Here is a 72089-nt window from a genome sequence, read left to right as displayed (position 1 = left end):
GGTAGTCAGATCCATAACCTTTAATAGTCTCGCTATAGGTTCGCTATATAGAGTTTTTTAATTGTGAGAAAATTATTTCCAAAGCTATACTTTACTAAGGTCTGTTGTAGGTATTCCCAGGACAAGGAGTCAAACGCCTTGTGTAAGTTGAGAGACAATAGCATACCTTGACTCTGTCCCCCCCCATCCCAATTAGACTTTAGAGCAGAAATTATATTGAGTGCACGTCTGGTTTGATCAGGTGCCTGTCTATGTGGAACAAAGCCGGCTTGATCAAGGTGAATGTATTCTGCTAAGAATGAGTTCATTCTAGTAACTAATATTTTCGTCAATATTTTCAAATCGACATTAATTAGAGAGATCGGAGGATAGTTTAGGCACTCACCATGGTCCTTGCCAGGTTTGGGTATAACGTGTATGAAAGCAATGTTTTCATATTTAGGGATAGGGGTGCCTTCTGTTATTGAATTGAAGTATGAGCAGAGATGAGCAGCGACAGTCTCCTTGAATTTTTTATAATAGTGGCCGGAGAAACCGTCAGGGCCCGGTGCTTTCACCAAGTTGAGGCTTTTAATGGCAGATAGTACCTCTGATTCTGAGAACTCTCTGTCCATTATGTCCGCATGCGACGAGGAGAGTTGAGGGAGGGGAATATCCTGGAAGAATGCTTCGAGTAGCGAGTGTTAGAGTGGCTGCGGTTGTATAGTTTGGTGTAAAAGTTGTAAAATTAATTTACTATCAGTTGGGGATTTTGCGACCTGTACCTCTTTAGTAGCCTCAATTTTGGTAGCGCAGGAGAATATTGTCTAAGGACCAGCTTTCGAGCAAGTAAGGTATGCGGTTTGTCGCCTAGTGTGTAGTCGCGATTTCCGGACCACCGGATGGACTTCTCTGTCTTTGTAGTCAAACTGAGATTAAGGGCCACTCGCGCGGCGTCTATTTTGTGTCTAATATCTACACCTGGGGTTCTTTTCTGTTCTCGCAACAAGTTGCGTAATTCAGTCTCTTGCTGCAGTATGTCCCGTTCGCATTCCCTTTTTTCCGAGATGCTATTTGAATCAACTTGCCCCAGAGATTTATGTGCTGCCCAAACAATTGCAGGGAAGGTGTCAGTGCTATGGTTATCGATAAAGTATTGGCGCAGGTAATCTTCTACCTCCTTGAATACAATGGGGTCTTTGCGACTGGTGAGTATCTTTGCGACTGGTGAGTATCCTTGTGACTGGTGAGTATCCTTGCGACTGGTGAGTATCCTTGCGACTGGTGAGGATCCTTGCGACTGGTGAGTATCTAGTGACTGGTGAGGGTATTAGCGACTGGTGGGTACCCCAGGTTTAGTACCAGGGAAGTCAGAGGTAGTGTAGGTAAGGAAGAGCAGGCCGTTAATATTATCCCCATAGAGTAGTGGGTAATAATGTCCGACAGGATTGGGGGTGCCACTCAGTGCACTTCTTGCGCCATGTATGCGTTCCTTGATGAACCAATCGAGGACGAATACTGCTGTGCAAGATGTGAGCGACTTGTTGCTCTGGAAGCCCACATCGTGGATCTAGAGAACACAGTGGTAAGACTGCGTGGCATCTACAACCTGGAAAGGAGCTTGGACATTACCCATCAGGCACTGGCAGGGGCCAGCATAGAGGATGGAGGAATAGAGGAGACGCAAGCAGCAGAGGTACGCAGCTGGGTGACTGTTAGGAATGTTAGGGGGAGGAGTGTCAGGGAGGCCGGTCCTGAGTTGATAGACCCTAACATGTTTGCCGAGTTGCAGGTTGAGGGGGATATCAACTCAGGGGTGGCAGTGCTGGAGCATGCGCTCTCCCCCAGCTGCCAGGGGAGGGACGGCTCCAGGAAGAAGGGGGGCCGTAACACAGGAAAGGTTAGAAAGGTTGTGGTAGTTGGGGACTCAATTATCAAGAGGACAGAGAGGGCAATCTGTAAAAAAGATCTCGTGAACCGAACAGTTTGTTGTTTACCGGGCGCCCGAGTTCGGCACATCGCAGATCTGGCAGACAGATTGTTGTGTGGGGCTGGGGATGACCCAGCGGTCATGGTGCATGTGGGCACTAATGACAAAGTTAAAGGTAGGTGGAGGATCCTTAAGAACGATTTCAGGGACTTAGGTAATAGATTGAGGAAAAGGACCTCCAAGGTGGTTTTCTCTGAAATACTGTCTGTACCTCGAGCCACACAGGAGAGGCAGAAGGAGATTAGGGAACTTAACAAGTGGCTGAGGAATTGGTGTAGGAAGGAGGGGTTTGGGTTCCTGGAGAACTGGGCTGACTTCTCAGTCGGCTACCGGCTCTTTAGTAAGGATGGGCTGCACCTTAATGGGGACGGTACAGCTCTTTTGGGGAGAAAGATGGCCACCAAGTTGGAGGGGCTTTTAAACTAGGAGACGGGGGGAGGGCTCAGATGTAGAATCAGTCAGGAGGGAGCAGAAGACTGAAGGCAGTTGTAGGGTCAGCAGCGACAGTAGGTCGACAACATCGGGTCTGTGCGCGAAAACCGAAGACCAAACAGAAATAAACATAACCGCCAATCACGTTTAACTTCCGTAAAACTAAGAGGGGTATATACTAATGCCAGGAGCCTAGCTAATAAGATGGATGAGTTGGAAATGTTAGTACATGAGGAGGACATAGACCTTGTGGGAATAACAGAAACTTGGTTCGACCCCTCACATGACTGGCTTGCCAATATCCAAGGGTATTCGGTGTACCGGAAGGACAGGGTAGGAAAAAGAGGGGGAGGGGTATGTCTCTATGTCAAGAACAATATAAAGGTGCTAGAAAGGAGTGACATTACGGATGGGATGAGCATGGATTTAGAATCTGTGTGGGTTAAACTTGATAGGGAAGAGGATAAGGGAAAAGTAGTTGTGGGGGTTTGCTATAGGCCACCTAACCAAGGGGAGGAGGTAGAGCTGGAATTTTTAGCACTAATGGGTAAAGTGGCAAAACTGGGATCAGTCATCATATTGGGGGACTTCAATTATCCCAACATTGACTGGGAGGAGGGGACTGCACACTCACAGAAGGCCCGTCTATTCACGGAAACCTTACTGGATAATTACATGTCACAGTTGGTGGATTCCCCTACTAGAGAAAATGCAATCCTGGATCTATTGATCACTAATGACCCAGACATAATCTCGGAGGTAGGAGTCCAGGACAACCTGGGCTCTAGCAATCACAGGATGATCACATTTAGTATAAATAACAATATAAAAAGGCAAGTGGGGAACATAAGAACCCTAAACTTCAGACGGGCAAACTTTCCAAAATTGTACTCATTGATGGAAAGGGTAAACTGGGACCAAACCCTGGGATCCCTGACCACAGAGGAAAAATGGGAATGCTTTAGGAACATATTAAGCAAAGGCATCTTGCAGTGCATTCCTATGGGAAATAAATTTAGAAGAGACAAAGCCAAACCTGGCTGGCTAAACCGTAGCGTTAAAAAACTTATTAGGGGAAAAAAATTGGCCTTCAAGAAATATAAATCAGAGGGCACAGTATCGGCCTTCCAGCAATACAAGGAGGCAAATAAGAAAAGTAAACAAGAAATCAAGATGGCTAAAATCAACTTTGAGAGACAAATAGCGGAGGATAGTAAAAAAAAACCCAAAGAAATTCTTTAAATATATCAACAGCAAAAAAACTAGGGCAGAGCATATTGCACACATAATTAACGATGATGGGAGGATGGTTACAGAGGACACTGAAAAAGCAACCGTGCTGAATGCTTTTTTCTCGTCAGTCTTTACGCAGGAAAAGGAGGGGTACACTGACCATGACTGTGTGGTTAGTAGTAATACACAGGACTTGCCACTATGGCTAACAGAGGGTGAAATCAGGGAAAGGCTGGATAAACTGAACACAAACAAATCACCAGGCCCGGATGGCGTACATCCGAGAGTACTCAAGGAACTCAGTAAGGTTATATCTAGACCACTGTTCCTGATCTTTGCTGACAGTATTAGGACAGGAGATGTACCAGGGGATTGGAGGAAGGCTAACGTGATTCCGATATTCAAAAAGGGCCAGAGGCATATCCCGGGAAATTATAGGCCTGTCAGCTTGACATCAATAATATGTAAACTTTTGGAGGGGATGATAAGGGACTATATCGTAGAATATGCTAAAGACAACAACATCATCAGTAGTAACCAGCACGGGTTTACAAATGGGCGTTCTTGTCAAACCAATCTCTTAGCATTCTACGAGGAGGTGAGCTGTGAGCTAGATAGGGGCAGACCAGTGGATGTGGTGTACTTGGATTTCGCTAAGGCGTTTGATACAGTTCCCCACAAGCGCTTAATTTATAAAATAAGGTCTGCAGGTATCGACAGCAGGGTTTGCTCTTGGATACGGAACTGGCTAAAAGGCCGTGTCCAAAGGGTGGTAATAAATAGCGCATACTCAGACTGGTCTGAGGTAGTAAGAGGGATCCCCCAGGGCTCAGTCCTGGGACCAACCTTGTTCAATTTATTCATAAACAGCATTGAGGACGGGATCAGTAGTTCGTTATCAGTTTTTGCAGATGACACAAAATTGGCCAGGGCAATAACTGCACAGCATGAAGCAGATATCCTACAGAATGACCTGGACAAAATTACGGAGTGGGCAACGACATGGCAAATGAGGTTTAACGTGGAGAAGTGTAAGGTTATGCACTTGGGGACTAAAAACATAAAAACACAATACACGTTAGGAGGGGAACCCTTGGGGGAATCAAAAATGGAGAAAGATCTGGGAGTCTTGGTTGATGATAGATTAGGCAACAGCATGCAATGTCAAGCGGCAGCTTCCAAAGCCAACAGAATATTAGCATGCATAAAGAAAGGATAAGACTATAATCCTTCCACTTTATAAAACTCTGGTCCGACCGCATCTGGAGTATTCTGTCCAGTTCTGGTCGCCAGTCCTCAGGAGGGATGTGTTGGAGCTGGAGAAAGTCCAGAGAAGGGCAACTAAACTGATTAGGGGGTTGGAGGACCTTAACTATGAAGAGCGGCTGCAATCGCTCGATTTATTTTCCCTGGAGAAGAGACGTCTGAGAGGGGACATGATAGCAATTTATAAATATCTTAATGGGGATCTCAGCTTAGAAAAAAAGCTGTTCATTCGAAGGAATTGCATGAGGACTCGAGGACATACAATGCGATTAGAGGAGAAGCGTTTTAACCTCAGGCAACGAGCAGGGTTCTTTACTGTTAGGGCTACAAGATTGTGGAATTGTCTACCACAAGAGGTGGTTTCTGCGGGTAGTATGGTGACTTTCAAAAGACTCTTAGACTTACATCTCAAGGATCAGGAGATTAAGGGCTATGTTCGATGATTACAGTCACACACACCTACACAGGTTGAACTGGATGGACTATTGTCTTTATTCAACCTCACCTACTATGTAACTAGTGTGGAGGCATTCAGTCTCCAAGTGGCTGGTTTGGGCTTCGTCCACAAGTCCGAAACCGTCATCACAACCGGATAGTGGTCTGACCAGGGTGACACTGTTATCTAAGTTTTTAATACAAATGGGAGAAGGGGTGACAAGGTAAACAAGTGGTCTATGCGGGCATACATTTTGTGGGCATCACCACCCACAACATGTAATGGAAAAAAGGCAATTGTCCCACATTAGGTGCATAGTAAGAAATAAATTTGACCTCATGTTCATTGATCTTGCCTTGAACTAAGATGTATCTGCCCTCCTTGTCCCTAATTACTCCTTTAGGGGTGAAAGGGACTCTTTTAGCTATACAGATTGCTACACCTTTTTTTTTTTTTTTTGTTCAAACTATTTGACATATAGCAGGTGGGGTATTTAGCGCTAAGGAATGTAGGCGAAGAGGTGCGTGTGAAATGAGTCTCTACCCTGTTTATAGTAGTATTGGAAGGCCTTTATACGCTTAATAGGGGCATTTAGGCCTTGTACATTGTGTGTAAGGATTTTAAAGTTAGTAGCAGAAGGATGTGTCATCATGGCTCGGTAGGTTGTACTCACCTGGGTCTGCTGGGGGCCATCAGCCTTTGAACCCTCAGGCTTGGAAGGGTGTGGACCATACCTCTGAAATCAGGTGAATCTGGACAACAAGATAGCTCTAGAAGAGCAGGGAAAAAAGAGAAAAGGTCAGAAAGGAAACAAGGAGAAAAAACATTCCCCCTGTCCTCCCCCCCCCCCACACACCAGCGAGGGGGGAAAGTCGAGAATACTGCCATTACCATGTGCACAAAAGATAAACATGACTTATTGTGGGGTCCAGTGCCCCTGAAGTTACCACAAGGTTGCTCCATGCAAAAGCCATGAGCAAGGTCGCAAGGAGTGGCATGCGGGAACATCACGAACCGTTTCGCTCCAAGCTGAGAAATCCTCTCTCTGAGTAGAGCAAGGAGGAACTGTCCCAGAGGCCAAATACCGCCACACATATAGCTTTTCCCCCACCCCAGCCGGTCCCAAAGAACCGGCCAGGTGCGGGGGAAAAATTGAAGTCAAATTTCCCAAATAGGGGAAAAAAAAACGTCTCACTGAGCCTCTAAAAAAAATAAAAAAAATAACAAAAGAAAATGGGGATAAAATAGAAGAAAGTGAAGTCCCATGCAGGTAACAGATTGGGCGACCTGTCTGTGGCCGCTTGGGTAAAACATGTGCATTCATTAACTAAAGGCAAACAAACCATAACTGTAGGGCTGGTAGCCGTTGGTGTGGAAACTCAGAGAATCACAGATCTCCTCCGTGCACAGGGCATCCAAAAGGTTCGAAGCATAAAGGAGTCCAGTCAGTATTTCATATAAGGAGTGTTTTTGGCGCTCTCAGGAGGTGCTAGTAAATGCAGTGGCTGCAAATGTGAACGGGTTGCGGGGTAAATCAAAAAGAGGCACCAACACATAGGAAATATATCATGAATTAATTCATAGAAAACCTGGGCACAAGGAGGGGATTAAGAGTCCATGTGCAGGTTCTTAAGCAAACAGTGGTGGTGTGCTCTCTTACAATCCAGGGGGATAGGGGGAAGAGAGGTATATCCGAGGTAGTCCCTAGGATGGATGGATGGCTGGAAGGGTTGTCACTCAGGGCAGCTGACCGGAGGAGTAAAGCGGCTCTGTATCAGGAATATAGAAGAGAGGAAAGCGCCTCTTGAGTGTAGTATACAATTTAATGACAAAAAATGATAATTGTCTGAAAAAGGAGTGTGCATGCCCGAACCTGGCATTGACGCATGCTCCGAAACGCGTTGTGAAGCCCGGATTGCCCTTACTGCCCTTCTTTGCATGTGATGTCAGACGCTGCCGGCCGCTGTTCAAGCTACTCCAAGTTCTTCCACCGAGTCGACCCGGAAGTTGTCAGAGCACACCTCCAGACCCCTCCTTGATGGTTAGACTACACCAGAACTGAGCAGACTTCCAGCCTCCGGAGCACAACGCCACGCCACACACGTTAACGATTACCTTGATGTGAGTCACTATTATCATTTTTTTGTCATTAAATTGTATACTACACTCAAGAGGCGCTTTCCTCTCTTCTATATACAGTCAGTATTTCAGGGTGGAGCATATGATCTAGCAAGGGCCTTCCACTTTGGTTGGGACCACAAGGGCGATAATGGCCTGGCAGGGGCTGCCAGAGGCTCGGGTGGGGATCTGGGCAAAGGGCCCTCCCTTGTGATTATTCCCAGGCCCAATAAGACTTCCTCCTCATCATGAAAGCTGGTGAAGGAGTGGGACTTGCCCTTGAACGTGAAGGAGAGACGGAATGGGTATGACCATCTGTATTTGATCTGGCAATTAATTAAGTGAGTTAGTAGCGGTTTCAGAAATCTCCTTTTTTGTATAGTCATTTGGGAAATGTCCGCAAAGATTTGGATCGAGTGGCCAAGTAGTGGGATATCTTGCCTGAAGCGGGCGGCCACCATAATGTTCTCTTTAATTCTGTAGAAAAGGGGTTTCACAATGATATCCCTGGGCAGGCCATCAGGTCTTGGAGCCATCAGGGCCCTGTGGAATCGGTCAAGCTCTAAATGTTGTGGCGAGAGGTCAGGGATGAGATCCGTCATAAGTGTGTGTATAGCAGGTTCCAGCTCCCTGATAGACTCAGGGAGCCCCCAAATCCTGAAGTTGTATCTGCAAGACTTGTTCTCCTTAGCTTGGGCTTTATCCAATTGGTCTTGCAGGGAAACAATCAGTTTATGGTTTTGATTAACTCTCTTCACAGTTCCATCTACTTTTGATTCAATAGAGTCCAGTCTCTCCCCAATTTCTTGACAATCAGCTTTTAAGTCAGCAGTAATCATTGCACAGGCTGTAGAGAGTTCTTGTTGCAGGAGAGCTGAAAATATGGCTATAAGAACCGAATCTCCCGAGTATGGTGCTGGGGGGGGGGCTGTAGAGCTGCCCCCTCCATCTCCCCCTCTAATGAGCGATGGTATGGGGAGAAGCGCTGCAGCTCTCTAAGTGAGGGCTGTGAACTGTCCCCCTGAGATTGTGAGGAGAAGGGGTCCCTTAACTCCTCTGAGTGAGAAGCAGCTGGCGTGTGAAGTCCCAGGCTGTGGGGAGATTGTGTGGCTGGAGGAGGACCGCCTCATGTAGCTGTGCTGTGGGTCGCCGCCATCTTGTCCGCCTGTGTCTGTGTCCCAGGAGGGGACAGGCGCGCTGTGGAGGGAGGCTGTGCCGGAGTGGGCTGCTTCTTTTTAAACAATCCAGTTGTCCTCTGGTTCATCCTCGCATCCCCAAGCAGATGCTCATTGTCCAGGGTGTCCACCCCTGCTCCTTATGGTTTTTTTTTTGCTTTTAAATGGCCGGGATTTGCAGAACGCGGTCAGAGCATGTCCGGTCCCAGCGCTGCACGCATGCGCACACATTTTAGGCCAATATGTATTCTGCTACATATTTCTGGTAAAAAAAAAATCCCAATAGGTTTATATTGATTGGTTTGCGCAAATGTTATCATGCCTACAAACTAGGGGAAAGATTTATGTCATTTTTATTGATTTTTTACTAGTAATGGCGGTGATCAGCGATTTTTAGCGGGATTGCGACATTGCAGCGGACAGATCGGACACCTAACTGACATTTTTGACACTTTTGGGGGACCAGTGACATAAACACAGTAATCAATGCTAAAAATATGCACTGTTACTGTACTAATGACACTGGCAGGGGAGAAGTTAACACCAGGGGTGATCAAAAGATTAAATGTATGCCATGGGGAGGCTTTCTAACTGTGCGGGGGATTAGTTCACTGGATGGAAAAAGAGACCCGTGTTCCTAAATAGGAGGAACACAGGATCCCTGTGTTCATCACTGACAGAACAGCGATCTGCCGTGTCTACATTGACAGACCGCCGTTCTGTCTCCAAGGGGACCGATCTTGGGTGCCTGGCAGACATCGCCGCCACCAGATCTGCTGATAAGCTTCCCCTCTAGCCAATTGGCGTGTGTGTGCACCTCCGGCAATGATTTAAAAATCTATTTTTTTAACATTTTAAGGCCAATTTGTTTTCTGCTACATATTTTTGGTAAAAAAAAATAAATCACAATAAGCGTATTTTGATTGGATTGCGCAAAATGTATTGCGTTTACTAACTACGGGAAAAATATATGTCATGTTTAGTGTTTTTTTGGCTGTGATCTGTGATTTTTTGCGGGACTATGACATTGTGGCGGACAGATCAGACCCCTAACTGACATTTTTGACACTTTTGAGGGGACCAGTGACATTACTACAGTAATCAGTGCTATAAATATGCACTGTTACTGTAATAATGATACTGTAAGGGAAGGGGTTAACACTGTTGGTGATCAAGGGGTTAAATGTATGCCTCATGCTTACTGACGTGTGTGGGGGGGAGGGGGGTTCTGTGACACAGACAGAGATCGCAGGTTCAGCTATGCTGAATCCTGTGATCTCTCCCTGCCTTTCACAGAGAAGATCTGCCTGCTTTGTTTACACATGCGGGCAGATTTTTTCACACTTTCCCCGAAAATTGGGGAAGAGAGGCAGCAATCGCTGCCTCTTCTCCTCCGGCCCGACTCCCGCTGTGTCTAAACGGCGAGAGCGAGCCTCCAAGACCACTAGGAGTCCAGCAACATAGGTGTACGTCGCTGCAGATAGCAGAGCCTCAGTGCCGCAGTAGCAGCACAGTGAGCGGTCTTAAAGTGGTTAAAGGATGTTAAAGGGGCTTCTGGCAATGCCAGCACTTGTGGCCATTACTATGGCTGAAAAGGGAGAGGACTCTTGAACAAACCTATATACTTTATGTTGCTTGGTCTTTTGGAAACTATCAGTTAAATGTATGAATGCTTACATTCAATAAGTACATAAAAGACAATATACTACTAAGCTGGATTTATATCTGTTCTGTCATCTCCTCTAATGGAGATGTCAACACTAATCTTTTGTAGTTACAATATCTGCAGTTTGTGGAGTCAGATTATCCAAATTAGTTTAAATCCTATTTATATTTGGGTACCTTTAGATATGCTATTTTACATTTTAATAATCTCTTTTGTGTGTAGATTCTACTTTTCGTGGCCTTATTTGTTTCCATTACAGAATAGAAATGTCATACACACAAACATACAATTTTTTTGGGGAAATACACAGATTCTTAATTCAAAAAAGCAATTAATTTCAAGCAGAACATTTTAGTATGAAACAAGTAACAAAACTTCTTAGATTACATCTTGAAAACTACCAGAATATATTTCTTTATTTTCTTGTTGTCTACATCACATGCCTAAAAACTAGATTTAAAAATAAATAAATAAATAAATAAATAAAATGAAACAAACAAGCACAGCTACATCAATTTTCTTTATTTTTTATGTACTACTTTAGCTATGATTGCAAGCATTTACATTGTTTTACATACCCCATTAGACAATGCAGTGTATTACAATGAGCTCTCATACGTTTTGTTTAGTTCTATTAGCATAAAGCGAGCATATTGCTGTCTACATTAGCATATATGATATAATGGCCTGTGAGACATTTGTTTCACAGTACATTTGGCTGTTTTATTTCATCTTCCAAATAATGAGGGTTACGATATATTGTCATCCTTTTTAATGGTGGTTGAAACCTTTGTATTTATGGCAGTGATATTGAAAAGTGCTATCAATGGCACTGATCCAGGGATACAGGGCAAAAATATAAAACAGGCATTGTATACAAATTAATAATTTTAAGAACTTTCTATGGTCACATCCTTAAATTCATGCTGATAAATGGTACATGATGTAGAGCATCACAAAAAAGAAAACTAATTGATAAAAAAAAGCATTGTAAGCAAATCATTGCAAGCTTCGCATACGAATATGTTAAAACTCTTAACTGTATTAGACTTATAACTAGAATTTGCAGTCTGCCTTTGTGTTTAGGTTAATGCAGGTAGGACATATAAAGCAATAAACCATAGAAACCAATTAACTTTAGTGTATTTAGATAATTTAATATATTGATACTCATTGATTACCATCACTCAATGTACCTTGCCCATTTTTTTTCACCCTTGTGAACAAACTTGTCTATAATGAACACATATTTAAAACAGGACTGAAGAAGTTTGGGACTTTTAAAGGAGAAGAAGAGCCAAAGCTCGTTTGGCTGTACTTATCCTGTGGATCACAGGAGTGCAGTTCGTTTTGCAGTCCTGTGACCCATTTTCAGCAGATAGCGGAATTAATTCCACTGTCTGCTGATGTCACAGAACCGGTCCAGGCTCAGGCAAAATTGCAACCATGGGGATCGGGATCCGCCCACATGCCTGGATCAGTGCCTGGCTCAGCCTTTCAGCGAGCTGTTGAGAACCTGAGCCAGCCATTCCAGCCCCCCTCCACAGCCCATCGCTCCAGTGAGCTCAGATGGGGCAGAGCAGAGAGCTGCTGACTGATAGTCACCAGCTCTCTGCTCAGGGAGGCCTGAGAACCGCCAGTTCGGCAGTATTAACTCACTCAGTTCTCAGTGTTAGGGCCAGCTGGGGACGGATGCAGTATCGGACCGATGCTGCAACCACCTAAGTAAGCATGATTCTAAACAAAGAAAGCATGTCCATAATTCTCCATTAAGAAGCACCTTAATAGTCCAAAACTTTTTCAGTCTTGTTTTGAATATTTCTACTACTGGAATGTAATGCCATTTTGGTCCCCCACAACCCATTCCATTTTTTTACAAATTGTATAAAACAAGATAAGTAGTTCCGTGATGTACAAGCAAATGCAAGATTAAAATAATTTTTAATGATATCCAAGTACCTTTCCTACAAAGTAAAAATATTCACAACAAGAAGAATGTAAGAACATTAATATATGGGCAGGATTGATTATTATTGTTTTGTGTACAAGTAATCTATGCTTTAGTATCTTATTAGCCCAATTATTTTTGAAAAGGGAATGAGGGAGAAAAAACATATGATTATTTAAAGATGTTTGCACAGAAGTCGTGCTTCCTTAAAACATACATAGCAAAGCTACTGTATGTGTAAATGCACTGAATTTAATATTAGCACAGTTTATCAAAGCTGGCCATAGGTGCTGCACACACATTGGGCTCTTTGGTGATGGATTAAAAAAAAAAAAGATTTCTGTTCCACTTTTTTCATTAACTGAAACAGATGGAGTACTCTTGTGTGATTTCTCTTGTGTGTCAAAGAATTGCTGCAACTGATCATGATTGATTGCTTTCATTGTAACAATTGATTGTTTGATACAATTTGCTCTGTGGTTTTCAGGGACCCATAATTGTCAAGATCTGTTAGAGCCCTGCACACTTATTTATGATTATCATGAGTCCCTTTGAATGAATAGTATGTATTAATTGCACTGATTTTATAACATTTATTTTGTAAATCCTAATCTGACAATTATGTTACCTCAAGTGAGACTATGAGCATTTGTAATCATAATCTGACAACGTTTTTTTAACATAGCACAGTTCCCTAAAACAGCTTGATAATTTGAAAAGAAAATTATTAGATATAAATGCCTGTAGAATCATTATGAAATTTTCAATTGTAAGCTGCAGGATTTGCTTGACTGAAGCATACCAATTTGTTTTTAATTTAGTCTGCACATATTAGCATCGTAAAGCTGCATATCATGGGACAACTAATTAGGAAGTAGTGGAACTCGGGTTTAAATAGCCCACTAGGCATCAGTATCTGTGATATACATGCCCATTTCTATGCATGCACATGTGTTCATTGTCATGCATGTGCATGAGCCTTCCAGCTAGCACAATCTTTTTGATGGCTGGCATGATCTTCCTCTCAAACACAAAAGATTGCCTACCATTTAAATTATGCTTCTACATTGTTGTACATGTAACTCTGAAATGGATTGGAACAACCCCTCTCTGTCCAAATTAGAGCATTTCTGCAACATGGCAAACAAAAACCGCATAATGACATCTCCCTACTGTGACAGAAAATGTACAGAGGTTACATAAAATTATAATATTAGATATATTGGAGGTCTCTAGTCAGCAATGCACTCTCATGGCCACATTCTTTAAAACGTGGTCCTCTAATCTACTATACACACTATAATCCATATCTATTTTCAGGTATTCCACCTGGTACAATACTGAGAAATTAAAAGGAATACATTGGAATTCATTGACAGCCTTTTAACACTTCTTGACACCAGCCTTTAAGCACGACACCTTTCTTAGTGCAATTTGTTTACTGTGGAACCCCTACCCTGGGATTACCTTCTCTACCCTTTTAGAACAATACCCCCACCTCCAGACCCCCCCCCCCCCCCCACACACACACACACACTTCAAAAGAGTTGACCATTTTTTTCAGTCTAGGAGTGCAGGAATTAGGAGTAGTAGTTACTATCACTCTCTCCAGTATAATTCCTCCAGCAGGACAGCCAGTCCCACAAAGTCTCTTTTCTAAGGTGTTCCCAGCCTCAATCTAACCTTTGCTTCCTTTGTAGCCCTGTATTGTATGTGATGATGCTGAGGGACCACCTAAAAACTGGACACCAGAGATAGATGAGAGCATTGGAGCTGGAGTTAAAGGGGTAAGGTAAGTAATGAATGTGAAGTAACACTAAAAAGAAGTGTACTAGTCCCCGCGCCTGATGTTTAAAATTAAACTAAATATTACAATATAAAAGTAATAAAGGCAGCAGCAGCAGTAGTAAAAAAGTTTGTGAAAGAAAATAGTCCTATTTTTTGGACTATCTACAGCGCGTGCTGATGTTTATAAATATCACAAATGTGCAAAATACTGTGAAAACAATATATAATAAAGTGATCCCAATACTTGATCAATATTTTGTACATGATAAATAAAGATAGTATAAATAAATAAATAAATGATGTGACATATGAATCAATATTGTGACATAAATTGCATATAGTTAATAAATATATATTTAAAAGTTGATCACGTGATATTAAATTAACGAGTGACAGTGAAAGTTCCAGTTTTTGGTTTTCTTCAGTGCAAAAGGATTTCTTCAAAAGTGGATTATAAAGTGAAGGTGCTCAGTGATATTTTCCACAATTATTGTGACTTTTCATAAAAGTGCAGGTGCTGGTTTCCTTTATCCTGTGATATGTTAAAAGATGGGTGACTTACCAGATGTAATGGGTCTCATATATCATATGATATTAAGACCAATCACACTTGTAGGCCCTCAGGGCCACGGTAGGTCCCCTTGTGGTGCCTCCAGGATATGCAGATGAGAAATTGCCTCCTCACGGCTCCATGTATCAGCATACAGTAGATGGGTAAAAGAGATAAAAAGCTCCAGATAGTGTGATAACGTTTTTAAAAGGTTTTTTTCCCAAAAAAGCAGGTTTTCCAATTAAATGTCACCTTTGAAAACGTCAACGAAATGTGTCAGAACGTGGAACGCATTACGTGGCATACACTGGAGCGCAAGCCGGAATTACCTCCGCTCGCCACTCTGCATGGTTGTACATTAATGTCACGGGAATTTTAACCCATTTTGCCTACAATTGCTGATTATTTTAATTGGATAACCTGCTTTTATGGGAATAAAACCTTTTAAAAATTGTATCACACTATCTGGAGCTTTTTATCTCTTTTACCCATCTACTGTATGCTGATACATGGAGCGGTGAGGAGGGAATTTATCACCTGCATATCCAGGAGGCACCACAAGGGGACCTACCGTGGCCCTGGGGGCCTACAAGCGTGATTGGTCTCAATATCATATGATATATGAGACCCATTACATCTGGTATGTCACCCATTTTTTAACATACCACAGGCTAAAGAAAACCAGCACCTGCACTTTTAAGAAAAGTCACAATAATTGTGGAAAATATCACTGAGCACCTTCACTTTATAATCCACTTTTGAAGAAATCCTTTTGCACTGAAGAAAACCAAAAATTGGAACTTTCACTATCACTCGTGAATTTAATATCACGTGATGAACTTTTAAATATATATTTATTTACTATATGCAATTTATGTCACAATATTGATTCATATGTCACATCATTTATTTATTTATTTATACTATCTTTATTTATCTTTATCTTTATCATTTACAAAATATTGATCAAGTATTGGGATCACTTTATTATATATTGTTTGCACAGTATTTTGCACATAAGGTAAGTAATACAGTCTTTTCCTCTTGAATATAATGAGTATTTAATCCATGCAGCCTGGGGGTGGAAGGCACATCAAGGGTAGATTTTGTCTAATTCCTGGAGTCAGGATTTACCAATGTAATAATCAATCATACAGACTATGAGCTATAATCAATATTCTGTTTTATTCACTGAAATTCCTGACTTTATAGCTAGGAAATTTTTACCTTTTATGGCTGCAACTCTTACTTCTAGTAGCCTTAAATGTTTTTCAGAAAGATATTTTAGTTGCTTATGACTGTTGTTTCAATTTGTATTAATATCTGAAGAGTGTAGTATGCTATGTTAATCTATAATCTTTGATAGCCTGACAAAGTCTTTCAAAGTGCTTTGTCATGCATTATCTGTATTTACATGTTGTCTCTTGAAAACCTCATGTATCACCTTTCTGCACAGTGATGTAACTATTTTATTGCAACTCTTCTATGACAACCCACAATAAACAAAAAGGAGGGATTTAGGAATGATTACCTTGAGGTAAGTGTCTATTCTTTATAAATACTTTTTCCTCCCAGTTTGAGGCTTCAGGTTTCTCCTTTATGCAGAGTCCCCCTATGTAGTTTAAAATGTCTTGAACCAAACCAGTTTAGATGAATAATCAGTTCCCGCCTGGCCTATAGCAGATTGACGGCCAGACGGGATGGTTCTCCTTCTGGGTGGACGTCAAATGATGTCCACCTGGTCATGCTGCTTATACAGACCCCCCCCCCCCCCCCGAGGGGAAGGAGCCCGGTGATTGGTGGTGAACTATGTCCTTCAGACACAGCTCATCACTGATCATGGTAAAGAGTCAATAACATTGGCTCTTTACCATGCGATCCACTGTGTTCAATCACAGCTGATCCTATGTAAACAAATGCAGGTTATCAGCATTTCCTTTCCTCAGTGCTGTCAGTGTATAAAGAAAGAAGAGCCAATAGCCGGCTTTCTTTTGACAGGGGACATTAACACTAAAAAGCAGGACACTAATCATCAGTGTCCTAGTGATCAGTGCAGCCCCATCAGTGAATATCAGTCCATCAGTACAGCAAATCAGTGCCCATCAGTGCAGAATATTATTGCATCATATCAGTGCTCATCAGTGCCACCTTATCAGTGCAGCCTCATCAGTGTCTCTTCACAGTGCTCTTCAGTGCCACTTAGGACTTATCAGTGCCACTTCATTAGTGTCCATCAGTGCAGCCTCATCAGTGCCCATCAGTGCAACCTTATCAGTGCCCAACAGTACCCATAACTGCAGCTTTATGATCAGCGCTCATCAATGCAGTCCATTAGTGCCCATTAGAGCAGCCTATCAGTGCCCTCCAGTGCAGCCTCACCAGTGAAGGGAAAAAATACTCATTTGCAAAATTGTATAACAGAATCAAAGAAAACATTTTTTTTATCAAAATTTGCAGATTTTTTTTTTTTTCATTTTTTTAGTAAAGTGGTGCCTAAATATCACCAAAAAATAGCTCTATCTGTATAAAACAAATAAAAAATAATAATATGGGTACAGTGTGGCATGACTGCACAATTGTCATTTAAAATGCCACAGCATTGAAAGCTGAAAATTGGCCTAGGAAGGAAGGGGGTGAAAGTTCACAGTAGGCAAATGGTTAAGAAGGAACTGCAGTGGCTGGAAGAATAAAAATGAGAAGTAGATCGTCTGACAGAATTATTTATGCAAAGAGCATACCCTAGAACTTTGTAGGAACAGAATGCCATAAAAATTTTGGATCTAAAGAGAGCAGATCTTTTGAAACCTAATGATTGTTCCAAGAATCAATTAAATACTGCACTTGTCGACAAGGATTTTGTTATTCTACCAAATTATAATTCTTAAACTCGCAAAGTACAACAAATATTAAGGATCTGGCCCATTCTTAAAGGGAAAAAAAACTTGGATCCATCTTACCAGAAAAAAAAAAAAACAATTTGTTTTTAAATCTATCTTAAAAGGATGCCCCATGATCCAATCCAAAGCAGGGTGGAAACAAATTGCATCTAGACGGAGGTTTATCGAATGCTTGAAATGTATAACCTACAAATTCAGATAATGCATATGACATTATTTTAATACATTAAAAAAAAAAAAAAAAAAAACAATGTGAATTTATCTCAGCAAGTACAAATGATAGCTTTTCTATGAAAATGTAAGCTGAAGGTTAGGAAGAGGGAGCACCCATATGTGATTAACAAAGGGAAGAAAAAACATCCTCTCTACAACTATTATAAACAATTTCATAACAGCAAATTTTGGCAATACAGAAAGTTCATTGGAATGTTAGTGTAGGGTACTATACCAAAACGATGCCCCACACAGAATGCAGTTGGATTTCGCTATAATTTAATTTATACCCTGGGGTATTAAAAAAGAAATATAACTTTATTCCTTTATTGACTTTCTGATGCCATTCGGCTACATGTTTTCCAGTTGGATTTATCTCAGCAGTTTCTCATTACATCCAGTACTTTCTTAATTATTTTCAGCACTCAGTTTTGATCTTAATAAGATCTTATAGACCTCTAATATATTATCCACTATCCTGATAATCTTGAAAGGCATCTTTTGATATATTGTACATTCTCAAAAATGTTATTACATTTTTTATAATTGTCATACTTTTGGACTTACTGTATATATTGTATTTTATTTAAATTTTAGGGTAAGTCCCCATATTGAATTTTGTTTTTTAACTTTTTCTCCTCTTAACAATTGCCACTAATTTTTTATTACACAGTCTTACAACAGAGACTGAAAAATACTGTCATTGTCTAACATTGCCACAATGAATGCAGACTGCACCTGTATTTAATATACTACAAACAGTATAGGCTGGCAGTAAAGTAGGGGTTAACATTTGTCGTCATATAGGAGTAAGCAAAGCACTCCTGAATGTTTATTACTGAAAAAGGGAAGAGTTCTTCCCCCCAAAACATGTAGAATGACAGCCAAAGAGTGTTGTACTATCACCTTGCATGTGTGACTTCCTCCCGAGACCTGCTGTCTTACTGGCCATTTGTGAGTTGTGTGTCACCACTCATTAGATCCTGACCCTACTCCTTTCTGAGCATTCACAGATACAACATTGTTGTGACATACAGTAATTTATACAAATTTATACTTACATAATTTATACTTATTTATTCTCACAATGTTTTTAATCAGTTTTTCCAATAAGGATACATTGGGAAGATAAAAGTGTCATTAACCAGTTGACACCTGCACTGTAGCTGAAAGACAGCTACAGCGCAGGCTTAAAATGCCGGGAGGGAGCCCTCCAGTTCTTGTGTCGCCCTTGGGACACGGCTGATCACAGAGCAGGGTAAAGGGACAATTACAGCAGCCTTTTACCACGTGACAGCTGATAACTAAAGTAAACAGAAGCAGGTTACCAATTTTTTTTCCTTCACTCTGTCAGGATGAAGAAAAGAATTACCAGTGCTGCTAATCAGTGACCTCCAGTGCTGCTAATAAGTGCCCACCAGTGCCTTATTATCAGTGCCTCCTGATCAGTGCCATCTATCAGTGCCCATCAGTACTAGTAATCAGTGCCCACCAGTGCCATCCAACAGTACCCATCAGTGCTGCCAATCAGTGCCCATTAGTACATCATCAGTGCCGCCTACCAGTGCTCGTCAGTACTGTCTATCAGTGCCAACCAGTGCCATATATCAGTGCCTATCAGTGCTGCCTATAAGTGCTACTTCTTTGTGCCACCTATCAGTGCCACTCATTAGTGCAGCCTCATCAGTGCTTCCTTATCAGTGCCCTTCAGTGCCACCTATCAGTGCCCATTAGTGCCCATTAGTGCAGCCTATCAGTGCCACCTCATCAGTGCCAACAGTGAAGAAGAAAAATGACCTGTTTGCTAAATTTGTTTTAAATATATGAACTTTTTTCTTTTTTTTTCAAAAATGTCAGTCTTTTCTTATTTGTTTAGCAAAAAATAAAAAACCCAGTGGTGATTAACTACCGCCAAAAGAAAGCTATATTTATGTGAAAAGAATGATAAACATTGCATTTGGGCACAGTGTTGTATGATTATACAATTGTCATTCAAATTGTGAGAGTGCTGAAAGCTGAAAATTGGCCTGGTCAGGAAGGGGGTATAAGTGTCCAGCAAGCAATCATAAAAAAAACTATCAATACATGCTGTATTACATGCTGTTCATACTTCTGTATTCTGCAAAAAAGCTGATTGATCCTGGTGTTCTCTATCTTCATCTTCTGTCGATGTCCCCAATTCAGCTAGGGATTTTGCAGCTGTGTCTGAGACCCAGCACATGCTCAGTTTTCAGTGAGCTTCTATGCTGAGCATTTCCTCCCTATAACATTTGAGCAGCCCATGTGAAAATAGAGTCACACATGTGGGCATATACACAATGGGCATAGCCCTCTCCCTCCCTTCTCCTCCATGACCACTAACAGCTTAACACAATGGGGGTGGGATATTACATGTAGATTGAGGGAGGCTTCATCTCCCTCCTATTCTAAGACACAGGCTGGAGGGGCATGACTGTAAAATATTAAAAACATATATAATATCCATAGAGTCTTTTAGGCATTTTATTCAATAGTTCAATAGCCAGGCCTCACTTAAAACAAAGTGTGAGTTTATTTAATTACAGTTGGCATCAACATAAGCTGAATACAAAGAATAAAACAAATTGCAGTTTGGTATATTAAATATATATATATATATATAAGAAATAAAGGCTTTAGTTAGAAAATGTAATAAATTATATAAAATGTTTTAGCTTCTTGGTTGCTCTACGCAAAGAGGTAAAATGAGAGGTGTCTGTTAGGTCTTAGAAAGAGAACAGCTTTTTAAGGCCAACAGTGTGTAGGCCGTAAATACAAAGGATAAAACAAATTGCAGTTTGGTATTTTAAAAAAAATATATATATATAAGAAATAAAAGCTTTAGTTAGAAAATGTAATACATTACAGAAAAATATTTTAGCTTCTTGGCTGCTCTATCCAAAGAGGTAAAATGGGAGGTGTCTGTTAGGTCTTAGAAAGAGAACAGTTTTTAAAGGCCAACAGTGTGTAGGTCTTAAGTAAACAAGATGCCAGCTTTAGTGTGTAAATGTATATATGTCAATGAATGTGTGTCCAGATCACCTGTATCTCTGTTCTTTTACACTTTTTTCAAAGCTACAAGTCAGCCCATCATATAGTCATTTTATAATTCAGTTTCAGCTAAATGTGTAATAACCATATTAGTAATTGTTCCAAATATGTGTAAGATTTCTAGCTGACATAACTTAAAACGACTACAGAAATGTATAATAGCATGCTGGAAAAAAACAAGATAAAAGATCACAGACCTGCATTCTTTGTAACAGATCCATTCTTTATCCACTTCCCGCTCGCCCTATAACAGATTGACGGCAGGAATGTGGTTGTATTATCCTGACCGGACGTCATATGACGGCGGCAGGATAATACAGCTCTGCGCGCCCCCCGTGCAGAGCGGCGTGCAGAGCGGCGATCAGTGATGCGAGGTGTCAGCCTGACACCCTGCATCTCTGATCTCGGTAAAGAGACTGCTGACATAGCTCTTTACCATGTGATCAGCCGTGTCCAATCACGGCTGGTCACATAGTAAACAGGAACAGCCGTTGATCGGCTTTCCTTAGTTCGTGCCTGACAGGCACGAGTAAAGGAGCGCCGATCAGCGGCTCCCCTGACAGGGGGGGGGTCGGCACTGGTAATCAGATCATTGATTACCAGTGCAGACCCTCGGGGGGGGGATGCCACTAGAACCACCAAGGATGCCCACTATGACCCCAGGGATGCCCACTTTGACCCCAGGGATGCCCACTATGGCCACCAGGGATGGCAATCAGGGCTCAGGGAGCCCCCCATTATTCTCCCCATCAGTGCTTCCGGCCAGTGCCCTCCCTATCAGTGCTGCCTACAAGTGCCCATCATTGCCATCTTTCAGTGTCGCCCACCAGTGCCCATTATTGCCCACCAGTGCCGTCTATCAGTGCCCATTAGTGCCCACCAGTGCCGCCCGTCAGTGCCGATCAGTGCCGCCCATCAGTGCCCACCAGTGCCGCCTATCAGTGCCTATCAGTGCCCGTCAGTGCCACCTATCAGTGCCCATCAATGCCGCCTATCAGTGCCTAGCAGTGCCGCCTATCAGTGCCCATCAATGCTGCATATCTGTGCTACCTATCAGTGCCACATATCAGTGCCTATCAGTGCCACCTATCAGTGCCACCCCATCAGTGCCACCCCATCAGTGCCACCCCATCAGTGCCTCCTCATCAGTGCCTGTCAGTGCAGTCTCATCAGTGCAGGAAAAAACGTATTTATTTACAAAATTGTATAACATAAACAAAAAAACTTTTTTTTTTTCAAACTTTTCGGTCTTTTTTTATTTGTTTAGCAAAAAGGAAAAGACCCACAGGTGATCAAATACCACCAAAAGAAAGCTCTATTTGTGGGGGGGAAATGACATAAATTTGGTGTAGGTACAGTGTTGCATGACCGCGCAATTGTCATTCAAAATGCAACAGCGCTAAAAGGGGAAAATTGGCCTGGGCAGGAAGGGAGGAAAGTGCCCTGTATTAAAGTGGTTATATAAGGAATACAGTAATGTACAACAACTTATAAATATATAAACATAATCAACTATAATTTAGAATATACCATTGCACACTATTCCTAACTAGTTAACTAATTAACTAACTTTATTTAATAACTCACTAATTGTATTATAGATCAGTCTTTTTCAACCATGGTGCCCAGGCACACAGGGGTGCCTTGAAGCTTCTTCAGGGATGTCTTGGCAAAATGCCTTACAATTCAGCAAAAATCGTATACAAGCCAGCAGGTGGATCAAGCCTGCCTTTTAGTTACACGATTGTTTGAGGGATGCTGTGAGACAGTCCACACGTGAGCACGAATGGAGTTTTATAACTCAATATAGTGCGCAATACCAGGATGTGGAGCAGATTTTTTAAAAACATTGGCCTGTTTTATGCATGGATAAGGTTTTAAGCGAAGTATTACCAGAGACTCCTTCGTTTATATATAGGAGAGGACCCACGTTTGGAGATCAAGTAGCTAAAAAAGTCTTAGATCCCCCCACCAAACCAACCATGTTTTGGGATAAGACCACTGTTTTTTTTGCATGTAGAAAATGCAAAACATGCAGACGGGTACATACACACCTGAGGAATTTTACAATGTTCACGTCTCCCTCCAATGGACAAAGCTTTGAAATCAAAGACTTAATAACTTGTAATAGTACAGATGTTGTGTACTGTTTACAATGTCCATGTAATCTGAGTTATATTGGAAGGACTAAACCTACCAAAGCTATCAGGGTGTCTGAGCATATTGCAAACATCCGGAAGGGTTTTAAGGATCATAACGTATCCCTACATTTTCGTGAATTTCATAATAGAGATCCCACATATCTTAAATTCTGGGGGGTGGAAAGGGTGGATCCAGTACGGCGAGGATCCAATAGAGTTCGCAAACTTTCCAAATGCGAAACAAACTGTATCTACATTACAGAATCCTTACATCCCAAAGGCTTAAATATTGATTTAGATATCAATTGTTTTATTAGTAATTATTAACAATGTATGTGGGTCATCTATCTGTAGTCTAGTTTTAATTTTTCCAGCTTTTATTCTTGGTGTCGTCTCTTTTAAGTGGTTTTTTAAGAGTTTTTATGAATTTTAAGAATAATTGTGTATTAATCTTTTATGTCTCCAGTTTATCAAGGTAGATTGGGGCAATTTTTTAGCATTTACCTATATTTATTTATATATTTATCATATAAAGCTGGAGCATTACATTTATTTAACAGTCTTATCCAATATTGAATGTTCTTATCTACTAATACTAATTTTGAATATTATCAATTCCTTGTGATTAGCCAATTGATGTGGTTTTATGTTTACAATAACATGTTTTTGATTTAATGTTTTTATGACCAAGTATAGTATAACTATTATATATGTACAATGATAGGCATTTGGATAAATGCATGGATGCCGTGCATAAGTGTCATAAGAAAATATAGGCCATATATCCGCAACCCGTTTTGCTGTCCGAGCATTTTCCAGGATGGTTTTACCCGTAGGAAGGGCCAGAAGTTGATTATATGGGGTATGTGTGGATTCAGCATCTGGGCGGAAGTTCTGTCACAGGCGCTGATGTCATGAGAGCGGAAGTCAGCGAGTCCCGTTCACTTCCGGGTTAACGTCGAGTGGGCTCAGTGCGCCTGCGCCGTGGGTTATACAAATATCAGCCGACCGCGCCGCGCACACACTCTCAGTGGAAGTCCTTACGACGAAACGTGTCAGGGCGTGTGTGCGCGGTCGCCTAAATACTGATGCCACGCTTGGCCACGCTACAGGTACCTGCAGGACACGGGACCGAAACAGCGGGGGTCACAGAGTGTGCATGTTTTTACTGAATGCCTTCATTCCAATTCATTTCTGTAAGTAGAAACCTTGAGGGGAGAGGGGCTATTGTGTTATATTTCATTAAAAGTTGCGGAATTACACTATGTGCCCCCACTCTATTTATTTACACGATACCATGAATGGAGTTTTCTATGAAAGCTATTAAGTGTCACATGGAATTTCGATCCTATGAGTTTGGAGTCACCTATTTGTGGATCGGTGCATCCTTAGAGGGAGAGTTTTGATCGAACATCTGGTGAGTTCCCAGAGAGAGGGGGTGATTGTTGGAGTTTTGGTGAATGATTGAGAGATCCTTCACACCCTTTTCCCTGTGTTTTGGACTGTTACTCACTGGAATTGTTTGGGATTAAACTTCAGACTCTGTCCTCATTTTTCCCATGCAGGAGTTACCTTAGTATTGATATCAGCAGACTATGCTCATTAGCGCTGCTAGTGTTGTGGGTTTATCTATACGGTTTTAGATTTTCTATTACACCTTTGTTATGCTTTCTATATTATAGCAGCAGCTGAGACCCATCTAGGGTTCTTTATTTTTATACATTTGTATCTCTGGTAAAATTAGAGCGCAGGGTGAGTGAGTTTTTTGCATTGGTAGCGCTTTTGTGCATTTTCTTCACTCCCTTTTATTATGCTGTTTTTTTTATTTTTTTATTTTGAACATGTGAACAGCAGCAGAGGACTAGAAGCTCCTCCTGCTTGAGTTTCCCTGCAGACAGGCTGGGAAAAATCTGGGTCATGTGACAGCTGTTTATCGATTAGGAGAAAGGTACTTCGATGTTTTTTTTTTTTTTTTTAATGTTATTACTAAAGGAATTACACTGCCATCATCCACATACAGAGATAGAAGGGACAATGTAAATTAACCACTTGCTGACTGTATAACTTACATAAACGGCAGCAAGGTGGCTCTGCTGCTCAGGATCACGTACCTGGTACGTGATCCTGCACTTCTGGGTCTGGGGCACATGCATGCGCTGCAGACAACCCACTCCCGCTGTGATTATACACAGCGGGAGCTGATCAGCACATAGTTAACCTTTTGATTGTCTCTGATCGCCCCCTTCCCAGCCAGTGTCTATTAGTACAGTGACAGTACAAATCTTTTAGGAAACTGATCACTGCATTAGTGTCACTGTTCCCCAAAAAGTGTAATTCCCGTGTCTGATTTGTCCGGTGCAATATAACAGTGCTGCTATAAGTCACTAATTGCCACCATTACTAAAAAAAAAAATAAATAAACAAATAAAAATATCCCATAGTTTGTAGATGCTATAACTTTTGTGCAAGCCATTCAATATATGCTTATTGGGAGTTTTACCAAAAATATGTAGCAGAATACATATTGGCCTAAATCTATGAAGAAATTCAATTTTTTTCAATTTTTTAATTGGATGTATCTTAAAGCAGAAAGTAAAAAATATTGTATTTATAATTTTTTTTTTTTTTTTCGTTTATAGCATAAACAATAAAAACAACAGATCAAATACCACCAAAAGAAAGCACTATTCGTGGGAAAAAAAGGACATTTTATTTGGGTACAGCGTCGCATGACTGTGCAATTGTCAGTTAAAGTACAGCAGTGCTGTATCGAAAAGGGGGGTAAATCTTCCAGAGGTCATGTGGTTAAGCAGTGTTTATTTAGCATCACTTAACTAAAACTGGTGTGCATAGAATCTAGTGCAGCTGTGCATAGTAACCAATTAGCTTCTAGATTTTATTGTCAAGGCCTAATTGAACAGGTTTAAAAGAGAAGTATGTTTTTGTTTTTTTTTAATTCATACTTACCTAATCGGTCTGCTGCATCTATCCCCAAGTGCCTCAAACACCACCGATCGCTCGGTTCTCACAGCTCTCCGAGCAGAAAGCTGCTGACTGTCAGTCATCAGCTCTCTGCTCTGCTCCTCCTCTCTCACTGGAATGATGGACTGTGAAGGGGGCGGGCAGCAGCTGGCTCAGGCTCTCAGTGGCTCGCTGAGAGGCTAAACCGGGTGTCGGTCCAGGGGATCTAGGCGGATCCCGACTCTGTGGTCGCGATGACACGGAGCCTGGACGGACTCTGTGATGTCAGCAGGGAGCCAACTTCAGCCCGCTCTGCTGAAAACAGGTCACAGGGGTGCAGAACAAACTGCACTCCTGTGATCCATAGGAGAAGTAGAGCCAGACAAGCTGTACTTCTCCTTTAACCACTTCAGCCCCAGAAGGTTTTACCCCCTTAATGACCAGGCCATTTTTAGCGATTCGGCACTGCGTTAATTTAACTAAAAATTGTGCTGTCATGTGACGCTGTACCCAAATTCAATTGATGTCCTTTTTTTCCCCACAAATAGAGCTTTCTTTTGGTGGTATTTGATCACCTCTGCGGTTTTTAGATTTTGCGCTATAAACAAAAAAAGAGCGACAATTTTGAAAAAAAATGCCATATTTTTTACTTTCTGCTATAAAACATTCCCAATAAGTGCTAAATATTATGCACTGTTACTGTATAAATGACATTGGCAGGGAAGGGGTTAACACTGGGGGTGATCAAAGGGGTTAATGTATGCCTAAATATGCTTGCTCACTGTGGGGGGGGTAGGTTCTGTGACAGGCACAGAGAGATCGGGGTTTCAGCTTGGCTGAAACTTCTGATCTCTCCCTGCCTGTCTGACAGAAGACTTGCCTGCTTTGTTTACATAAGCAGGCGGGTCTTCTGTTAGTTTATCTGATGATCGCGGAAGGCCGGCGGCAATCGCCACCGCTCCTCCCGCGGCCTGCCTCCCACTGTGTCTAAACACATTTTCCAAACGCCGCCGAGACCTCGTGCACGAAATCACGTAGTACTACGTGGTTTTGCGCAGCCGAGCTGCCCTGCCGCAGTAATGCTATGGTGGGCGGTTGGCAAGAGGTTAAGTTGAAGTTAGAAGCTGATTAGTTACTATGCACAGCTGCACCAGATTCTATGGGCATAAATCCCCCCCCCCCCCCCATTGTATCTATGTGCATTTAAAAGGTTTAAATATTGTACTGTATTCTGGTGAGCGCCTAAAACCAGGTACACTTTTAATATTTGTATATATAGTCAGTAAACCTTATTATGCAAACAGTACATACCAAATTATGTGTGATTGACATAGCACTTATAGTAGGCATTATGCAGCTCTTATTTTGGCTATGCCCTCTATCTGTTTCACAGTGGTGTGTGGCTGCAACCTACTTACTTTGTGAAAGTACAAGTTCTAACTCAACAGGGTATAATTTTTTAGATCCCACCCTCTGCTGACTCCATCAATGTAATCTAGCATTCGAGAACAGGAATAATTGGGATATGCTTTGCAACACATTGCCAAGATTTTGTTACTCATGGATTTGGTTAGTGTAAGGTGCATAGCTCTGCCAACTTTCATCATCCTACGATAATTAATCAAAAATGCATTTTTTTTGATTGTCATTGCATATGATTGGGTATTATTTGTGGAGTGTTATTTCACCACATTCACTAAACTCTGGGCAAAAATCTCTTATAAAGCGCAACTTCCCTTGCAAAGAGAGTATTTGCCTGTAGTTATACAACCCCAACAATATCTCTTTCCATAAAATACATAGTAACCCTGGATAATGAAAAACAAAAATGGTTCCATCCTTCTGGAAAGAAAAAACAGATGAAGATATGTCATGTGGAATATTGTGATATTTGTACGAGGTTATAAATAGCCATAGGTGTTATATTAACACATTAGCTAGAATACAGTATATCCAAATTAATAATACATCACAAAAGTCAGACATGTATATTAAAACGTGGTAAACATCCTTCAGCTTTCATTAGCTCACCTCTCTTATCAGTTGAACACTAAAATTGCATTGATTACAATTATTACTTCACACTGTGAAATATATTTTTAAACCAGGTATATGTTTATTTTCAATAATGCTTTATATTTTTAATGCTATTCTGGACATTTTAGAACAAAATGATTTGAGTTCAAAACTACAGTAACTTTTCAAAACACTTGTTGAAGATCACAGAAAACTCTCTGTAGCATAAGTATATTTCCTAGGCTAATAAAACCAATTATAAGAAAATCTATGGTTGGCTAGTCTTTATATTTTCTTGCATTAATTCTAATTTCAAAAACCACCCAAAGGCAGAGCAATTTGTAGAATCTTATGAAGCTGATGACTTAAACAAATGCTGAGGTTCATCTGGAAAAATAAATTGCTGTGTTTTGTTGAATGTTTCATTTAATGGCAGTTCTAAACTAGAAGTCGTCTTTAACATTTTCTTATAAGTATTACATTAAGAACTTAATTAGTATGTGCTTTTCCCATTTTAATTAATTAAAAGTATTTCTTTCTGATAAACAGTTTATATGTGTTAAAAGTCAGGGCATATTTAGGCTAAAGCAACAAGGTAAATTATTTCAAACCAAGACAAATCTTCCCAAGTAATAAACTTTTCTAAAGATGTTTATTCTTTAAAAACATTTTTTATGGAAATAAGAATACATAGAATACATAAAAGTAAAGATGCCAATTCACATGAAAGTTTGACTTAAGAAAGTAATAAACCACTTGACTCCTATTTGTTCCCACAAATAGTGTTTGTTTCTTGGTAGCATGTGATCACCACTGTGTTTTTTTATTTTTTTTTGTGTTATAAACAGAAAAGGGCCAACAATTTTGAAAAGAAAAACAATATTTTTTACTTTCTGTTATAAAACTTAAAAAAAAATTAAAAATATAATTTCTTCAAAAAATTTAGGCCAATTTGTTTACATAGGCAGATCTCTGTTCTGTGTGTTTTACCGATGATCGGCGGGTGTCGTTGAACATCCAGTGCCTGGCACCTGCCAATCCTATTTCTGCCGTGATAAAACAGGCAAATAGGCAAGGAGTCATCAAACAAATGGCATTAGGGGCATGGCACTGCTTGGGGAGTAAACAAAAAAAAATTAACAATGATGTTTGGCAGGGAGAGGCAATTTTTATAATGCCAAAGTTGAAACATTAAAAATGCAAAAATTCTTTAGATATGGATGCCCCTAACCTGCCTCGAAAGTGATATGTACAATGTATATAACTAGAGTTGGGTCAATGGTTCAACTCGAGCATAAGTTTGGGCCTAACATTAGCTGTTCACACGTTTGGCGAACACTTGAATTTTCAGGGCGTTAGACCATTTGTTTGGCCCACCAAACGACCACAATGCACTGCACCACTGCACAGTGCATTGGAAGCCCTGATTGGCTGAGGCAATTAAAGCTTTGCCCAATCAGGGAACATAGCACTGTCAGAGCCATGATTGCACACTGTCATGATGACTCTATCCAATCATGGCTCAATGTTCTTAGTCCCATCCTACACTATAAAAATACTATATTCATATTGGTCATTTGCAGTGTGATATTAGCATGGGAAGAGATAGAACATGGCTCTGTTCAGTGCTACTAGTGAGTTAGTGTGCTATAGTGGGCTATTGTGATTCTGTTGTGAGTGCAGAGTATCAGTTTAGTGTGAATCTAGTGATAGTACAGTGTGAGGGTAGTGTGACCATTCATTTTTACCTTATTGTCAGTTTCTTTTGTCAGGTTCCCTGCAGTACATTTCAGTACATTACTGCAGTATATTACAGTGTGCTAGTGCATGTGTAACACAGTATATATTTCAGTGGGTAAGTGCATGTTTACTGCAGTATATTGCAATGCGTTTGTGAACTTTTAATGCTGTAAATTTGATTGCATTATTGCACATTTCCCACAGTATATTGCAGTGCATTAGTGTACAGTGTTAGTGTGCAGTAAATTGTAGTGTGTAGGTGCATGTTTACCGCAGTATATTGAAGTGCATTAGTGGAAGTTTAACACAGTGTATATCAGTGCGTAGATGCACGTTTACTGCACTATATTAAAGTGTGTTAGTGCACATTTAATACAGTATATTTCAGTGTGTAGGTGCACGTTTACTGTAGTATATTGCAGTGTGTTGGTACACGGATACCGCAGTATATTGCAGTGCATTTATGCTTGTTTAATGCAGTAAAATTCAGTGAGTTGGTGTACATTTACCTCAGTATATTTCAGTGCGTTAGTGCACAATTAATGCAGTATAGTTAAGTGCGTAGGTGCATGAGTACCGCAGTATATTGCAGTGTGTAATGTTTAATGCAGTATATTTTAGTGCAGTATATTTTAGTGCGTTAGTGCATGTTTACCGCAGTATATTTCAGTAGGTTAGTGCATGTTTACCGCAGTAAATTGCAGTGCATTGGTGCACATTTAGCGCAGTATATTTCAGTGTATAGGTGCACATTTAACGCAGTATATTTCAGTGCAGTATATTGCAGTGCGTCAGTGCAGTTTTACTGTACTATATTTATTATAGTGTGTCAGTAGAGTGTGTCTGTTAGTGAGTACATAAGTCAAAGTGCACCAAACACCACTTTTCATTGATTAATGTGAGTCCATGTACACATTTCCCTATCTTTATCCCCCCCCCTCTCAATGTCTGGGAGGCCAACAAGGAGAGGCATATGTTCCCATGGCACTGTGAGGGGGCCAGCAGTGTCTGTGTCCACAGGCAAAGGTGGACATGGTCTGTCTTTAGGCAGGGCATCATTTCCTCTGTTTAATAACATTTTATGTACAAAACAAGTACGACAAATACAACACTGAAGCAAGACAGTGAATAAACTTGTGTTGCCCACGTAGGGCAAAACAGACAAAAGTTAATAATTTCCTTTGTTTAGTGATGTTGCCTGTGCTATCAAGCCACAGCAGAGGAGGTGGTGGACTGGCTTACTAAACCATCCTCATCCTCCTCATTCTCCATAACCAAAGCAGAAACTAGTGCATCGTAGCACAGCTTCTCCTGCCATAGCCACAGCATCAAGCATCGAGAAGTCAGCTGATTTATTTGAACACAGCATCAGCCACTTGCTCCTTGATGGTGCACAGCCATTGCTTGATTCGGATCTTTGTTTTGAGGTTGAGAAAGGTAGGAACATGAGCCTACAGACATGGGAGAACATTGGTAAACAACAAATTGTCAGTCATGTTCCCCCCCAGCCCTAGCATATTGCCAAACTGTCTCCAGTGATAATGAGAATGGAGGCCACGATGATGATGAGGTCACTAATGCGACTTAGGTGCCGGATAGAGCAGAGGAGAAAAGTGAGGGTGAGGTACAACCCCAAGGAGGCAGCCATCATGGAAGAGTAGAGAGCTGCCACCCTATTCCACCTGATTGTGGAGCTATTATCTCCCAGCCCACTTTCCACAGCTTAACTGTCTGGGCCTTTTTTAGCACATGTGCAGCCAATCGCATTGTTGCAATTTCTAAACTATGCCTCAAGCACATCAAGCGTGGCAAAAATTCCAGTCATTTGGGTACCACATGCTTGACAAGGCATTTAACCACCCACCACTTAGCATGTTAGCAAGATCATGTGAAGGCCACACAAAAGGGATGCAATTCTGCTCCTCCTCACTCCTTACCTTTCTGGTCTTCCCCCGCTATACCTCACAATCTCTCAGCAGCCTCCACTGACAGGGATGATTAGAAAGAAGAAAACAGGCGCCACTGTAGTTAGCCAGAAAATTTATTGCACAAAATACATACTGACTTACATATAAGTAAGCTCCAATCCGTATCGCAGCGTCTCCAGCGCACGATGCGGCCGTCCACCGGTCCGGAGGTGACGTCACAGGAAGCTGGTCGGAGACTGGGTTAAACCGGAAGCCGCAAATGGAACGCAGGCTCCCGGAAATGACGCAACGCGTTTCGGAGCATGCGCACTCGGCTCCTTCCTCAAGCGTCAGGGATGATGGTACAGCAAAGGGTGTCACAGGTCCTTCCGGCAAATCTCCCAGTAGCCCACCATCAGCTGTAGACTATAGCAGGCAAATTTCTCTGCTCCATCTGCTGGAGCAAAAATAAAAATACAGTCTCTGCTACCTACATGCCCAGCATCTAAATTCCAGCCTGCCAAAGCTGCTGGCATTACAACTTCTGCCTTTTCACCTGGTGGATTCTTCCCCCTTCCATGAATTTGTATAATGTGCTGTACCACAATGGCAGGTTCCCAGTTGCTATTTCTTTGCACATAAGGCAAGTCCAGCACTGTACCATTACATAAAAGGCAATGCTGTGGTGAAGTTTGGCAAGGCAGTCAGATATTTTTAGTTTACAGCACACTCGGTAACTCTGCTTGCAACTTGGAAGGATGCAGAACAGGGCCTAATTCTGCAACTTGTTGTCCCGCCACGTCTCCATACAGCTAGTGGTGATGATGCATGATTTGTCAACTCCAACCCCTCCTCCTCCTCCATGCCCTCCTCTGCTGAATTATACTATGAACCACAAGTACCCCCCAAGTGTTCAAGGGGCTATTCAATGAGCCAGGCTAAAATGTGCCATGCAGTGCTTCAGCTGGTCTGCCTCTGGGACAGGAGCCACACCAGAGCAAAGATTCTTGCAGCTCTACAGGGGCAAACCCAGAGATGGTTCATGCCATACCAGCTGGAGCCAGGAATGGTGCTGTGCGATAATGGCACACACATCCTGTCCACCCTTACACAGGGAAAGTTGACATATGTGCAATGCCTGGCACATATCCTCAATTTGGTGGTGCATCATGTCTTAAAAAGGTACCCAGTGATAGAAGATCTGCTAAAGCAGGCCAGAAGAGTCTGTCACCATTTCAGACAGTCATACACAGCCCTGCCCAGTTGATTGAAATTCAGTAGGAATTCCACCTGCCCATAAACCGCCTGATTTGTGACATGCCCACTAGGTGGAACTCGACTTTGGCAAATGCAGCACATGCACCAACTAGTACCTATGTCAGTATGGCACAATGACAGGACCAGGACAGCTCGGCTTTTTTTCCCCACATCAATGGCTGCTGATAAAGGATGCATGCACTGTACTGTCACCATTTGAGGAGGCGACAAGGATGATAAGCCATGGCAATGCATGCATCGGTGACACAACCCCTGTTGTGTCCCTGCTGAAACACACTCTGTGTGACAATATATACAGGGTACTTGAGGCAGAGCAGCGGGAGGAAGAGGAGCACTTCCTTTATGTTGACATCATTCGTGCCATGCCACAGAACACACAGGAGGAAAGGGAGGAGGAGGATTCTGGCAGTTTTGGAGGCATTGAAGCAGAGCAAGACATACGTCAACCCTTTAAAGTTGGTTTTCAATCCCTAGAACACTTGGGAGTAGTACATGGCTGGGAGGACCTGAGAATACGTAGCATTAAGGAGAAGGATTACTTTTGGTTGGTATCCCTCCTAGACCACCGTTACAAGGGGAAAGTCTCCAAACTCATTCCGTTCCCACAGAGGGAGCAGAGGATAAAATCTCTTGAGGACACCTTAAAGAATAGTTTCTGTAATGCTTTTCCCAGCTCTGGTAGGTTACATTCTGGGGAAAAACATAGTTTTGAGGCTTCTGTTGGTCAAGAGAGGCGCTGTGGAGCTGTGCATATAAACATTTGTTTACACCTTGGCACCCAGGCCAGTCATTTTCCACATTCTATCATCAGCATCTGCATCATGTGGTGGGAGATTATTTAGGGGCGAAAACAGACATAGGGAACTTTCCAGTTGACGATCCACTGGGTTACTGAGTCATAAGAATAGACCACTGGCCAGAACTTGCCCAGTATGCAATTGTGCTGTTGGGCTGCCCTGCATCCAGTGTGCTTTCTGAAAGGGCATTCTGCTGCCAGAGGACAGATAAGAGTTTGTCGGCCCACAGACTCCATCGACCGGATGACATTTATCAAAATGAATCAGTCCTGGATTAGCAGCAACTATCAAGCCCCTGATGCTGATGTTGCTGATTAAGTGCTTTCTGGATCCCAATTTTTTGGTGTATGTTTCATGGGCAAAATTAACACCAAAGGACCAATTTTTCTGCATCTGTTTGACAGGTGCTATATCATAAAATTTTTGACAGCAAAGTCAATGCTTGCTTTCATCAAGAGTACCTCTATAGGGTTACGGTGTGAAGGCAACATCGACACCCAAATACTATTTCTTCCTCACCTATTTGACAGGTGCATTTCATTTCACTTTTTGACAGCAAGGCCAATTCTAACTTTCATCAAAAGTACCTCTGAAGGGGTAAGAGAAGGGGGTAAGTGAGATTTTAAATAAGGTAATGACTTGGTAGAGTCATATGCCTCCATCTCTGGTACAGATAAAGAGAAGGGAAATGTGGGACTTTAAATGAAGCACACGGCTATGGGGTGACGAGAAATCAATATATAATATCATGTTTAATATCATGTTTATTAATACATATACACATATTGAGTCATAACAAAATACAGTAAATAAATAGTAATGCTCATTAGTAACACATGGTATATATATATACACACATACGTATCGTCACACCACGGTGGTGTGGGTGGAGTTTATTAGAGACCTAGGCCTCTCTAAAAAAAACATTGCTGGATCATGATTGTATAAGCGAGTGATTGATCAGATGGTAGTAATTGCGTAGCATTGAAAGGGGCTGTACTCGTTTTGTGGGTTCTTTCCACTCTTCAGGAGCCGATGCAGGGTACATATGCTTGTATCTGCAATAAAGTGCACATATATGTAGTCTGATGTTTAATACAAAAAAAGAGAGGGGAAGGAAGAGGAAAGGGGGAAAGGGGGGAGGATCCCCCCTGGTTACTCACAGGTCAGCTAAAGGTTCCAAATGGGGTTTGTCAAACAGGTAATGGTTTAAGGCACCATCGACACCCAAAGATCAATTTTTCTGCACCTGACAGGTGCATATTATTTGAATTATTTACAAAAAATCTCTAATCTTGTTTTCAATACACTCATTTGTAGCCTTGTCATACAGACTGGCTCCCCAAGCCGGTGTTTACAAAATAAAGAAAGCTTACAGGAAAAATATCATTTTTATAGCTTTATAAATGTCATTATTGCTGCAGCAGTTTCTATACACGGTACAGATGTGCCATTTTACAGGCAGACTAGGGGGACCATCCATGCACTATCTTTAAAGTAATTTTTCATTTTTATTGTTCTTTCTCATTTTTATGGTTTCACTTTAAGCATCAGTAAATCACTGCTCATTTAAAAATAATGTTTATTACAAACATTTTTTTTATTGATTCATGTCCCTCAGGATAGTACCTGCACCCTATAACCAAGGTATGCCCAATTAATTGCATATAAACCTTCCAAATAGGCACTTTTGATGTTACCAGTTTGGGGTCCCATACACTTCAATGGGGTTGTGATGCTCAAAACAGGGAGTTATTTGGTCCATGTCCAATCCCCTGGTATATCAGTCCTTGGTTTACATTATAGCTTGGAGAGTTTTCTTTCTTGGTATGTGTTCTTGGACATACAGTGTGACGGTGTTGATCCGTTACATACAGTATCTCACAAAGTGAGTACACCCCTCACATTTTTGTAAATATTTTATTATATCGTTTCATGTGACAACACTGAAGAAATTACACTTTGTTAAATTGTAAAGTAGTGAGTGTACAGCTTGTACAACAGTGTAGATTTGCCGTCCCCTTAAAATAACACAACACACAGCCATTAATGTCTAAACCACTGGCAACAAAAGTGAGTACACCCCTAAGTGCAAATGTCCAAATTGGGCTCAGTTAGCCATTTTCCCTACCTGGTGTCATGTGACTTGTTAGTGTTACAAATTCTCTGGTGTGAATGGGGAGCAGGTGTGGAAAATTTGGTGTTATCGTGCTCAATTTCTCAAACTGGTCACTGGAAGTTCAACATGGCACCTCATGGCAAAGAACTCTCTGAGGATCTGAAAAAAAGAATTGTTTCTCTACATAAAGATGGCCTAGGCTATAAGAAGATTGCCAAGACCATGAAACTGAGCTGCAGCACAGTGGCCAAGACCATACAGTGGTTTAAAAGGACAGGTTCCACTCAGAACAGGCCTCACCATGGTTGACCAAAGAAACTGAGTGCACGTGCTCAGCGTCATATGCAAAGATTGTCTTTGGGAAAAAGACATATGAGTGCTGCCAGCATTGCTGCAGAAGTTGAAGGGGTGGGGGCTTATCCTGTCAGTGCTCAGACCATACACCGCACACTGCGTCAAATTGGTCTGCATGGCTGTCATATCAGAAGGAAGCCTCTTCTAAATATGATGCAAAAGAAAGCCCACAAACAGTTTGCTGAAGACAAGCAGACTAAGGACATGGATTACTGGAACCATGTTCTGTGGTTTGATGAGACCAAGATAAACTTATTTGGTTCAGATGGTGTCAAGCGTGTGTGGCAGCAACCAGATGAGGTGTACAAAGACAAGTGTGTCTTGCCTACATTAAAGCATGGTGGTGGGAGTTCCATGGTCTGAGGATGTATGAGTGCTGCCGGAACTGGGGAGCTACAATTCATTGAGGGAACCATGAATTCCAACATGTACTGTGACATACTGAAGCAGAGCGTGATCCCCTCCCTTCGGAGACTGGGCCCCAGGGCAGTATTCCAACATAAGAACGACCCCAAACACACCTTCAAGAAGACCACTGCCTTGCTAAAGAAGCTGAGGGTAAAGGTGATGGATTGGCCAAGCATGTCTCCAGACCTAAACCCTATTGAGCATCTGTGGGGCATCCTCAAATGAATGGTGGAGAAGCACAAGGTCTCTAACATCCACCAGCTCAGTGATGTCGTGGAGGAGTGGAAGAGGACTCCAGTGGCAACCTATGAAGCTTTGGTGAACTCCATGCCCAATAGGGTCAAGGCAGTGCTGGAAAATAATGGTGGCCACACAAAATATTAACACTTTGGGCCCAATTTGGACATTTCCACTTAGGGGTGTACTCACTTTTGTTGCCAGCCGTTTAGACATTAATAGCTGTGTGTTGTGTTATTTTGAGGGGACAGCAAATTTACATTGTTATACAAGCTGTACACTCACTACTTTACATTGTAGCAAAGTGTCATTTCTTCAATGTTGTCACATGAAAAGTTATAATAAAATATTTACAAAAATGTGAGGGGAGTACTCACTTTTGTGAAATACTGTAGCTTGTGTAGTTTGTGCTCCAGTAGTAAAACTGCAAAACATAGGATCACGCTATGTTCTTGATGATGTTAGTGAACAGTGATTTTTTTAGACCACATCACAAACTGTTTTAAATGTTCATAACTGCTAAACATTATTGTAGGAAATGTACCACCAATGTTTTGGCCAGTGCAGTGCTCAGTTAGGAAGACAAATGGATGACTGGGTTCTTATTTCTGTTTTTTTCCAAGCCTACAAGAGATAGATTACTATTTTGTTGTAAAAGTGGGAAAAGCATGAAGATGATCTGCAGCAGCTGCAGATAATGATGATGATAACATATGTTTAAGTTTTATTTTTGTTCCAAAGGATTTTAGTTAATATTTATATATTATATATGATAACAAAACAGAATACAAAACTCCTCAAGTGCTTGTAAAAGACATTTCTCTGCCTGCCATCCATATCTAAGCCCTGTCGGTGGGGCTAAACATGTCGGGGGCATGGCCTGGACAGAGTTAGGCTGAGGCTGGTATCATCTATTACACTCTGGGCTTGTATGGTGTGTGGTGGCTGAGATTTTTACTGTTACTGTTCTGTACACTGGGGTTGTTTATGTGCATGTAGATTAATTTGATAATTATATTTAATCACACATTGAGAGATTTAGTACTCTTACATACTGGGAATTTTATGTGCATGTATCTTTTTGTGTGTATATTTATTTACTGACCGTAGATATCTATGTCAGGGTGCCAGGAAACCAGGCCGCACGGGGATGCAGGTAAAATAAAGCAGTGTATTGGAGCAAACAACAATAAATGCACAGCAGAAGTGAGGAAGTGAGAGCAGGAACAAGCCGGGGTCGAGTCCAGAAGCGGGTAGTCATCCAAGCCGGGGTCGAGTCCAGGAGCAGGTAGTCATCCAAGCTAGGGTTGAGTCCAGAAGCGGGTAGACTAACAATGTCGGGTCGTCTGCTGATGCGGAATTGTCTGCCGATGCGGGTCGAGAGCCGGTAGAGTCGTCAGCCAAGCTAGGTCCTACATGGAGGAACACGGAGAACCGAAGACTGCTAGCAGAGATGCACATTGGAGCAAAAACGCAAGGGCAAGGACTGCAGCCCATCAAGTGATAAATATAGTCAGGTGTACAGCATCATCACTGTGCAACACCCAGGCAGCAGGCAAGTGATGATGCAATCAGAGTTTATAAGAGGCAGCAGTCTGCACATGTCCATGATGGCTGCCAACAGGAGGGCAAGGTAAGACCTTGACAATCTATTGCTTTGGTTAGCAAACATTAAGGTTAGGAGTTGGGGATTATAGAGCAATGCACATATTTAGTTGTAATATATGAGTTGATATTCATTTTTTCCACAATAATTGATTATTATTATTGAAGAGTCGCATACACCTTGAATCGGTTTGAGCCGGGTGCAGTGAACATTACTATAGTTACGGTGTCAAATCTGAACGCCATTGAAGCCGAATGTAAAAAAAAAGTCTGCCCATTTTCAGGGCTAATACAGTATGTAGGGCATTGTAAAACAAATGGCATTGGGAGCTGGACACTGCCCATGTGCCAACAAAAGTATAGATTTTAAGGAGGAACCCCACACAAAAATCAATAAAAAAGGAAACAGGTCTAAACTGGAGGTGAATGCACTGGTGAAAAGTGGTGGGAGTCACTGCACAATTGTATTAACTGAAAGAGTGAAGGTAGAAAAACTGCGGGATATGAGAAGCACATTTAAAGGGAAAAATATTTGAAAGAAGAAAAGCACTACTAATTGAACTATAGTCATCTGAGACTGTCACATTTGTTTTATTTTATTGTACAGGAAAAAATTTGTCACCAAATATTGAAAGCAGGTTTGTGTTTTGAAAGTAAGGTTTTGGTTTAAAAACATTAATTGGATTGCACACAGATAGGTGCAGCCAACATTTTGTATTAATTTGGTTTGCAGTTGTGGGAACACAATTATTTGGCTGCAGCTGTCAGACACAAGTTAAAGGGGGGGGGGGGGGGGGAGACACATTAGGTTAGGGAGCGCAGGATAATATACACCTTGGGTGGGTATTGGGATGTGTGACGTCATCGCGCTGGAGGACGTAGAGGCCATCTTTATGGTTAGAAACCTACAATACATACACGCTGAAGCCATCCTGATTATATGGGAGTGCATCTGATATATGCTTACAATAAATATTGTTTTGATTAAAATTACTACACCATGAGCTTTCCTTCTATCCTTGGGGCCATCTATTAATCTTCCTCCCTGACTTTCAGACTTACCATCCAGTCCAATTGAGTGTCGGTGGGGGTTAAAGTACCTGGATGAGCCTGCACGTGGGATATATGTTTGCTCGATTTTTTTCAGCCTGACGGTAAGAGGCAGTGTGGTTGGTGCTATTTGGTGGTGGTGGCACTTACTGACCTAATCAGCTGGACCTTATAGATGGACTGTCTTGGACTGATATACTTCTGTTCTTAATGCTGCACCTCTCTTTTACAAATATACACCTGTTTTACATGTTACAATGAAGTGTTACCTATATTTGACTCTGCCCTCACTTGGTTTAAGCAACTTTCTGGCCAGTTCTGGAAAGGTGTCATCTCTGTGATTCACTTTGTGAACTTTTCTAGCAAGGCCTATTTTTTTTTTTTTTTTTTTAAATAAAAGAAGATATTATAAAACACTTTATTTTTTTTATCAATTAAACATCCTGACAATAATTTATATGAGGTGGCCACTGTTTTGGTTTTAGTGTGCTTTTAAGGGGTTTAACCAGTTGCAAATTCAGTTCAGTTAGTATCTATTGAAATCCTTTTTTTCTGAATATTTGTGCTATACAAGGATGAAGAGCTGATGTTTGAACTAGGCTATCTTTTATGCATAATAAAAATATTTCTGTAAGCCCATATATTTAAAACAAACATAATACATAGTACACCATATAAAAAAGCATATTAGACGTTACATGGAAATTTTACTGATAATATTTTAGAATTATTAAAAGAAAATATGTTTAAAGCTACTAATTTAATGGTAAACTATTGAACAAAATCAATCAATATTAATCATGTAATTTAGCAATAGAAAAGGTCAATATATATATATATATATATATATATATATATATATATATATATATATATATATATATATATATATATATATATATATATATATATATATATATAGCCAGTAAGTACTTAAAGGCAACATGAACTTATAAGCTTTTAAAAAATAATCTGTTACTGAGACACTGAATGATTCTTGCCAGTGACATTTGAGATCAATATGTTGAAAATAGAAATATTAACAATAAATTGCTTCTAAAATGCACTTACAATAATGTATTATGCTATTAGCTTTCAAAGATGCCAGTGTCATAGCTAAGAGTTTGTATAGCAGAAGAATACTTCTAAGGAAACTTTTGTTTTTGAAGATTACTACATCAAAATAAAAGTTCAAGTGTGTACAAAAGACTCATGTTTTCTCAATATATTTAGGGTGAGCAGAGGGGCTATTTGCTCTTCACATCGGGGGGCCAAAGTAATACCCCCATATCTGCTTTACCTGATTTGTGAGGACCATTTCAGGGCACACTTGTGGATACTGGTATGCCACCATTAGATGCTTTCTATTTTTTCATTTATTAAGCATACCATTACTCAAACCTACTCCTAAACTGAAACCTTTATATTGTTAATTGTAGGGTAAGAGAGTGTATATGTACTTTTTTTAATCCTGCCTGCCAGGTAGTTTGTTTTGGGAATAGTCTTAAAATGTATTCCCCTTTTCTTAATATTGGTATTCCATAAGGTGTGGGACATATATTTAGATATATATTGTTTTTGTAATATATAGATAGAAATAAACAGGACCTTATTTGAGAAATGTGGTTGTTACACTTTTTAGATTTTCCTATGGGGAGTTTTTGTGATTTATAATTTCTGAGTTTAAATGGATCTGCAGTCTCATTGAGCTACCTGAGGCTTATATGTTTGTTGATAGATACATATGTCTCTATCAATATACCTGTACATAAAGCGTATTTCTTTTTTTTTTATACCTTGTAGATCCATGAAAGTTCTTTTCATGGTCCTTCAGCCAGTAGCATCTCCTTAGTGCCCTATTTATATCTAGGGCCTGGAGAGATACAGTAGCTTGCATACCTCTTGTTGCTTTCATCTGGTTGTATAAATCAAAGTCTGGGCATACCACTAGGATGGTATATCCTACCCACATATACTGTATACATGTAAGTCTTTTTTATTTTTTGGAATGTATGACATTGATGCTGTTTTCAGTCTCTTCCTGATGAAGTGGGTTGCAGAACTCGAGAAATGCATCAAAGAACAGTAGCCTCAATCCTGCAAATGGACAACTTTTTATTTGCAAACAGCAGAGTCAGTTTAATACTTTGGCTAATGCCTCAGACACACGTTCAGATAATCGGACGAAAATAATCGCTTTTGACTTGATCGCACGATAATCTGATTCTTAGTACACAGCTTTCAACAGCCGATCACGACAGTTCGTCCAACAAAATCCGAAGGGACAAACAGGAAAACTTCTGTCTTACGATAGCCTAGCGAACGACAATTGTTTAATCAGTACAGTATGCGTCCGCTAAAAATCGATCGACAAAGACCGCGCATGATCAGAAACACTAAAATAGCACTAAGGAAAAAGCCTGGCTGCCATTGTTTTTGTTTTGCACCATCTGATACGTAGCTATGCAACCAGGAAGCTTTTCCAGAATCGTATGAAAAAAATCCTTCGTTTATATGCATTGTTGAATTCGATATTAGTATCATGCAACAAAATGCGAACGATAAGTCGTCCGATTATCTGAACGTGTGTACGAGGCATAAGGCATGCAATGTGGCTGTAATGAGGTAATCTATAGGGTGCTCTATAGGTGGAAGTTATTTATTGATTCATTGTTATATCGAATTTTAATCATATACAGTAGATTAACTTTACATTTACATCAGATACAATTTCTTTTGGTTTTTGAAAATTGTAATACTAAGAAGTAATATTAAAGAGTAAGTGAACTTTTGTGAGAAAAAAAAATACCAAATGGAAAAAAAAAATAAATAAATAGTATGGTGTATACAAGTCATATTATAATTTTAACTTATTAAAATTTACCTTTCCTTTTCAAGCTGCAGCACTGTAATTTTCTGTAAAGTGCAAGGCAATATGGCTACTTGGAGGCTTTCTGTACACAGATGTTGTACAGAAGCCCCTCAGAAATGTAATTTCCTTCTTGTATGATTGGCTCACTGATTTTCCCAGGAGTCTGTATTAAGATTAAGATCAGATAAGTCAGATTTTGAGCAACCCCTGCAACAAAAATGTGATTTATGGTGAGATACTCCCAAAGGGTAATCATATCTAAAGGAATTCAGACCCTGTCCCTTTCCTCATTAGAACCCTGCATGCACAGCAGCTGACTGATAAATATAAAACTCCTCTCTTACAGAATCACTTTGCACATGGACATGGACAAACAAACAGTTATATCTTCAGAATAATAAAAGGTAGGATGCTGCAACAAAGTTTGTTAAAACCCCTGCTGTAACGTTTTAGATCAACCAGAGGGAAATGTTTTTGCCTCAACAAAATTAAACTATTCTTTAACCACTTTAGCCCAGGAGGATTTGGCTGCTCAAAGACCAGGCAATATTTTGCGTTTCGGCACTGCGTGAGTTTAACGGGCAATTGCGCGGTCGTGCGACGCTGTACCCAAATTAAATTGACGTCCTTTTTTTTTTACCAAAAACAGAGTTTTCTTTTGGTGATATTTGATCACCTGTGCGATTTTTATTTTTTGCGCTATAAACAAAAAAAGAGCGACAGTTTTGAAAAAATAACAATATTTTTCACGTTTTTTATATGAAATTCTCAAAAAAAATGGAAAAATCAAAGTTTTTTTAACATTTTAGGCCAATTTGTTTTCTGCTACATATTTTTGGTAAAAAAAATCGCAATAAGCGTATTTTGATTTGATTTGGTTTGCGCAAAAGTTATTGTGTTTACTAACTACGGGAAAGATTTATGTCATTTTTATTGTTGTTTTTTTTTTACTAGTAATGGCGGCGATCTGCAATTTTTTTTGCGGGACTGCGACATTGCAGTGGACAGATCGGACCCCTGACTGACATTTTTGACACTTTTGGGGGTACCAGTGACATTACTACAGTAATCAGTGCTATAAATATGCACTGTTACTGTAAAAATGACACTGGCAGGGAAGGGGTTAACTTTATTGGTGATCAATGTGTTAGGTGTGTCCCTAGGGGAGTGATTCTAACTGTTAGGGGGTGTGGCTAGTGAAGTAATCACAGAGACATACGATCCTACATAGCAGGATCGCATAGCCTCTTTCATTACTTCAGAGAGAATGACAGATGGCTGTGTTTCTCCCTCTCCTGTGGAAGATCGAGATTGGCCGGCGGACATCGGAGCCGGTCACATCCGCTGGCTAGGCAGGGAATGACATCTACATCGCTTTGCCCAGGAGCGGCTGACTGCTGCAGTAAATAGTCGTGCAGCGGTCGGCAAGTGGTTAATAAAGATATGTTTATTAACAGATATTATGCTTGTTGACTGTAAGTAGCATGTAAAAAGTCCACATGTCTTCTATTGGTAAAATAAACCTAACAGTTAAGGAATCTGGCGTACATTGACAATCTAAGCCTTTATATAATCACTGCTCTAGATTGCTAGTTGGAATACTGTATACCAGCTGTGTGCCATGGAGTTTTACATGATGGAGTGGAGAATTGGAACTGTTGACGTTTTTTTTATTCCCCCTTCCTTTTTTTATCCAACACAGTAATTATTGCACCTGAGTGATTCATAACTGTAATCAATGAACCATCCACATTACAGAGTTTGAATCATTTTTAAAACTAACTCCAGTCATTCGACTCCATATAAACACAATGTAAACTTCCAAAGTCTAATACCAATGTAAAGGAGTCCATTTATAAAATGTGTGCCATGGAGTTTTAGATAATGGAGTGGAGAATTGGAACTGTTGAAGGTAACATTTACCATCAGCATTTTGTCTAAAGCCGGGAACAATGCAATTTAAGAGGCTTGACTGAGTCTGGTTCATTAATGGTTTACTTTTTTTATTCCCCCTTTCTGCTTTTATCCAACACAGTAATTATTGCGGCTGAGTGATCCCTAACCGTAATCAATGCACATCCACATTACTGTGTTTGAATCATTTTTAAAACTAACTCCATTCATTTGACTCCATACAAACACGTAACCTGCCAAATTCTAATAACAATGTAAAGGAGTCAATTTATAAAATTATTTTTATAAATTGTATTAGGATGTGAATGTAAAAACAGTTGGGGCACATTTGTGAGGACATCAATGAATAAAATGCCTACAGAAGACTCTCAGTGACAACTATTGGAAAAAATACATATCTTTAAAGACCCACTCACTGTGGGATAATTGCACACTCCTGAGAAGAATGTTTAGGGCCTAATATAATGCTGCTCAACATACCTTGGGTAGTCAACATTCTATTCTAAAATGGCTGACAAGTGCTTTTCTATATCTTCAATAAAAATGTTGCCTCACTTACTTTGGACTTATTTATGTTTCTTACTGAGAATGAGCTCAAGGCAAGGTTTAGGCTGAACATTTTACTCTTTCGGCAGGAGCCGAATGTAATATATAATATGAGGTTACTTACTCACTGTCCCTTTAAAAAAAAAAACATTTTTATCACTTTTATTCCTATTACAAGGCATGTAAACATCACTTGTTATAGAAATAAGCAGGACAGGTCCTCTTTAATGTGAGGTCTGGGGTCAAAAAGACCTCAGATCTCACATCTACATTTAAAAAAAGAAAGAAATGTCATTTTTTTTCAGAAAGAAAACAAAAGGGGCCTTTAAGGCCGTTGGGCGGAAGCAACATATGACGTCGCTCTGGTCCTCCAAGGCCATAGAGTTGAGTGAGGGCCATTTTGCCCTCATTCGACTTCCTGCACAGCACCTCAGCGGACTGGATCCTTTTCCCCGGTAAGCGGGGAAAACTACCGGAAAGCGGCGGGAGGGGGGGCACCTCTCACACCGCCCATAAAAGTGATCCTGCGGCAAATCTGCCACTGGGACCACTTTTATGTAAAAGAGGACCGCCAGCTGAGTAAGAAAATACCAGGGTTATGGCAGCTATCTGCTGCCATAACCCCGGTATTTAAGGTCAAAATGCCGACGTAAAACTGCGGAGGGCCGTCCGGAAGTGGTTAAGCAATTGTTAATAAGCTGTGCTTTTTTTTTTTTTTTTTATCATGGGGCACACATGCACTCAGTCAGTATGACCAGACTTGAAGCTGCAAGGTAAACTAACTCCATACTTGTACTGTACATTGTATTGCAAACATGGATTTGTGTGTAAGTTGTTGATATCATGTAATCCGCTGTACTTATATTGTAGATTGTTTTTTAAATACTGTTTAGTGTGTAATTTGTTTATATTATGTAACCCTATCAATAAATGTGCATTGCACTTTGAACTACCTATTTTGTTCAAGAAGCTTCAGATCTAGCTGTTTATATGTAAATACTCCTATAGTGATATAGTATTCACATATACACCTAACCGAGTGTGATACGATTGTGATACGGCTATATCAGAGAGAGTGAATAGTTAAAAGTAATTGAATCTTCACCAAATAATGGATGCCATTATTATGTGAACAAGGGTTGTTTTATCAGACAAAATAGAGCTGACAGTGAGAACCAGCTGTTGGTGAGAATCAGCTGTTTTAAATTATTTCATGGGAATCAAGGCCGCTTCAGGTTGTGAACCTGTTGTTATCATAGATATGACTTGTGGGAATGAAAAGGAGCAGTCTTGTGTGAATAAGATGAGCAGTCATTAAAAACAAGTTATTGCGCATGTCCGCATGAGTCGTCCATGCACTGGATCTATGGACTGCGCATATCCATGCATGCTGCTTACATAGAAATTTTTATCACGCATGCATGGCAAGAATGACTTGACAGAATTATGGTATAAACGAAGGGGATTCTCTGGGGAAAATCTGGACTTTTCTGAAGACGCGGAAGATGTGCCTTGAGTTGATTTCCCGGTGTTCCCCTTGCTGATTGCTGGAGTACCCCAATTGTAGAGGCAATGGGTGATGCTACAATATCCGGTGATGTATTGATGCCAATTCTTTGCTATATCTATTGATTCTGTAACTAATCATTGAATGTTAGAACTATCTTTATAATAAATTGAATCAATTGTTTTGCCATTCATCAACTAGGGCCACAGGTCCCTATGACTCAAGGACTTTTGAACTCACTATGCAATTAGGCTGGCAAATCACACTGTTTTAATCAAATGAATATGCTCGTTAATCTTATACCAGTATCTTTTACTGAAAGATTATGCATTTCTTAGTTTCTCTTTGTATTCCTTATGGCATCACTGTGAACCTCCACACCATTTCTCATCTGGGTATTGGCTTTTTAGAGTTAGTTGTGTTATTCATCTGTGCACATTTTCTTTCTGTGATGCTTTATTTCCCTACTAGCTCTTTTCTCATACTTCTATACCCCCCCCCCCCATCCTTTCCTTCTCCTGTATTTTAGACATACTCATCCCCTTGTGAGGTCTGTGTAGGGTGCTTTATCCATCATTCTCTCCATTATCCCTCTTGCAAACTAACAGCTATCTCCTACTACAATGTTTTTTTTTTTTAATGTAAAGGGGCTCAACGCCTCAAATAAACGGGCAACTGAGTATTTCTTGTTTTGCACCCTATGGGCAAATAGGGTGCAGCAAATACATTTTCCACCTCCTCAGCACCTAAATTCTTCAGCACAGCATTTCAGTAAATATTCCTGGCTAATGACAAAACAAAACACAGAGGAGTCCTTTTTTGATTTTGTAGTTTGGCCCATTTCAGTTCCCATGAAAATATAGCAGAACCAGAACTACATTATCTGATACTACAGGGCATGCCGCAAGATAAAATAAAAATATATATTTTGTATACTAAGTCAGCCCTCTTTTGAGCCTGACTGCCCTTTACATATCCTAAAGCTAAAGCTAAATTCTGTATTCCTCCTGAGTACTATACTCTATATACTCTAGCTGATGTATTGTTAGAACTAAACCCAACCTGGAAAAAAATAAATGTCCCTCTCATTACTAAAACTCTTTTTCTAGAAGAGATAATCACACATTCTATATTAAAGGGAATGCTCAGGATTCTCTACTGGTTTGCCAATTTTAGGCTTATAATTCTGTCTAAAGTAGTTGTAAACATGGGAAATCAAACACAACAGAACATAAATCTAATAAAGAAAAAAGGAACAAATCGTTTGTACATAGTATGGCGAGTAGAAGAACAGCCTGTCATCTGTAATCCTCCCCTGTTGATTAAAATAACCTGAAACCATTAAAAAAATGGTGATGCCTCTCCACTTCTCCTTTGATTGACACCCTGTATAATGAGACACATGCACAAGCCTGTGTGAAGGGATATGTCTCCTGCTGTTCTGTACCTCACTGTGACTGAGATCCGAGCCGGCAGAGTTTACTTTTGCCTTCCTCCCCTCTCCTCTCCTGAGAAGATCCAGGTACAAAGCTCACTGAGAGAGAGAGAGAGACATCAGAGAATAGAGAGAGCGAGCGCGAGAACATAGAATACAAAGAGAGTACCGAAAGAGAGACAGCAGAGAATATAGAATGGGGTACAGCAGAGAACAGAGAGAGAGAGGCAGCAGAGAATACAGAGAGACAGAGAGAGAGAGAGAACAGAATACACAGAGGGATACAGTAGGGAATACAGAGAGAGAAAAACATGCTGAACATGACAGAAAGACAATGCATTCACTATTCCATACTGAGAACACTGATGCCCAACATACATCTTTTTGAAAATACTACAAGAATTTAACAAATGGAGGTATCTGCATGGGCCAGCAGATCAAGGTCAGGGATGAGAAAGAAAATAGTGTGGTAGCTCCCCCTGAACATGTATCACAGTGACACCATCATGGCACAAGGCACATGGGAAAAATTTGAGGAGTTTAAGCGGGTCTTCCCACAAATTAAAGATCAGGCTAATGTGTATAAGGATCCTAAAGCTCTAGTTAAAAATCATGTGTAATAGATACAAATGACATTGTCCAGAGAAGAGCCTGATCTCCCCTTATCTGAATTCTGTGATAATGATGAAGTTATCACAGACAAACTGTTACAACTAACAGAGACTGCACAACAAAAATGTCTACACTCCTAAGTAATACTGTCCTCTCTCCCAAGGAAGGACATATCAAGCAATATAATCCAGCAAATCAACACAGAGCTGGCAGACAGAACCAGGTCAAAGCTTACCATTTATCTGGCACAATATCTATAGTGCCCCATCACGTCTATACCAAACAAACAGCTGAACAAACAAAGGGTCAGTCATCTTGCAAGAGAATTCAAAGACATAGTACTGAAAATAACTCACAACCCTGGATCTGGCACAAGCCATTCTCAAACACAATTACAAATATAAGAAGACCCCAATCCTCTCCAGTAATCCAAAACAACAGCAAAACAATTAACTAAAATATGGCCATGAAGATTGCAAAAATGGAGGAAACCACCTGCAGTTAGACGAACATTAAGACCACCACAGAGCAGAGAAATGGAGGAGATAAGGACCCTGCTTAGCACATTACGCAATAACCTAATGTGACTTAGCCCAAGCTAAAAAGACAATGACAACCACCCATAATCTGGTTTGTCCCAGGCAATTTACTCATTACAAGATACATAAACACAACATGACATTATTAGTAATCAGTATCTGGAATATTCAGGGTCTGAACGCTTCAGCCTTTGGATCCAAAGTAAATGATCCACATTTCGAGCGAAGACTATGTGAGACTGAAATACAAGTCCTGCTGGAAACATGTACCCGCGCACTAAAACCTAGTGGGTATAGGGCATTTTTTTTTGCTGCTCAGAAGGAATACTAGTCTGTTATAAGGAGGAGCTACATGAGAACATCAAAAGAGGAGAGAGCCACATCTGGCTAAGAATAAGCAGCTCCATCCTTACCTCTCAGTTCGACATCTACCTGTGTACAGCATACATTGCCCCACCAGAGCCCCCATACTTAAGACCAGACACCTTTAAGATCTTACAAAATGAGGCCATCCACTTTCAATCCCTGGGACAAGTGCTCATCAGTGGAGACCTCAATGCTTAGACAGGAAGGGATAAGAACTATATAAGTTCTGATAGCAACACAAACATACTCGATTCTGTAAATGACTTTCATGAGTTGATACAGATACAAAGAAACAGCTCTGACAGTACAATCAACAAACATGTCTGGGGCTCTACATACTCAATGACTGCGCCAAGGGAGACTCTCTGGGAAGATACGCATTAAGCTCCCATGTAAGCTGCAGTGTGGCAGACTTTGCCATCACTCCACAAACACACCTGTCAGACCACAACCAACTACTGCTATATATTAAATCTTCAAACAAACCATCTCCAAAACTCCACCAGACTTCTCTCTGCAATATGTCACCATCATTAAAATGGCCCAGTCTACCACAAAATACAGAGAGGTAAAAAAAAGCTTCAATGCTTCCAAAACAATGCCCATGAGGTGTGAACAAGGCAGCAAAGGACTTTCAGAAAATACTACACACCATTGCAGAAACAGCCCAGTTGAGAAAAGTCAACTTTGTAGCGCTGTCCCCATAGGGCTTGCTGTATGATGACTTCTTGGACCTCCTCTTATTACCTGCAGACAGTCACTTAGGGACAATTCACACATCCAGCCTTACTCCCAGTGGCTCGATACTCAATAAACAGTCCAGGGGTTTTGGTTTTATATTTATTGTCAAACTTGGATGGGAGAAGGGAATAGTGGGATACTCCAACTTGAACTGTTTACAGTTGAGAAGGACAACTCTCACTTGGCCTCACCAGGTTATCTGTGAAAGCAGACACACTGCTTTAAACCATACTGCCACTTGCATGGAATAATTAAGTCGTCTTGCTCTCTCTAGCAGAAGACTTGTTGCAACTACTGTATCTTCAAGACACTCTCTAGCATCCCCTTGACTGACACCCATCCACTGACTCTTCCTCAGAAAAGATGGCCCTCTCAGAACAGGCCCCATGACACAGATTTGTACTCACTGTAGGCAGAATCAGATCCTGCCCAGTGTCTCCCCTTCAGTCAGCTCTGCAGGACCTCTGGCTTCAGCTCCTCTCTGAATCTCTGGCCCTCAGGTCAACCACCTGAGGTCATATGGCATCTTCTACAAAGGAGGGCATCTTCTACAAGGGAGGGACAGCCCCCACCCCCCTGTGTTAGCTGTAGCTTTATTAACAACTTTAGCCCCAGAAGGACCAACAACTTTAACAACTTTAGCCCCTTGCTGACAGGCCCTATTTTGCAATTCGGCACTGCGTTACTTTAATGGACAATTACGCGGGCGTGCAACCCTATACCCAAAGGAAATGTATGTCCTTTTTTTTCCCCCACATAGAGCTTTCTTTTGGTGGTATTTGATCACCTGTGCGATTTTTATTTTTTGCGCTAAAAAAAAAAAATTAGAGCGACAATTTTGAAAAAAAAAAAAAAACAATATTTTTAACATTCTTTTATGACATTCTCAAAAAAAAAATATATATATATATATATATATTTTTTAACATTTTAGGCCAATTTGTTTTCCGCTACATATTATTGGTAAAAAAAAAATCGCAATAAGCGTATTTTGATTGGTTTGCGCAAAAGTTATTGCGTCTACTAACTAGAAAGATTTATGTCATTTTTATTGTTTTTTTTTTTTACTAGTAATGGTGACGATCTGCGTTTTTTTTTTTTGTGGGACTGCGACATTGCGATGGACAGATCGGACCCCTAATTGACATTTTTGACACTTTTGGGGGTGCCAGTGACATTACTACAGTAATCATTGCTAACAATATGCACTGTTACTGTAATAATGACACTGGCAGGGAAGGGGTTAATCATTTTGGTGATCAAGGGGTTAAATGTAAGCCTAGGGGAGTGATTCTAACTGTGGGGGGTTGGGCTTGTGAGATGATCATAGAGACATGTGATCCTATATAGCAGGATCACATGGTCTCTGTGATCATTGCAGGGAGAAGGACGGGTGGCTGTGTTTACATCAACCGGCCGTCCTTCTCTATCAGCGGGGAGAGATCGCCAGGCTGAGGTGGCAATCGGAGCCGCCTGACGCACGGGCCGGCTTCCCCGTGAATTAACCGGGGCAGGAGCACGCCACCGCCGGTGCGCACTCGCCCCCTAGCGACCTTCAGGCGAGCGCTGTACATGTACAGCGATTTGCCTGTAGGATCCAGCCTGCCGCAGTATATCTGCGGCTGCTGGTCGGGAACCGGCTAATATAATTAACATGAAGATCATATGACATGAGGCAATTATGAAGGAACTCAGAAATTTCTAAGGGTTTACAAACTTTCCTCAAAACTGTACATAAATGATTTACTTTGCATTTTTATATGTTAGAAAAAATGTAAGTGCCTCTTAGCCTGGAACAAATAACATCCTTGATAGTGCTGAGAGAAGGGATTATCAAAATGCCATTGCAGTACAATCTTTGAGATGTAACCTTAATTAGTGAACAAAAGATGCAGCAGTTTGAACGAATGTCTGTGTGATGAACTAAAAGGTCAATTGTGTACATTTGGAACATTTTTACAATGACCCAAAAAACTCAGACAGTATTCTGCTTATGTCAGCAAAACACAGGTTATCAGACACATCCTATTATACAGGTGCTCCATTGTATGTCAGCATCTTTATTAAGCCCCAGTTATTATTAAAAAATGAAATGGGTATAGTTAGGAAAAAATATACAGTTAGTGAAATATCACACCTTTTATAGCCGTGATGAACAACCTTCAACATTTTCAAAGCCTTAAATTGAGCAGGTAATATTAATATGTCAAACTATGTCTTTCAATAAGGAACATGTAAATAATATTACTCCAAAATGATTGTTAATAAGCCTATAGTTAGTTTACAATATACTGTATTTAGGCACATTGGGGCTGATTTACTAAAACTGGAGAGTGCAAAATCTGAGTTAGCTGTTCATGGTAACCAATCAGCTTCTATCTTCAGCTTGTTCAATTAACAACTTCCGCACCGGAAGGTTTTACCCCCTTAATGACCAGGTAATTTTTTTTGCGATTCGGCACTGCGTTACTTTAACTAACAAGTGCGTGATCGTGCAACGCTGTACCCCAATACAATTGATGCCTCTTTTTCCACCAAACAGTGCTTTCTTTTGGTGGTATTTGATCACCTCCGCGGTTTTTAGATTTTGTGCTATAAACAAAAAAAGAGCAACAATTAAAAAAAAAAAAACACAATTTTTTACTTTCTGCTATAAAACATTCCCAATAAAAAAAAAAAAAAATGAAAAAATCAATTGTTTTATCAGTTTAGGCCAATTAGTATTCTGCTACATATTTTTGGTAAAAAAAATCCCAAAAAGCGTATTTTAATTAGTTTGCGCAAAAGTTATAGCATTTACAAACTACGGGATAGATTTTTGGACTTTTTATTTTTTTTTTTGTTTTTATTAGTAATGGGGGTGATCAGCAATTTTTAGTGGGACTGTGACATTGCGGCAGACAGATCGGACCCCTAACTGACATTTTTTACACTTTTTGGGGACCAGTGACATTAATACAGTAACCAGTGCTAAGTATTATGCACTGTTACTGTATAAATGACACTGGCAGGGAAGGGGTTATTATTGGGGGTGTTCAAAGGGTTAAATGTATGTCTAATTGTGCTTACTGACTGTGGAGGGGGGGGGGGCTCTGTGACAGGCACACGGAGATCAATGTTTTAGCTTGGCTGAAACACACAATCTCTGTGTGCCTGTGTGACAGAAGAGCCCCCTGCTTTGCTTACATAGGCAGGCGCCTCTTCTGTCAGTTTCTGTGAAGATTGCGGGAGGCCGGCGGCGATCGTGCCTGCTCCTCCCGCGGTCTGGCTCCTGCTGTGTCTAATCACAGCGGAAGCGTGGCTCTGGTGGCGCATGCGCCGCTGAGACCGAGTGCACATAATCATGTAAATCTATGTGATTATACGCAGCCGAGCCACCCTGCCGCAGCAAATCTGTGTGGGGCGTTCGGCAAGTGGTTAAAGGCTAAGTTCATCCTTTTGTTCTAAATTCCAGGTCCCCTATGTACAGTACATTTAATGTACTTCTTCTGCAGAAAATAAAAAGTGTTTTATTCATCCTGCACAGCCCTTACCTCCGTTTCCAGCTTGTTGTATAAAAACACAACTTCATTACTTCTTGGACAGAGCTTGGGATGTGAAAGCTTTTAAAGGAGTTGTAAAGGCAGAAGATTTTCTATCCTAATGCATTCTATGCATTAAGATAAAAAAGCCTTCTGTATTCAGCAGCCCCCCTCAGCCCCCCTAATACTTACCTGAGCCCCATCTCTGTCCAGCGATGTCCACGAGTCCCTCAGCCATCCGCGACTCTCCCTCCTGATTGGCTGAGACACAGCAGCAGTGCCATTTGCTCCCGCGGCTGCCAATCAAAGTCAGTTTGCCAATCAGGAGAGACAGAGGGACAGGGCCGAATGGTAGCTCCTTGTCTGAATGAACACACGGAGCTGCAGCTCAGCTCAGGTGCCCCATAGCAAGGAGGGAGGGGCCAGGAGCAGCAAAGAGGGACCCATGAAGAGGAGGATCTGGGCTGCCCTTTGTAAAACCAACTGCACAGAGGAGGTAAGTATAATATGTTTGTTATTAAAAAAATCAAGACTTTACAATCACTTTAGGACACAGGAAGGAGTTCACTGACCACACCCTGAATAAGCCTTCCCCATCCAGGAGACTGCTCCAACCCATCTTCTGAGGCGCATGTATTTTCTATGTAAACATTAATCACCAATCTCAGTAAATACTCAGACATCAATTTTTTTCTACCTTACTTTCATCTTGAATAAATCTTTTGTTTGGCAGAGTGTGCAGGAGCTGAGCAATCAGATATTGGCCTATGTGGATCAGAGCTGTAGTATTGAAAACAGACAAAGTATTTCCTGGGTTCTGTAAAGCTCACCATACACTATGTTCAATCTCCTTTAGATCTACCATCAACTATGAATGAATACAGAGCAATTGGATAGGTGGTGCGTCCTATTATATCGTTTTGATAAATCTAAAGGAGATTGTACAATTAGATTGTGTAGTGTATAGCCACTTTTCTACACTAAAAATTAACTAGTTGAACTTTCGGGGGCCATTAATTGTTAACGGCACACAAAACGCATACGGCAAATACACATGTTGCCAGGTGAAAAAACGAGTGACAAACGCAGCAAAACACACAGTAAAAAATGTGCAACCTGCCAAAATGTGCCATGAGCTACTTTTCCACATGTAGGGTAGCACGTTGAATTAAACTATGCGTGTCACTGGAAAAATGATTTGTGAATGGGGCCTGAAAGCAAAATTGATTTGTTTACACAAAAACAATAAGACTCCATTCACATCTGTGCATTTCCAAATTTCATAGCAAACTGCTCAGAAAAAGCAAGCTTTGTCTTGCATTTCAGAAACAGGCTGAGAATGCACCAAAAAGCACAGTCAAAAATGCACCACACTCCACTCATAAAAATAATAAAGGAGCGTTTTGGGGGCGATTGTTGCCTGTAGGTCAGCCCAATTAGGTGAATCGGCTGCCCTATGCGTGTCGAGTGAAAACACTCCAAAACAAAAAAAATGCATGCAAAAATGTCAGTTCCTGCTATGTGGAGATGTGAACGGGGCTTGACAGCTGAGCGTCTCTGTCCACTACCTCCTATGTACTTGTATAAAGCTGACCATACACTATACAATCTGATTTACCCAAACTATTGAATAGGATGACACACCTGAACAATCTATTCAATCTGTATTAAATCAGACAGACCCTTGCACTACATAACTGATGGTAAATCTGAAGGAGATTGTACAATCAGATTGCACAGAAAGTGGGTGGAAGGTGGTATAGTATTGAAGGAGGTGTGGTCCAGCGTGGTGAATACACCATATCACGCCCTTTTCTGTGATGCAGCAAGGCAGTACATTCTAGGATTAAAAGCTTCCTGGATGTCACATGGCCTACAGGAAGTGATGAAAGCAAAAACATTTTTCAAACACTCAGATAAACATGAAATTTCAAAGCTGTTATTGATGAGGTAAGTGAGATATAAGCACATTGGGATGACTAGGGCAGAAATTAAATGATCAAAGGCTTCTAGTTATGATGAAAAGTGAAAGTCTGCCCAAAAAGGTGAACATAGCCTTTAAGATTTGACCAAAAAAACCTGGAAAGGGGGTGGGTCTAATCGCAGCACTCAGAGCAAAATGTATGCAATGTTTGGGGCATGTGCTCCAATAGTACCAATAGTTGTGGTACACCGCAGCAAACTGAAGAGTTTAAAATCAGTACACAAATATGAGGCAAACCGTGGCGAATAAGAAAATGTAAAAACAGAAAATTAATGCTGCGATATGGTAAATAAAATTGTGCCTCAAAAATCATAAAAATCGAAAGGATTTTAAATGTGATGATGCAAAAGAACAGCGCAAAATTGATTGTGATTGGCAATAAAGTAGTGAACCGCTAAAGTGCTTAGCGTAAATAAATAAATAAATATATCCTTAAAACAGATAACATACAAGACCACTATCAGTAAAACCATTAAATTGCACCCCGTGCAGTGAATATACAAAGTTCATAAAAAATATATAGAATGAAAAGTCCGTAAATACTCAATATAATCAATAGTCCAATAAATTTCAAAGGTGCTTCAGCGGGTAGCCAGTGAAAGGTATTCCACCAAAAAAACAAAAGGTGCTCAAGTGTTGGAAATTGTGTGCAAAATCATGCTGCCTTGGTGTGGTGACAATGGTGACTTTTCCTCTCTCCCAGGACGTTGCACTTACCGGACGGAATCGACCCCTAGACAGTATTGTTTCACGCCTGCTGTGACGTCTTTTTCGGTAGCGGTGGAACGCATGCCAGAGCCAGGAGAGCCCGCCGCACACCACGATCATATTGATCAGATATACCATTTCATGACTGTACACTGCCTGCTTTTAACCAAGAGAATGTGAGTGTTTTATCTTTATGGTCTAATAAATTTGGATTGTTAGCAATATTACACTATTGTGAGCTTCTCCTTCCGCATATGGCCCTATCCTGGTGAGAGCCCATAGGAGGTCCCAAAGTGGTCCCAAGCAGCCTTAAGTATTATTGCCCGGATTTCCTGCCGGACTTAGCCTGTGTGACCCTTACACAATACTGTATAGGGGTCCATTCCGTCCGGTAAGTGCAACGTCCTGGGGGAGAGGAAAAGTCACCTTTGTCACCACACCAATGCAGCATGATTTTGCATACAATTTCCAGCACTTGAGCACCTTTTGTTTTTTTGGTGGAATACCTTTCACTGGCTACCTGCTGAAGCACCTTTTGAAATTTATTGGACTATTGATTATATTGAGTATTTACGGACTTTTCATTCTATATATTTTTTATGAACTTTGTATATTCACTGCACGGGGTGCAATTTAATGGTTTTACTGATAGTGGTCTTGTATGTTATCTGTTTTAAGAATAAGAAAATGTCCCTGTGTCAGTAGTGTCACTGGAAAGCAAAAATGTCTCTGTGTCAGCAGTGTAGCTATGAGGAACATTGGTGCTGCATCAGTCTCAAAAACTGCAGCTGCATCCCTGGTATCACTGTGAAGAGGACTTTCAATGGGATGAAGGAGGGAATGAGAGGTTCTGAGGGGTGCATAGAATTAAAGGGATCTAGAGGGACTCTGAGGGAGGGGTGCTGAATGGGCTTTATGAACATGTTCAGATTTGCAGTCTCTCTGAAAAAGAATCCATGGCAGATCCATTTTCAGAGGGCATTTGATAGGCAGTGAGAAGGCAATATGTCATCCCCTCCCTGTTTTAAATTACTGACCCACTGCACTGCAGCAGTGTTTGTTGCATGTAGTTGCAGCGTGACGCCATTCCATGTACTGTTTGCCATGGCCGAGAAGCAAAGCGTCAGGACAGGGCATGTATACAACCCTGAGCAGCTGCATCTCCATATTCAGGTGGGTGGTCAGGGGATGGTAAAAATACACCTCAACTGCTTGCTTTTTACTGCCCTCATGTCTGCCTGTGTAAATAAGCCTGTAAAGCTTTGTTTACACTTGCAGTTTGTGGGGTGGGAGCTTTGAAAACCGGAGGTTGAGCTCTGTTTTTACAGACCAGTGTTAATTTTGGCAGCAAATTTCAATTTAGTTTTAGTCTTAGTCTTAGGACTGAAATGGCATTTTAGTTTTAGTCCCATTTTAGTCTTCTGCAAGGGTTTTAGTTTTAGTCGTATTTAGTCGACTAAAACTCCAGTACATTTTAGTCGACTAATACTAATTTTAGTCATCTAAATGGTGATGGTCAGGTCAGAGAGGAGGCCTGTAATGCTGCTGCCTGCAGTCAGTGCAGTGAGTGCACACAGTGCTGCTCAGAGTGCTGGATGGGGATCTCAGGTTTAGGGGTGGTCTCTGGTCTGACTCTGAACTGAAGTTGTTGAACAGGATGGCCCGGGCGGGCCTCAGTGGCCTGTATGCACACACACAGTCCTGGATGGATGGCAGAATCGGATGCCAGTGGTGACTGGTAAGTGGTCTGAGGGGACTGTTAACTCACAGTGGGTGCTCTGCTCTGGATGTGGTGGTGGGCGGGTGCCAGTGCCGTGTGATGAGTCGAGCCTGGCGCGTCTGGCTGTAGTGCTGCAGCTGCAGTGCTCTGGTGAGGTCAGGTGACTGGTCTCGAGTCGACTCTCTTGTAGTAGTCCACTCCTCACTTCGGACGTCACGGGGCACGCCACGCCAGATGCCACACAGGCGGAGCTCTGTGAAAACAGGAAGTTGGGTAAACGTCCCTGCCTCACATTCTCATTTAGTTTTCGTTCGTTAACAAAAACGGGTTTGATTTTCGTCATAGTTGTCGTCATGTGCTATACTTTGCGACTCATTTTCGTCAGTTGAAAAATGCCGGTGATGAAAACGGTGACGAAAACGTTTTCGTTGACGAAATTAACACTGCTGTAAATTCTATTGGCTGTAATGTCATTGCACATTATACATGAATATATTACCAACATTAAATATTAGGGAAAAATATAAGAAAAGCCTTTTTCCTAATTGTTTAGTTTTCAGCAGCTTAGTAGATCCCCCTTACTTATGCGTATGCGGTGGTGCAATACATGTTTAAACTTTAATGTGCTATTAATACAGGCTCTGGATGGAATTGTGTTGCCAATATAGAAATGGCCAGCAGAGGAGTGTTAATTTTGATGATGTCAATTTTTTATTTAGTTTTAGTTTAAGTCTTATGACTAAAATGCCATTTTAGTTTTAGTCGTATTTTAGTCTTAAGACTAAAATGCCGTTTTAGTTTTAGTCGTATTTTAGTCATCTGAATTGTTTTAGTTTTAGTCATATTTTAGTTGACTAAAATTGTGTTAATTTAGTAGACTAAAGCGTTTTAGTCGACGAAATTAACACTGTTACAGACTCCCAACCTCTGTTTTGAGCCACAAAGGTAGCCATATGGGGGTATACATACGTGCAGCAAAAATGATCCCCATCATGTTTGACAGGCAGTATCATTAAACATGACCCATGTAAGTGAATGGCAAGAGGAACCCTGAAAAGAAAAAATGCAGAGGGCGCACCAGCCTAGCGCATTACCTTTAAAACTATTTATAGATTTAAAACGTATGTACATCATACTCACAAAAATGGATAAAGAATTGGCACAAAGTACAATGATAAGTCCACCGAGAAAGTCCACTGGGCGTAGTTCGCTGATACAGACGTGTGCATTACCTTTAAAACTATTTTAACTGTGTAAATGAATGCAGCTGAGCTGCAACAGCATGGAATGTCTGCAGTTTTGGCACAGTGCTGTGGGATTTTAGGCAGTTAAAACAGGTGGTGAGGAGGCAACGTAATATGTCTTCATCATCTGTCAGATGCTCTCTGAAAAATGACCCAATGTGGATCACTCTTCAGAAGGCTACTGCAAGTGTAAACTAACCCTAGGGCTGCATTCACACCTTTTCATGCGCTACACATGAAAAAAACAAAAAAAAGAACCTACTTAAAAATCATGCTACACCAAAACCCATGGCACTTTGTTACCATGCATTTTGCCACAGGTTAATGAATGTAAAAGCAAGGTGTTTAGTTGTGCCATTAAGAATCAATGACATCACAGCAGCCCTGAAAAAAAGGCTGTATTTTTTGTGCATTGCAGGAATGCATGCAATTTTGTGCATATTTTGCAATTCACAAAGGTCTGCCTAGGGCAGTGGTAATTAAATAATATTTAAGGAGGTCCTGTTGCTAAAATGTTCTTCCAGCTGAGGTCTGGATCTCTCTCTCTAAAAAAATTAGGCCAGTCACATCTACATTTCAAGTAAATGAAAAGAGAACCACCTTACATAAGGTGTCCCCTTCAGAGTACCTCTTAGATCAGTTGCCCACATCAGTGTTCCTCCTTACATCAGTTGTCCCTATCAGAGTGCCCCCTTATCTCAGATATCTCCATCTAATTGTCTGTTACATTGGATGCTGCATCAGAGCGCCCTTCTACATCAGGTTCCACCTAGCAGGAGGTCCCCCCATCAGTATTCCTCCATATATCATCTGCCCCATTAGAGTACCCCCAAAAATCAGGTGTCCACATCAGGGTGCCCCCTTACATAATGTGTCCCATCAGATTTCCCCCATAGATCAGATCTCCCAATCAAAGTACCCCCTTACATCAGAATTCTAGCCCCCCCCCCCCACTTTCCCCTTGTACTCATAGATCATCTGCAATGATGGCCGTTTCTGCTTCCTCTTTCCTGTCATGTGATATGTCACATGACAAGGTATGAGAGAGGAAGAAGGGCAGTCTGCCCTTTACTCCTTGATATTGCCACGCTAAGACTGAGGTGAGTTCTCATCCCTATTGTCGGGTATCTTCCCCTCATTGCAGGCTGGAGGGATGAGAAAATTGAACTCTCTCTCCAGAAAAAGCCAGCCACTGCTCCTTCTGACAGGAGTGATTATGCAGTCACTCCTGTCAGTGAGGAGTGTCACTCCTGTCAGTGAGGAGTGGCACAAGAAGTCAAATTGTAAGTGTTCCTTCCTTCAACATAGCTCCCAGGGCTTGTGCCCGCTTGGTCCCCCCCTTGTCCCAGCTCTGATCAGGGCCATCAGATAAGCGGCCGACAGGCAACTGACTGAGTTCATGTAGCAGGCTGGCAATGCTGTAAGCCTGTAAATGGTCTTGTGGCTTAACATTGTTAGGAAGTAACATAATTTCAGACATATTATGAATGTAATTAGAGCTTAAATGTACTTTAATTGCCTCTTCTCAGGGGGGATTACATTCAGTTAATCTTTTCTCATAGCTTGTGCCTTCCAATACACTTTTCATTTTGCTCTTCTGTGCACACTTTCCAATTCTGTGATATCATTTTTGTGCATCTATACTTGGAATTATAAAAAGTAAACAACCTTTGTTAACATGTATTGACATTAAAAACATGCAAGATGCTTAGCATCATATGACTTTCAAACAAGAGAAAACACTCTTGTAATCACAAACATGCTGGATATTTTACTGGGTATTTTTGAGTAAACAAGGGAAAAAAGAACGTAACATGTGGGTAGTCTCCAAACTGCAACATTAGCATCAATCAGAATTGCAGAGATATACAATGAAATGGCAATAACAGTGAACCAGGCAGGAAAAACCAACAGATCCTAAAGGAGCCCTATGACCCCAGGTACAAGAGGGGAAAGAAAATATGTTTTGTCAATTAGCTCCCTCTAAGCCCTGATGCCACAGGCAGAAATAAATAACAAAACACAAAATGTAAAACCTGAGTGAGGTTTCCCCTTTAAGATAGACAGGTGCTGTAGGCTTATTCTTTTGTGTGGAGGAGTCCTTGAAGTAAGGGTTTCCAGAATCTTTAGCTAGCTATGAAGGGGCCCAAAGATTTGGCTGTGCAATGGCGACTGGCAAAGGTGAATAGAATAAGCAAGGCATTTTCTAGCAGAAAGCCTTTGATGTAGAAAGGGTAGAATTAAGATGTCTGCATGCAGTTTCTCTCAATGTAATACTAAGGGTGGGCTTCTGCTCGCTCCCCAGTCCTGGACATATCAAGGCTCATGGAGATAGGGTGTCCCAGAACAGGCTCTTGAAGAATCTGCAGTCAGTTGAAGATGCCACACTGGACTTCTGATGACCCAGGGATTTAGTGGCGGCTGTGTGGGCGTAGGTGAGAGTGGCTCGGATACCCACTCTGCCAATGAGAGACCGGTAGCTGAGAATCTGCCTCCAGGGATAAGGCTCGCTCAGAGAATTTCAGAGTACATCAAATGATTTCAGTACATTCATAGAATAAAATGAAACCTGCCAAGTGTGGAACCACTCCAGCTTAGCCAGCTCCACACAATTATGATTGCGTCAGATCAGAGTGCATCTGAGAAACCCCGATACTCCAAACAAGTCTTTAATGTATACCACAGTTTCTGAAAGAGAACCACTGTTGAACCTATGAGATGGTACTGTGACTATTCTCATTTCTAAATGGGATAAAGCTGTCAAATCTAAGTTAAGATATGTAATTAATCTGTGTATAAGGTAAGAGTTAATCTGTGTATAGGGTAAGAGTTATCAACAAGTTTCCACACAGTTAAATGTTGTAATTGTGTAGCTAGAAAATACATTCTAGGGATCAGTACCAACAGCAACACTTGTTCTTTGCAAAATTGTAGGGTAGTCAGCCTAATCCTAGCTTATCCTAATCTGAGTGTCTATATGTCTAAACCATTTTCTAGGTATCCCTATGGGGGAGTTATAAAATATATACAGGAGTTTGGGAAGAAGGTAAAGTAAAATAAATTCGCTCTACCCACCACTGAAAGAAGTAATTTGTACCAACTATGACACTTTATTGTAAACTTTTGTAGTAAAGGTCAAAATCCAAATACATACTATATGTAGATTATGGTAATCACAACTCCCAAGTATTTTTACTTGTTGAGCACAGGGAGGTATAGGTCAGTGTTCAAGGTCCAAAGGCAACAAAACTGATTTACTTCAGTTTACAGAAAACCATAAGAATGTACAGAATCTCTCTATAAGAGACATGGTGGCATGTACAGTAGAGATTCAGAGGTGTTCCCAAGATATAATAGCCTATCGTCTGCAAGCAGAAGCTTTTACCACTATTAGACCTCTGCTAAAACCTGTAATTTCAGTGGATTCTTTAATTAGTGCTGCCAAATGTTATAACACAAAGGCAAACAGAAGAGGTGACAACAGGCACCCCTGTTTTTAACTTTTTAGTAGGAGGGAGACAGCTAAATCTCCATTTAACCTTAAAGTGGAGTTCCACCCTATTTTTATACTTACCTCCATCTTCTCGCTCCGGGTCACCTGAAAAAGAAATGGATAATCGCATATTTTTTTTTTTTTTTTACTTACCTCGTAGCGAAGAAAATATACTTACCTTACTTCCTTCTTCCTCCTTCCTCGGCCGCGGCCCGTCGTCACTTCCTGGCTCTGCAATGATTCCTGGGAGCTGGACGTCATAGCTCCCAGGAATCATTGCGCCTGCACCGGCCCCGACGTCAGTTCCGGGTCACGCGCGTCATCCCCTTCTAAACAGCTTCTGGGCATGCCCAGAAGCTGTGGAGGGGTGACGCGCGCGACCCGGAAGTGACGTCGGGGCCGGCGCAGAGCATCGTGGGACCACAGAAGGCGGAAGAAGACGCCGAAGAGGACGCGCTGGCTTCAAGCTGCCCACATCTGAGATGGCAGCGCTGGACAAGACGTTTGCAAGGTAAGTATTTCGTCTTGCAGGTAAGTGCAACCCGGGACAGATCAGAGGCTAGCCATTGTGGAATGCACTAGCCCTGACTGTCCCGGGGGTATTAAAAAAAAAAAAAATAATCCAGGGTGGAACTCCGCTTTAAACGCTCCATATAATATTAAGATCCATCTGATAAACACATTTCCTAGCCCAAATTGTACACAAACCTCCCGTAGATATGGCCATTTGTATGCTGTCAAACACTTTGAAAGTGTCTAATAATGGAAGAACTCTGTTATTAAGGTTATCCACTGGTATTTAAAGAAGAAGAGATAGGTGTCTGATATTATTGGCAGTGGACTTCTATGGGAAAAATCCTGACGTGTCTCTGTGAACTAGTTTAGGGATAACCCCATCTAACCTAATGGCTAAGATAAGTGCAAATAATTTGATGTCTGTATTCAACAGAGCAATGGGCCTGTAGGATTTCAGTAATAGTTTGTCTTTGCAGCTTTGGCAGGACAATAATAATAGCCTTTTTCATGGATGGGGGTAAACTTCCTGTTTTAGCTGCCTCATAGAATGTTTCAATAGTTTTTGTAAAAGCATCTGGTTGCGATTTTTATAGCCTTTTAATGGTAAGCCATCTATACCCTGTGACTTGTTGTTAGGTGTACGCGCCAAGAGAAATTCCTTTTAACATTATGGAGGTATTTAATATGGTGTGATCTGCAGCTTCAACCTTAGGAAGGGAACATCTATCTAGAAACTGCAACAGTTCCCCACAGTATGGCAATTTTTAAAGGTATAGAGATTAGGGATGATCGAACTTTTGAAAAGTTCGGTTCGGCCAGAACATCCGAACTTCCCGAAAGTTCGGCCCGGATTTCAGAACCCCATTGAAATCAATGGGACCCGAAATTCGGTAATCAAAAAACACAATTTTTAAGCCCTAAAACCCAATAAATGCCCCTAAAAAGTCCCTAGGGTTCTGGGTCATGTCCCATTAACTATTAATCACACAAAAAAAAGTTCTTAAAAATTGTCATTTTTGATAAAAAAGCCAATTATTGAAAAAAAAAGAGAGATTTTTTGATTTTGACTTTGGATTTAGTATCTGGGGGGTCTAAAAAGTGTACATGTGAAGTTTCAGCTCTGTAGCATGTCCAGAACCATGAAAAAAAAAAAGATAATTTTCAGTAGAACAGGGATGTGGGACCCTCCTTTTACACCTATATGATCTTTTTTTTCTGGTTCTGGACATGCTACAGAGCTGAAACTTCACAGGTACACCTTTTAGACCCCCCCCCAGACACAAAATCACACAAAAAAAGTTCTTAAAAATTGTCATTTTTGATAAAAAAAAAGCCAATTATTGAAAAATTTCAAAAAAAAGAGAGATTTTTTGATTTTTACTTTGGATTTCGTATCTGGGGGGTCTAAAAAGTGTACATGTGAAGTTTCAGCTCTGTAGCATGTCCAGAACCAGAAAAAAAAAGTTTGTATTAGAACACTTTCAGCACAGGAGTTTTCACACCTTGCCGGTTTAATAGCAGGCATTTTTTTGGGTTCTTTGCAGTCAGGAAAAACATCTGAACTTGTGTATAGTGGTACTGTGCACAAGTTCTGATGTTTTGCCTGCCTCCAAAAACCCCCAAAAAATGCCAGCAAAAACACACCTGGGCATTTTTTTTTGACGCTAGCGTTTTTTTTGGCATTTTTTGGGTTCTTTTGAGGCAGGCAAAACATCTCTTTTTTTTTTTTTTTTTTTAATTTTTTCAATAATTGGCTTTTTTATCAAAAATGAAAATTTTTAAGAACTTTTTTTGTGTGATTTCGTATCTGGGGGGTCTAAAAGGTGTACCTGTGAAGTTTCAGCTCTTTAGCATGTCCAGAACCATAAAAAAAAAAGGATTGTTTGTATTAGAACACTTTCAGCTCAGGGGGTTGGCTTCTCTTCTCGGTTTTCACACCTTGCCGGTTTAATAGCAGGCATTTTTTTGGGTTCTTTGCAGTCAGGAAAAACATCTGAACTTGTGTATAGTGGTACTGTGCACAAGTTCAGATGTTTTGCCTGCCTCCAAAAACCCCCAAAAAATGCCAGCAAAAACACACCTGGGCATTTTTTTTTTGACGCTAGCGTTTTTTTGGCATTTTTTGGGGTTCTTTTGAGGCAGGCAAAACATCTGAACTTGTGTATAGTGGTATATATACACACATAATTATGTATATAGACACCTAGCCATATATAGGTGTGATAGTAGCAGAAATATATTACTATAAATGATTTCATTAGCGCAAGCATATATTTCTGCTACTATCACACCTATATATGTCTAGGTGTGTATATAAATATATGTATGTGTGTATATACACCACTATACACAAGTTCAGATGTTTTGCCTGCCTCCAAAACCCCCCAAAAAATGCCAGCAAAAACACACCTGGGCATTTTTTTTTTTGACGCTAGCGTTTTTTTGGCATTTTTTTTGGTTCTTTTGAGGCAGGCAAAACATCTGAACTTGTGTATAGTGGTATATATACACACATAATTATATGTATATAGACACCTAGCCATATATAGGTGTGATAGTAGCAGAAATATATTACTGTAAATGATTTCATTAGCGCAAGCATATATTTCTGCTACTATCACACCTATATATGTCTAGGTGTGTATATAAATATATGTCTGTGTGTATATACACCACTATGCACAAGTTCAGATGTTTTGCCTGCCTCCAAAACCCCCCAAAAAATGCCAGCAAAAACACACCTGGGCATTTTTTTTTTTTTGACGCTAGCGTTTTTTTGGCATTTTTTTTGGTTCTTTTGAGGCAGGCAAAACATCTGAACTTGTGTATAGTGGTATATATACACACATAATTATATGTATATAGACACCTAGCCATATATAGGTGTGATAGTAGCAGAAATATATTACTGTAAATGATTTCATTAGCGCAAGCATATATTTCTGCTACTATCACACCTATATATGTCTAGGGGTATATATACAGACATATATGTGTATATATACCCCCTATACACATGTTCAGATGTCATGTCTGACATCAAACATGTCCTCAAAAAAGCACTGGCAGTGGCAACCCCTGCAGCATGAAAAATACTTGCTGGTGAGAAGCCATATTCCTGTCCCGAAGCAACTCAGAGAAATGATCATTTCTCTATAGCGGTCACCCTGCTATGGAAGGGTTTTGTCACCCTTCCATAGCAGTCACTGTCAGTTAACCCTACACTACACTACGGTCCCCTTACACTTAACACTTTCCCTACAGAAACTAAATTTTTGAAGCTAACTTAAGTGTAAAGGAGCACTCTAACTACACTAGATATCCCTTTCCTCACACTAATAAATGCTAAATGACACTTTTAAAGTAAAATTAACAGAACTGCTTCCACTCTCTTCCATGTCCAGTATAACAATGCTAGGAATATGGCGGGGGCTATCTTATATACTGGGGGGCGTATTCACTAATGATTGGTCTAGGGACCCCTAGTCACTCCAATCACATTCCTAGCATTCTCCTGCCCCCTCAATTGGCTTTTGCTAATGGTTTTGGTCCAATCACGGGCTTTTAAAGCCCATTTCCTGAAGCATTGCATTTTTGTCGGTTCTGGTTGCCGAATTCCGAACTTTTTGGGCAAAAAGTTCTAAATTCGGCCGAACCTCGAACACCCAATGTTCGGGCCGAACCGATGGTGGACCCGAACCGTTCGATCATCCCTAATAGAGATCTAAAAATCGTGACATGTCTGTAAAATGTAAATTTTTACATTATCTTGTTAATCTGAAATAGTATCTATATATGATGCTTATTGTTGTGCCATGGATACCTTTGCTAATAAGTCGCCTGTATTGTCACCCTACCTGTATGTACAAGGACTGTATGTACAAGGCACCTGTATGTACAAGGACTGCACTGTATGAGATATGGGAGTGCTAACACCTCTAGAAAAGGATGAAACTTAGAATGGTATTGAATATGGTACAGAAATGTGCAGAGCAAGTGCAAAGAGTCAGACTTCAAATGTGTTTCCTGTAAACACACCATTGGGGGCACATAACCTCTTTATAGTATTAAATACCACCAAGAGTTTAATCTTGTAACGTATTCCCCTAACATTCCAGGAGAGCATAACAAAGCCACTGCTCATAATGCCAAACAGTTCCGAGATGATATCAGGAGATATGCTCATCCAAGGTAGAGATCAGTTCTGGAACATGTCTTTCCAAAAAATTGTACATTGCTGAGGCAGAGTAACAAGTGTCCAGTCCCAAAAAAACCCTAGCCAGAGGGAGTCTGCTGACCAATAGATGGCTAAGTGCCAAAAATTCTCTGGCATATATGTCATGGAGCATAGCAAAACTGCCAGTAGTAATCAAGTGTCCTTGCAGAACCATTTGCTTGTGGGTTAAATGTAGTTTGTCAGCCAAAAGACCATTTCAAAGTGTCCACTTTTCCAAGAAAATGTAGGAAAACAAAAAAAGGGAAAATGTAGGCAGTACTGTGTGCCCTGTGAATACACAACTGCCTTTCAAAAAATAACCTCTTGTCACCAACTCCTTGAGTAGGTTCAATGATTACAACCTACTTGATAGTTCTCTAAGCAGTCATTTCATTCCATACATTCCAGGCAGTGCATTGCAGGGGTAGGATTATCGAAAAAAGTGAGTTTCATCTTTTGTGACCACTTAGCTGGATAAATCATAGCATATTGAACATTCAGCAGCCTAAGATGTTTTTTGACATCCAGAAACATTGCTCTTTGATGCTGTGGGGTTGATTTACTAAAACTGGAGAGTGCAAAATTTGGTGCGGCATAGAAAATATTCAGATTCCAGTTTTTTTTTTTGTCAAAGCTTAATTGAATAAACTGAAGTTAGAAGCTAATTGGCTACCACGAATAGCTGCAACAGATTTTGCACTTTCTGGTTGTAGTAAATAAACCCCTGAATGTCAGCTAAACGGCAAGACTTTTACTTTATTGATTTCTATGCGGTTCATAGTTTGGGCTTTTACCAGAATGACATCTCTGTCTCAGTGGCTCAGGAGCCTACGAAAATAAGAATGGTCTCAAAGGTGAGCCTGGTGATGGGGGCCTAGCTGGGACCCTATGGACACAATCCATCATAAAAATAGATGATAAGTCCTTTCCAAATGTGTTTACAGCATAATCTTCTATAAAGGTGACTCGATTCTTCCTTTCAGACCATTCTGGATTACCAGCAGCTCTTATAATATTCCTATGTAGCCTGTTCTCTATGTCTTCCAGTCTGGATGCATGGTAATTAAAAACAGAATGAAAGTATTTCCCATCACATTATGATTACTAGGGATGATCGAACGGTTCGGGTCGACCATCGGTTCAACCCGAACATTGGGTGTTCGAAATTCGGCCGAATTCCGAACTTTTTGCGGTAAAAGTTCGGAATTCGGCCACCAGAACCGCCCAAAATGCAATGGGACAGGAACAGGGCTTTAAAAGCCCATGATTGGCCCAGAAACATCATTAAAAGCAAATTGAGGGGGCAGGAGTCTGCTAGGAATGTGATTGGAGTGACTAGGGGGTCCAGGGGCCAATCAGAAGTGAATACGTCCCCCATACGCCCCCAGTATATAACATAGCCCCGCCAAACCTCTAGCACTGTAATACAGAGGCTGTGGAATAGAGTGGAAGCATTTCTGTTACTCCTGCTGCTTGTAAAGCTCCAGTGTAATTTTGCAATTATTAGTGTGAGGAAAGGGATATGCAGTGTAGTTAGGGTACTATATACCACTATAGTTAGATTCAAAAATCTAGTTTTTGTAGGGATAGCTTTAAGTGTCAGGGTGACCATAGTGTAGTTTAGGGTGACCTGACTCTGCCATGTCAGGGTTACCGTAGTGAAGTTTAATGTGATCTGTCTCTGCCATGTCAGGGTGACCGTAGTGTAGTTTAATGTGATCTGACACCGCCATGTCAAGGTGACCGTAGTGTAGTTTAATGTGATCTGACTCTGCCATGTCAGGGTGACCGTAGTGTAGTTTAATGTGATCTGACTCTGCCATGTCAGGGTGACCCTACTATGCAGATTCTGGGTTAGGGGTATATATATATATATATATATATATATGTGTGTGTGTGTGTGTGTGTATATATATATATATATATATATATATATATATATATATACATATATATATATATATATATACCCCTATACAGAAGTTTAAAAAAATGCTCAAAAAACGCCTGAAAAACGCCCAGGTGTGAAAGGAGGGTAACACCATCCCTGTGCTACTGAAGTTCTAAGAAAAATGATCTATTTTTTCTGGTTCTGGACATGTTATAGAGCTAAAACTTCACAGGTACACTTTTTTAGACCTCCCAGACACTAAATCCAAATAAATCAATTTTTTTTTTCAATAATTTTTTCAATAATTGTCTCTCTATCAAAAACGACAATTTTTAAGAATTTTTTTTTGCCTCATTCATAGTCCCGGGGGTATGACCCAGAACACTAGGCACACTAGGCACTTTTTAGAGGCATTTATTAGGTTTTAGGACTTCAAAATGGTGTTTTTTGATTCCAAAAGTTCGGGTCCCATTGATTTCAATGGGGTTCTGGAGTCCAAACCAAACTTTCAGGAAATTCGGGTGTACTGGTCGAACCAAACTTTTCAAAAGTCATCCCTAATGACTACCACTTTTTCTTCTAGGGTACTGAGCCTCCCTTCTAGTGCAGCTGTGTTACCCCACTGCATCTGCATATCTTATCTAACTAATTAAAGTTTCACTTTCATGCCCTTTACTTCACTAGCTAAGTCTGGGATGGAGGAATTAGATGAAGTGACTTCTGTTAGAATTTTTTCACAATGTAGGTTTAGGGGCTGTGTCAGCTTCCCCGCTGACAGGTGAATGTAAACAAAAGAATGCCAGCAATGAAAAAAACAGTGTGGGGTCCCCCTGGATCCATACCAGGCCCTTCAAGTCTGGCATGGATTTTAAGGGGTACTCCATGCCAACATTTACAAAAAAAATAGTGTGGGTTACCCCAAAATCCATACTAGACTCTTATCCAAGCATGCAGCCTGGGAAGGCCAGGAAAGGGGGAGGGCAGAGACTAGTGAATGCCCCCTACTCAACCATACCAGGGCACATACCCTCAACATGGGGGGTGCTTTTAAGCAGAGGGGCTCTGCCCCCCCCCCCAAAGTACCTTGTCCCCATGTTGATGGGGACAAAGGCCTCGTCCTCAGTACCCTGGCTGGTGGTTGTGGGGGTCTGTGGGCAAGGAGCTTATCAGAATCTGGAAACCCCCTTTAACAAGGCAGCCCCCAGATCCTGCCCCCTGCATGTGAATGAGTATGGGGTACATAGTACCCCTACTCATTCACCAAAAATTGTACAAAGTAAATACACCATACCACATAAAAAATATAAAAAATGGCACCTCCCAGTGGGGGGATACTAAAAGTTGAATTAACAGATACCGCTGCCACCAATTTTTTGGAGTGCCCCAAAAAACATGTGAGAAAAAAGAACGATTTGAGGCGCCGTAACTAAAAGTGCTAAGTGCTAAATAAAAAAATAAATACATGAATATTGGATTATATAGTTTAATAAAATAAAGTGATATGATATATAATATATAAATACAATAATAAATAAAGTCTATTAATTCATCCAGTTCAAAAAAATTCATCCAGTGCATAAAAATTCCACCACAATAGTGACAAAGTGCTCTGACGAGTCTTGTTGCTTATAAATTGCTTGTGCTTGTGTTATCCTTCACCCATTGGTATGAGGGTAAATCACCAGAAAACATAGGGCCTCCAGGACCCAGCTTTCTCTATTTTTAGTCAGATAGCCTCCTTGGGTACAATATTGCGCAATTATATATTCTCACTCTTTTTGGAAAACGACTTAACCATATGATTGGTGGACAAGCTCATCACAATCTTTTGTGAGCCCAGGGGGCCATCCATCATAAGTACATCCTTTACCCAAGGAGGCTGTCTGACTAACAATAGAATAAGCTGGGTCCTGGAGGCCCTCTGTTTTCTGGTGAGTTACCCTTATACCAATGAGTGAAGGATAACACAAGCACTTTATAAGCAAGAGGACTTTTCAGAGTACTTTGTCACTACTGAGGTGGAATTTTTCTGAACTGGATGAATGTTTTGCACTAGATGAAATCATTGATTTTATTTAATATTGTATCTATATATTATATATTCTATCGCTTTATTTTATTCAACTATATAATTCAATATTTATGTATTTATTTAGCACTTAGCACTTTTAGTTACGGTGCTTCAAATTGTTCTCTTATTTCCTACACCATACCACATGTTTTGACAAATGCTTTATTAAAAGTTAAAAAATAAGGGACTAAGCCCCATCCCTTAGCTTTTTAGAGCTCTGACGAAGGAGACAGAGAACATGTGTGAACACATACGGCTCAAGCCAGACTTTCCACAAAAAAATTACAGATTTTTACATGGGTGTAACCCCGCACAATGCTCTGTGATCACTTAACAACTGTGTGACTAACTAGGCTGCTGCTGTGTTGGCGGTTGAAAACCTAATCTAGTAAAGCTAGTAACTACAGCTATGCCCAATAAAAGTGCATACTTTAAAAAAAAACACATTCTGTTTTTCTAATAGGTGTTCAATCAACGAAGGACATAGAATAAAGTGCTGAAATAAGAAAATTATAGAAAAATATAATCAAGTGCTGAGAGTAAAGTGATCCGTGCAATAAAAAAATCAAAAGATTGTCAATTAACATTATAAAGTCCATCAAACGCTTGTGAATTTTGTTATAATGTTACTCTAATGTGGCGTGCTCCCCTCTTATGTGCCCCCACTCATCAGCTCTATCCCTAAGACAAGCCCAGATAATATATATTCATTCCTCCACTCCTTCCTCGTAGTATTGTTAGACTCTTAAATCGTGTCCAAAGCAGGCCTGTAACCAAGTAGTCACTCTTTATCACCTCCTTGTCTCCTCCACTTCTCTCT

This window comes from Pelophylax lessonae (genome assembly GCF_965119305.1).
Source record: "Pelophylax lessonae genome assembly, chromosome: 1".
Classification (NCBI taxonomy): Eukaryota; Metazoa; Chordata; class Amphibia; order Anura; family Ranidae; genus Pelophylax; species Pelophylax lessonae.
This window is presented reverse-complemented; position numbering follows the sequence as displayed.